Source organism: Ahaetulla prasina, chromosome 1, assembly GCF_028640845.1.
Source record: "Ahaetulla prasina isolate Xishuangbanna chromosome 1, ASM2864084v1, whole genome shotgun sequence".
NCBI classification, from domain to species: Eukaryota; Metazoa; Chordata; class Lepidosauria; order Squamata; family Colubridae; genus Ahaetulla; species Ahaetulla prasina.
Genome location: NC_080539.1, coordinates 363,222,405 through 363,294,206, shown reverse-complemented (window position 1 = coordinate 363,294,206; position 71,802 = coordinate 363,222,405). Strand labels below are relative to the sequence as shown.

Genomic DNA, 71,802 nt, shown 5'->3' with positions numbered 1-71,802 from the left:
ATATCATCTCTCAAATGTCAGAAATAACATAATTTTTGACATTTGCACAGTGGCCTCTTCCAGATGCCTATCATTTAGTCTCCTCATATGGAAATAAAAAGACTATGAACAGAGATGGAAACAAAAACACTATGAACATTTTCATAGGAAAAATGATAAAGAGGAAACGAGCATTGAAGAGAAACTAGGATTTTATTAGAATGAGTAAACAGTATGAATCATCACAAGATGCTGAGATGGACAAAAACAAGCGTCTTTTTTAGGGATGGGTGCATCTGTCGGTTTTAGTTTTTCCTCAGTTTCTCATTTTTGAGACTATGTCAAATTCAGTTTATCCAAGTTGAGAGGCTTTTGTGAAACCTTCGCTATATTTTGTGTGCATTTTAATGCACGTTTCTTCAAATACAGATATTTGTTTTCCTTTCAAATGCAGAGGATTTTTTTTTTGCAAATAAATTTCATGAAACTATAAATTATTTTTCAAGAAAGTGTGCATTGTAGGAAAGTTATTTCTGAGGTGTATATTTTTTTACTGCTGGCAAACTGTGTTGCATATTTTTCCCCCATCTCTTAGAAACGGAAGTAAAAAGGACAAGAATTTCAAAATTGTGCTTTTACACACGGAATACTTCAGTTTATCCCTTGTGTTTTAGTTACCAGCTGCCCACTCCCCCATTCAATCCCATGAAAAATCCACTAAGTGAAACAATTCATGAAAAAAAATTAAGCTCTTTTGAGACTTACAGGCCTTTTAAAGACAAAATATGTTACAACTGCTGAAAAACCATTTGAATGGGTTTCGTTCAACTACTACAGTTGAATGAATTATGGTTGGGTGGTGTTGTTTTTTTTAAATCACATCTTTAAGCTGAATAAAAAGCATCTGGCTGTCAGATGAGTAGAAAATGGATCATGGATGAAGAAAGAATTGGAAGGTGGAGTAGAAATGTTGACACAGGATGTTGTAGTGACTTTGATATAATAATTGCAGAGTGGGGCCTAGATTGCACTATGCAAGCATAGCCTTGATTTTTCACCTACGAAATATCGGTGAAGATTGTTTAATAGCCTTGAATGTACCAGAAAAAGAAATAATCTGATAGATTAATCTGCTGCTGCTGCTCCTGCTTCAATGGGGACCCCCCCTTTCCCCCCCCACATTCCTATCAACAAATATGTGCCTCGACCTGATGCTCCACTTTGATTTATCTCGGCACCAATCACATCCTTTTCCCGTTTGCTGAAGATCAGACGCTTGCGCCCACCCCAACTCCCATGGCGTTTTATTTATTCATTTATTTGCATACCATCTTATAAAATCAAACTATACCCAAAGCAGCTTATAGAGGATTCTGAATTATTAAAAAGACACGGCGATAGGAACAGAACAAGCTCTTCCCTGATGCAATGTTTTAACAGGCTTGAAACTGCAGAGCCGGGAGGGCGGGTGGCAAGGAGCTTAGACGTCCTCAGAAGATTACGGGCCCCCGTGCTTTATTCCACCACCCACCCCCTCCCGGAATATTGCAAGCGGCTCAGGAGCACCAGCCCGGATCCCCACCCTCATGCTGAGCCTGCAGTGCGGGAACCGGGAATGGTGGCGGGGACGGTGAAGGAAGCTCCTGTCAAAATTCATTAGGGCCTCCACGCCTGGCACAAAAGCATGGTGCCCCTGCTGCTTTGCTGAGCTGGTTGGAGGGAGGCGGAGGAGCACCCTTCCCCAGCCAGGACCAGTCAAAAGCAATCAGTTGATGGGAGGGAAAATCCAAAACCAAGCAAGGGCTGCCACCCACAGATCAGGGCGGAGAGCCATGTCTGAGTGGGCTTTTTACACTTGGTCCTGGGGGGGGGGAAGCAGGTTTGGGGGTTGAACCCCAAGGGGGGAAAGAAAAGCGAGAAACTGGATTGCCAACAAACCCCCATTTTTGGCAAAGCAAAAGGGAAATTTAGAGCAGAGAAATAAATATCTGCGGGCAAAGGGGCGGTTGCACGGCCATCCTTTTGCCAGGCCCCCATGTCCCTTGGTAGGTTTTCCAGCAGCCATTTTCCATAAAAATCAGCAAAGGGAAGAAAGAAAAAAAAAAGGCCAGCTGAAAAATGGGGGATCTGTCTGAAGGGATTTGTCTCCTGTGAACAGTCAGGCATGAACAGCAGAGACGATGCGGAAGTTCGGGTTAGGCCAGGATCTTTCATCTAAAACATGGACAGCAGAGGAAATTTCTAGAGGTTCACTAGTCATTATCGCAGTTTCCCACCCCCCTGTCATTTAAGGTTTACTGCTCCTAAAGGTGGAGGTTCCATCCTACTGTCGCATCTAAGGATCTTTCCTTAGGAAGACCCAATTATCCATGGAGCGTATTTGGACTTTTAGCCTTAAAGATGTCACCGGCAGGACACAAAGGGGACACAAGGCCCAGTTCGTTCCTGATGTGTGCGCTTTCAACGAGGTAGACTGCCACTGAAGAGGGAGCTTCCCACATGGGAAAAAAACAAAAAAAACCCAAACCACAGGCATGTGTTGATTTATTCATTTGGCCTGACACACTTTCTACATGAAAGACATAAAACTTGCTCTACAAATTAAAAAAAAAAAAAAAGCCCATTTACAGCATCCTTGGACCAATAAATGAGGCTGTTTTTGTTCTGCACCCCAACACTGGTGCGACATTAAGCAACTGTTTTTCTTCTTCTCTGCAACCCAGAGAAGAACTCTGCGACGGGGCCCTCATTCAGACCTCTATTATTTGGTTGCAAACTGCTTAATTTCCTGGACAACAACGAAATTATATTTTTGTTGCTGTTTCTGTTGTTGCTGATGGCCTCCCCACCCACCCATTTTTCTGGTGTGGTACAATGGGGGGGGGCGTGTGATTCTATTCATCCATTGCCACGGCAACCAGACTCCATCAATGGCCATCAGTGACTGTAGACAATTAGAGAGTTGCTGTGGAAAAAGGAAGTGGGAGGTGGGAGATGAGCGGGCCCCCTCACGCCGTCCCATCTTCGACAAATGACTTCAATTATCCGCATTATTTCTTCGCTCCCCCCCTCCTCCGATTGCATTCACTGGCACCCCAGCTGCTTTGCTACTCAATTTTGTTACATAAATGCCCAGCGGGAAGAAACGCTGGTAGGCCAAGCCTTAACCGGACAACTGGGAGTGACCTCCAGCTGTAGGTGGCTTCACAACCTTTCCTGCACCAGCTCAGTTCCTCCAAAGCAGGTTACTGGAGCACCAGCAGGAATAGTCATGAAGAGAGGGAACTAGAGATACTACCAAACTGCCATAGAGACCCAAATTTTCTCCCTTCCCATAACCCTGTTTCCTCTTTTCCTGAACAGAAACTAAAAAATGCCTTTGGCTTGATCATTACTTTTACTGGAATTCTCTGAACAACAGAATGGCATTGATTTATTAGACTGCTTTCCCACCTTTATTTGATACAACTCCATGCCACCTGTATACAGATAGCTCTCAAGTGACAACTACAATTGAGCACAAAAATCCCATCGCTAAGCGAGACGGTTGTTCAGTAAATTTTGCCCCATTTTACAACTTTTCTTGCCACGGTTGTTAAGTGAATCACTGCTGTTGTTAAGTTAGTAACGAGGTTGTTAAGTGAATCTGTCTTCCTCATTGACTTTGCTTGTCAGAAGCTCACAAAAGGTGATCACACCACCTGGGACACAGCAACTGTCATGAATACAAGCGGCCAAAGTCCGCCTACAAAGAAAACTTGTACAAAATGTTTTACAGGTGGCACCTCCCACCCACAAGATTGGCAAAAATTAGTAAAAAATATTCTCCAATTTGTTGGAGATGTGAAACTGAGTTAGGCTCATATTATCACATGTGGTGGAAATGCCAAAAAGCAAAAAAATTCTGGCAGCAAATAAGAAGCTGGTTAGAAGAGATGTTAATGGTCAAAATAGAGATCAAATCGGAATTTTTCTTATTGGGCGTGATGGATGGCAAATACGATAAAAATGTTACCTACTTAACATTGCATATATTAACCGCGGCAAGATTAACATTTGCTCAAAAATGGAAGTGTAAAGAAACATCCTCAGAAGAAGAAGTAATAAACAAAATCTACAACTGTGCAGAGATGGACAGGCTTACTCTAGAATTCAAAGATAAAAGCGAATCAAGATACTATGAGGTCTGGAGTAAATTCTATGACTGTCTTGAGAGGAGGAAAAATGCCAAAAACAAGAGATAATGAGTGTCTGGAAATGTACATATCAATGTATATTGTACTTGTGAGGGGATAATAGATTTATTAAATATGTATATAGTTGTTGTTGTAGTAGTAGTAGTAGTCGTAATATAGTATATACTTGATATATAAGGAATTAGGAGATATGTAAATTTGTATATAGACTGAGGAATATATGATATAGTAACTTGAACAACGTAAATGTTAGAAACCAGAGATGTGAAGCAATGTCCATTGTTTTTGTTTGTTTTTAAATTTAATACATTTTTTCCAAAAAAAATATAAATATATAAGCGGTCAAAGTGTGATCATGTAATTACAGAGAAGCTGCGATGATCCCATGTGTGAAAAATGGTCATACATCACTTTTTTTCAGTTGTAACTTTGGATGCTTAATAAATGAATTGTTATAAGTCGAGGATTACCTGTAATACTCTCTCCTGTTTTTCCTGCAACAACAATCTTGCGAGGTGTATTTTCTCTGCAACAGCTACCTTTCAAGATGGGCTGAGCTGAGAGGGAGTGACCAGCTCAAAATCACTCAGCATTGTTCCTAATCCAGCACTTTAAACATTATATCCCACCGATTTGCTATAGCCATCTTCTGTATTTTTTTTTTAATTAAAATAAAATTTCCTTGAATTAAAGGAAATTTCTCAAGGATTTAATGTCAGCCTTGACACTTCCTTATGGTCTCTCATCTGATTATTATGCATCAGTTTTAAGATCATCATTAGTCACCCATATGCTATCATCTTGTGTCAGGATAGTTCTCTCTCTCAAAGCTACCTCCTCCAAACTGGCAGCAAAAACAAATCCAGACTCTTCAAGCAAGCAATATTTTATGCCATAAGAAAAGAATAGAGAAATATGTTCTGTACATCATCTATCACTACAGCAAACTCTGATATATAATTGAGCATATTTCGTGAATGGGGTTTGTTTCAGTAGTGGGTTTCAAATTTTTTTACTACCGGTTCTGTGGGTGTGACTTGGTGGGCGTGGCAAGGGAAGGTTACTGCAAAATCCCCATTTTCTCCCAATCAGCTGGGACTTGGGAGTCAGAATTTTTACTACCAGTTCTCCGAACTACTCAAAATTTCCGCTACCGGTTCTCCAGAACTGGTCAGAACCAGTGGTGGGATTCAAAAAATTTTACTACCAGTTCTGTGGGTGTGGTTTGGTGGGTGTGGCATGGCTTGGTGGGCCTGGCTTGGTGGGCGTGACAGTGGAAGGATACTGTAAAATCTCTATTCCCACCCCACTCTAGGGGAAGGATACTGTAAAATCAGTATTTCAGCTGGGACTCAGGAGGCAGAGAATAGATGGGGCGGGGCAAGCCAGAATTTTTATTACCGGTTCTCCGAACTACTCAAAATTTCCGCTACCGGTTCTCCAGAACTGGTCAGAACCTGCTGAAACCCACCTCTGCTTGGCATCCAGCCCACATTTATAGCTCTTGTAAGTTCTTGTAAGCACAAAGTGTCCTAATCTTTCATATCTTCAATTGGCCAAAATCCATGCTTAATATGGAGTTTAGATTTTCCTTCTCTTGTCAGACAGCTTTATGAAAAGTTGATCAAAGTCCCGTTTGTTGTTGATTATCGCCACCTGCTGGCCAAAAATAAATCAAGCTTTATCCTTATTTCCTAGGTCCTAGGATTAAGAATGCATACTGCAATCTCAACCTTTTTTTGATTCCCCAATTCTCTATCCATATTATTTTCCTTGTGGCAATCTTTAGATTGCAATTTGCTTGTGTCAATGAATTTATGATCCATAGAAAACTTACTGCCCCAAGCATATGTAAATAGCATGAAAGAATTTCTTGGTCCTCCAGTAATCATAGTTAGTGTGAATACATACTATGAAAGATACATGCTCGGCATCACAGGATAGAAAGACTACAGAACAAATGAAAGTATATGATATCATCAAGAGAGTAAAAGACTGGAAATGGAAATGGGCTGGTCACATAGCAAGAAGAACTGATGGCAGGTGGACCAAGGAAGTCGTAGAAACCCAAGCATCCAAAAGCATCCAAGAAAGAGACAGAGAATAAGATGGATCGACAAAATCAGCAAGTATTGCAGGCTGAATTGGCAAAAGAAAACTCAGGACACTGTTTGGAAATACGGGGAAGAGGCCTTCAACCTGTGGTGGATAGACAATGGCTAAAATGCTGCTGAGTATATCTTTTTTATTCCTGAATTAGTATTTCAAACAGTTGATGCACTTAAAGCTAGCAGAATTTCTTTAGCTTCCAATTGATTCTCCAATCTAGTCCTTTTGTTGTTTTTGACTTTCATTCTCCAGCATCTTCTAAAATTCCATCTGTATTAAGGGGGGTTGGGTGTTCTCTGACTACACAAAGTTGTAGTTTGCTTTTGTTACAATTTAGGGGGGAAAAAATAGAAAATAAACTTTTCAATTGTTTGTGTGATTTTAAAAAGTGCGCTAAATTGCTTTATTAGCAGTGAAACTTCATTTGATTTAATTTGAGCTTAAAGTAGCAGACATTTTATTTTTAATTAAATGGACTCTTAGAATAGAATAGAATAGAATAGAATTGTGTTTTTTTTATTGGCCAAGTGTGATTGGACACACAAGGAATTTGTCTTGGTGCATATGCTCTCAGTGTACATAAAAGAAAAGATACGTTCATCAAGGTACAACATTTACAACACAATTGATGGTCAATATATCAATATAAATCATAAGGATTGCCAGCAACAAAGTTACAGTCATACAGTCATAAGTGGAAAGAGATTGGTGATGGGAACGATGAGAAGATTAATAGACACTGTTTAATAAAGCTTATTAAATCTCGCTGAAGACGTACATAATTTGGTAGTTGGAAAATGCCTCCCATCATTGGGGCTTGAACTACAGGTGGTCCTTGACTTACAACCATGCCAGGTGCCTAGCATCTGAATTTTAATCACATGACCATGAGGATGTTGCAATGGTCATAAGTGGGAAAAATGGCCATTGTAACTTTGAATAGTCACTAAACAAATGGTTGTAAGTCTAGGAATAACTATACTGCAATTTAAAGTTCATTGAATACAGGTAGTCCTCAACTTATGACCATTGGCTTAGTAACTATTTGACGTTAAGGCGGACATCCTCTAAATGGGTGGTGGTGTCCATCTTAACTTCAAATAGTATCCTCTACAAGTACTTTATAAATTGATTTTGAAGTTCCAAGGCTCCCATGATTGCATTTTAGGGGCATGGCATCGGTGGTGGGTTTCAAACTTTTTTACTACTGGTTCTGTGGGTGTGGCTTGGTAGGTGTGGCATGACTTGGTGGACGCGGCTTGGTAGGCGGGGCAGGGGAAGGATACTGTAAAATGTCCATTTCTTCCCCAATCCAGGGGAAGGTTACTACAAAATCCCCATTTCCTCCCGAACAGCTGGGACTCGGGAGGCAGAGAATAGATGGGGGCAGGGCCAGTCAGAATTTTTACTACCGGTTCTCCGAACTACTCAAAATTTCCGCTACCAGTTCTCCAGAACTGGTTAGAACCTGCTGAAACCCACCTCTGCTTGGCATCCAGCCCACATTTATAGCTGTTTGCAGCATCCTATGGTCACATGACCACAATTTATGATGTTTTTGCTAAAAACCAGCACTTACTAGAGAACCATGTGTTCGCTTAACGACTGCAGCAAAAAAAAGGATATAAAATTGGGTTGGTCACAGGGTGACTCGCTTATGCCCATCATGCCTTATGACTGTAATGGGCAGGTTAATGTACACAAATTTGAAACAAACACCCACTTTATTTAAGATATACACACCCACCATTTTATGTACAATACATCTCAGCTATTGCGCAAGACCATTTTTTGGTTTGTTTGCCTTTGAGTCACTTTTATAATAATAATAATAACAGAGTTGGAAGGGACCTTGGAGGTCTTCTAGTCCAACCCCCTGCCCAGGCAGGAAACCCTACACCACTTCAGACAAATGGTTATCCAACATTTTCTTAAAAATTTCCAGTGTTGGAGCATTCACAACTTCCGCAGGCAAGTCGTTCCACTTATTAGTTGTTCTGTCAGGAAATTTCTCCTTAGTTCTAAGTTGCTTTTCTCTTGATTAGTTTCCACCCATTGCTTCTTGTTCTACCCTCAGGTGCTTTGGAGAATAGTTTGACTCCCTCTTCTTTATGGCAGCCCCTGAGATATTGGAACACTGCTATCATGTCTCCTTCTTTTCATTAAACTAGGCATACCGAGTTCCTGCCACCGTTCTTCATATGTTTTAGCCTCCAGTCCCCTAATCATCTTTGCTGCTCTTCTCTGCACTCTTTCTAGAGTCTCAACATCTTTTTTACATCGTGGCAACCAAAACTGAATGCAATATTCCAAGTGTGGCCTTACTAAGGCATGATAAAGTGGTATTAACACTTCACGTGATCTTGATTCTATCACTCTGTTTATGCAGCCCAGAACTGTGTTGGCTTTATTGGCAGCTGCTGCACATTGCTGGCTCATATCTAAATGATTGTCCACTAGGACTCCAAGATTGCTACTATTGAGCAAGGTACCACATATCCGGTTTCTGTGCATTTCGGTTTTTTTGGCCTAAATGTAGAACCTTACTTTTTTCACTGTTGAATTTCATTTTGTTAGATAGTGCTCAATGTTCAAGTCTGTCAAGATCTTTCTGTATCTTGAGCCTATCTTCTGGAGTGTTGGCTATTCCTGCCAGCTTGGTGTCATCTGCAAATTTGATGAGTTCCCCATCTATCCCCTCGTCCAAGTCATTGATGAAGATGTTGAAGAATACTGGGCCTAAAACAGAGCCTTGGGGTACTCCACTGCATACTTCCCTCCATGTGGATGTAGTTCCATTGAGGACTACACATTGAGTGCGGTTGGTCAGCCAGTTACGAATTCATCTGGTGGTGGTGCTGTCTAACCCACATTTTTCTACTTTATCTAGTAGTAGGTTATTTTATTTATTTATTTATTTTATTTTTCATATTTGTATACCGCCCTATCTCCCTAGGGACTCAGGGCGGTTCACTGGCAATTAAAAATACATATAAATACAAATTAAAATAACAGTTAAAAAACTTATTCTATAGCCCATTATTAAAAATAATATAAAAAATAAAAACCCGTTTAAAATCAATAAATTTAAAATCTAATCCAGTCCCGCGCAGATGAATAAATATGTTTTGAGCTCGCGACGAAAGGTTCGGAGGTCCGGAAGTTGACGCAGTCCTGGAGGGAGTTCGTTCCAGAGGGTGGGAGCCCCCACAGAGAAGGCCCTTCCCCTGGGCGTCGCCAGACGACACTGCCTAGCTGACGGCACCCTGAGGAGTCCCTCTCTGTGAGAGCGCACGGGCCGGTGAGAGGTATTCGGTAGCAGTAGGCGGTCCCGTAAATATTTATTTATTTATTTATTATTTAAATTTATATACCGCCCTATCTCCCAAAGGACTCAGGGCGGTTCACAGGCATATAAAACATCGATACACAAAATTAAAATAATCTTTAAAAAACTTATTCCAATGCCCTATCATTAAAAATAGAAATATAAATATTAAAATCAATTAAAACCCCTATAGAATTTAAAATCTAAGCCAGTCCTGCACAGATGAATAAATGTGTCTTGAGCTCGCGACGGAAGGTACGAAGGTCCGGAAGTTGACGGAGTCCTGGGGGGAGCTCGTTCCAGAGGGCGGGAGCCCCCACAGAGAAGGCCCTTCCCCTGGGCGTCGCCAGACGACACTGCCTAGCTGACGGCACCCTGAGGAGTCCCTCCCTGTGAGAGCGCACGGGTCGGTGAGAGGTATCTGGTCGCAGTAGGCGGTCCCGTAGATAACCCGGCCCTATGCCATGGAGCGCTTTAAAGGTGGTCACCAAAACCTTGAAGCGCACCCGGAAGGCCACAGGTAGCCAGTGCAGCCTGTGCAGGATGGGTGTTATCACGGGAGCCACGAGGGCTCCATCTATCACCAGCGCAGCCGCATTCTGGACTAACTGTAGCCTCCGGATGCCCTTCAAGGGGAGCCCCATGTAGAGGCGTTGCAGTAATCCAGGCGAGACGTCACGAGGCGTGAGTGACCGTGCATAGGGCCTCCCGGTCCAGAAAGGCGCAACTGGCGCACCAGGCGAACCTGGTAGAACGCTCTCCTGGAGACGGCCGTCAAATGATCTTCTAGAGACAGCCGCTCATCCAGGAGGACGCCTGTTGCGCACCCTCTCCATCGGGGCCAGTGACTCGCCACCGATGGTCAGCCGCGGATTTAGCTGACTGTACCGGGATGCCGGCATCCACAGCCACTCCGTCTTGGAGGATTGAGCTTGAGCCTGTTTCTCCCCATCCAGACCCGTCGGCCTCCAGACACCGGGACAGCACTTGATAACCGTTGGGGTGGTCCGGTGTAGAAAAGTACAGCTGGGTGTCATCCGCATACAGCTGGTACTTCACACGAAACCACTGATGATCTCACCCAGCGGCTTCATGTAGATGTTAAACAGAAGGCGAGAGAATCGACCCTGCGGCACCCACAAGTGAGGCGCCTCGGGGCCGACCTCTGCCCCTGTCAACACCGACTGCGACCGGTCGGAGAGATAGGAGGAGAACCACCGATAAACGGTGCCTCCCACTCCCAATCCCTCCAATCGCGCAGCAGGATACCATGGTCGATGGTATCGAAAGCCGCTGAGAGGTCTAATAGGAGCAGGGCAGAGGAACAACCACTATCCCTGGCCCTCCAGAGATCATCCACCAACGCGACCAAAGCCGTCTCCGTGCTGTAACCGGGTCGGAAACCGGACTGGAACGGGTCTAGATAGACAGTTTCATCCAGGTGCAAGGGAAACTGATATGCCACCATACTCTCTACAACCTTCGCGCGGCGGGTTGGAGACCGACGATAATTACCTAAAACAGCCGGGTCCAGGAAGGCTTCTTGAGGAGGGCCTCACCACCGCCTCTTTCAAGGCGGCGGAAAGACTCCCTCCACCAAAGAAGCGCTCGTAATCGCCTGGAGCCAGCCTCGTGTCACCTCCTGCGTGGCCAGCACCAACCAGGAGGGGCACGGGTCCAGTAAACATGTGGTGGCATTTAGCCTCCCCAACAACCTGTCCATGTCCTCGGGAGCGACAGGGTCAAACTCATCCCATACAATGTCACCAAGACCGCCCTCAGCCGTCTCACCCGTATCACCGCAATCTTGGTCCAAACCATCCCGGTTGAACGATTTTATCGTATAGATAACCGTTAAACTCTCAGCACGTCCTGCACGGGTCATCCCGCTCCCCTGAGGTGGGAGGGGGCGGGTCACCCGAAACAGGGCGGCTGGGCGGTTATCTGCCGATGCAATGAGGGAGGAGGCGTAGGTACGCCTCGCTTCCCTCATTGCCACTAGGTAAGCCCTAGTATAGGACTTCACTAGTGTCCGATCAGCTTCTGAACGGCTAGACCTCCAGGAACTCTCTAGGCGTCTTCTCCGGCGCTTCATCCCTCTCAGCTCCTCGGAGAACCAAGGGGCTGGTTGGGACCTGCGCTGGGTCAGAGGCCGCAAAGGCACGACCCGGTCTAAGGCCCCCGCCGCGGCCCGTTCCCAGGCCGCAACAAGTTCCTCAGCCGAGCCGTGTGCCAGACCCTCAGGAAATGGCCCAAGCTCCGTCCGGAACCCCTCCGGGTCCACCAGGCGCCTGGGACGGAACCAACGTGTCGGCTCCGTCTCCCTGCGGTGGTGAATGGCGGTCAGAAAGTCCAGACGAAGAAGAGAGTGATCTGACCATGACAAAGGTTCAATGACTATTTCCTTTAAGTCCAGATCTCTCAACCACTGACCAGAGACAAAATCAAGTCCAGAGTGCCACCCCAACGTGAGTAGGGCCATCAACTACTTGGGTCAGGTCCAAGGCCGTCATGGAAGCCATGAACTCCCGAGCTACCGTCGATGACGAGCCGGAGGATGGCAAGTTAAAGTCCCCCACGACTAAAAGTCTGGGGGTCTCAACTGCCACCCCAGCAAGCACCTCCAGGAGCTCGGGCAGGGCAGCTGACACGTAGCAAGGAGCCAGGTACGCCACCAGCAAGCCCATCTGACATCTATGACCCCATCTCACAAAGAGGGATTCGCACCCGCAATCTGAGGTACAGTGGTCTCCTCGGCTCTAGACTCTCTCTAATCACAACCGCCACCCCACCACCCCTACCCTGGCCCCTCGGCTGATGAAATGCTCGGAAACCCGGTGGGCACATCTGAACAAGGGGCACGCCCCCTTCTGGGCCCAACCAGGTCTCCGTAACGCCCATAAGGTCCGCGGCACCCCCCTGAATAAGATCGTGAATTAGGGGGGCCTTATTGGCCACGGACCGTGCATTGCATAACATCAGCCAAGGCCAGGGCCCTGAGGATCCTGACCATCCGGGAACGGGAGAAGTTTGAGGCTCGGGGCGCGCGATCGCCTGTAAGCATCGAGCGCGCACCCCCCAAACACGATATGAGCCCCCACTTCCGCCATATCTGCCCCTCCCCCTTACCGTGGAAATAGCACCACCCTCCACCAATGGAACACCGACTCCCCCCATGACCTCGGACCCACCAACCCCCGCCACGAGCATGTGCAGGAACTGGACTCCCCGACGGGTTACCCCAACACCCACCCTTCCTCCCACCCCCAACCCAAGCCCGTCGGTTTCCTTCCCCTTAAAATCCCTTTAAAACTCCCTTAAAAATCTATTAAAACAGCCAATTAAAACCCTAAGCCTCCTATTTTTCGCATGCCACCTCTCGGGACTCCAAAGCCCGTCCTCAAGGTGGGCCTCGATAATCTGGAGGCCAGACCCGAGAGAGGGCATCTCGCAGGGCAAGAAGGTCAGCCGCAGTAAATGTTCGCATCACTGAGACGGTCCGGGCAAGGCCCATCCTGGGCTGGTCAAGTTGGCAGCAAAAGTCATAACAGATGATAAAATGACCATGACCAGTCTGTCCTGATGGGAAATAGTTCGAGATAATCCATGTGCGGTAGATGACAAAACCGCTGACTCAGTCAGTTCACCACCCCATACAAACGACCTGGGGTGGGCTAAGGAAGAAAGGGGAGAGGCACGGTGGTAGGGATGTTATAAAGATGGTAAATAGTGGAGGGGTGTCCGCTGGACCCGCGGGTCTTCCTCCGGCGCTGTCACATATCCGCGCCACTAGGGCAAGGTCACAGCCACCCTGGGCCTATCGGGCCATCCGCCACTTCAGCACCGGGCAGGCCGCCCCCGCCCCCCGCCTCCGCCAGGCCATCGCCACTGGAAACGCCCCCATCGCCACCGCGAGCAGGCCACTGGAGCTCCCCTAGATGAGAGGGGGACACCCGTCGCCAAATCCGCCAGCAGACCCAGGGCTCACCAGTGACAACGCCCGACGGGGAGGGAAGGGCCAGGCCGCCGCCCGCCACCGCAGGTTCAAGGGCCGATGGAGCCCGGGCGGCCCCCCAGATCTTCATTGGGGCGCAGCCCCTCCGGGGCTCCTCCCATCGCCACCGGAGACGCCCAGACTCCAAACCTCAACTTCCACTGGCCAAGTCTTCCAGGCAGGGGTCCAGGGGGCACTGCAAACGCCCCCCTACCCCCGCCGCCGCCGCCGCCGCCAAACCGCCGAAAAAGGCTGGCGGCGACTCGGCAGGCCGCTAGGCCGCCAGGATTCCCTCTGAGGCGCCGTGACTCCGCCGTGACTCCGGGGCTTCTCCCAACGCCCCGCGGAGTCGCACAGCGCCCAGCCACCCTATTTACGGGTGGCTGGATCTTCCTCCATCAGGGCGGGGGCCTATGATGGTATTAAGGCCCCCCCCCAGACCCAAAAAGAGCCTGGAAAGGCCCGTCGCCGCGTCCCCGATCAGCAGGGCGGCGCCATCTTGGACATGCGCAGAAGCCCGGCCCTATGCCATGGAGCGCTTTAAAGATTATCACCAACACCTTGAAGCGCACCCGGAAGGCCACAGGTAGCCAGTGCAGTCTGCGCAGGATAGGTGTCACGTGGGAGCCACGAGGGGCTCCCTCTATCACCCGCGCAGCCGCATTCTGGACTAACTGGAGCCTCCGGGTGTCTACTTCATCAAATGCTTTACTGAAGTCCAAGTAAATTATATCGACAGCATTCCTCTGGTCCACTAATTTTGTCACTTTGTCAAAGAATGCAATAAGATTAGTCTGGCATGATCTGTTTTTGGCAAACCCATGTTGGCTTTTGGTTATTACTTTGTTTGCTTCTAGGTGTTCGGTGATTCGTTGCTTGATTATCTTTTCCAGACTCTTCCCCGGTATTGAGGTTAGGCTGATAGGTCTGCAGTTTCCTGGATCTGTTTTTTTTCTCCTTTTTTTTGAAGATGGGAGCTACATCAGCTCTTTTCCAATCCTCTGGCAGTTCCCCTGTGCTCCAGGATCTTTGAAAGATATAGTTCAGTGGTTCTGAGATTTCGTCTGCCAGTTCCTTCAGAACCTTGGGGTGTAATCCATCCGGTCCTGGTGATTTGAACTCGTCTAGGGTAGACAGGTGTTCACTTACTATTTTCTTCCCTATTTTAACGTGTTCCTAATCTGTTTTTTGTGGTGCTGTTTTTGATAGGTTGGATTATTTTTTCCTTTTGTGTAAAGACAGATGCAAAAAATGAGTTAAGTAGATCTGCTTTCTCCCTGTTGCTTGTCACCTTCTTGCCACTTTCTCCCAGCAATGGGCCAATTGTTTCCTTGACTTTTTTCTTGTTTTTAACATGTTGGAAGAAGCTTTTTTTGTTATTTTTTACTTTTGTCACTAGCCTTTGTTCATTGTGAGCCTTAGCTTTCCTCACTTCATCTTTACAGGCTCGGGCTATTTGCTGATATTCTGCCTTAGTTATTTGCCCCTCTTTCCACTTTTTATATGTGTCCTTTTTGTCTTTCAATTTGTCAGATAGTTCTTTATGCATCCATGCTGGTTTCTTTCAAGATCTATTATTTTTCTTCCTCATTGATATTGTGCTAGACTGGGCTTTTATAATCTCACTTTTCAAAATTTCCCAAGCTTCTTGAGTTGTTTTCCCCTTGGGGATTCTCATCCATGAAATCCTTCTCAAGCTCTGAGCTTATTGAAATTAGCTTTCTTGAAGTCCAAGACTCTAGTGTGACTTTGTTCTACTACTTGTGTTTGCATAATGTTGAATTCCAATATTGCTTGATCACTTGCCCCCAAGATTCCTATAGCTTCAACACCTTCTATCATTTCATCTCTGTTTGTGAGAATTAAGTCCAATATGGCTGATCCCCTTGTTCTCTTCTCTATTTTTTGGGAAACAAAGTTGTCTGCTAGGTTTGTTAGGAACCTGTTGGATTTTCCACTTGGTGCAGAGTTTGTCTCCCAGTTGATGTCAGGGTAGTTAAAATCCCCCATTACTATTGTGATGTGCTTCCTACATACCTTAGTTAGCTGACTAGCAAAAAATTCATCTACTTCCTCTGTTTGGTTGGGTGGCCTATAGTATAGACCTATGGCAATATCATTTTCCCTCCCTTTAATAATGACCCACTTTTGATTCCTGTTACGGCCTGCAGTTTTTTTGGCAAGGAGTTTTGGAAGTGGTTTGGAATTAACATCTTCCTAGAGTGGAGATTGACTGGCCCAAAGTCACTTAGCTGGTTTCGTACCCAAGAGAGGACTGGAATTCACGATCTCCAGTTACTAGCCTCATAACTTAACCAAACTGACTCCAATGCTATATCATGGCTTCCTTTTATAGCCACACTGCATTTTAATTTGGTTTTATTCTGAGTTAGCTTTATTATCTCCCCACTGTGTCCTCTAAGCTTGTTTGTATTTTAGTTTGAAAGAAGACAAGCGAAAGGACCTTCAAAAAAGCAAAAGCACTAAAATTAATCAATATTTTTATTTTTAGCTCGGTCAAGTGGGAGTGACATCGTAGGTTTCCTGAGTGAAAGTGGATTGGACTAAGTCTCACTGAAGATTTCTTCCTGCTGTATGGTTCAAAAGCTCTCTATTTCTACCACATCCTAACATACAAGTAATTGAATCCTAGTCTACTGAACTAACCCATTTTAAAATATAACACACAAATTTTAAATCACCCACCCCAGTTAGAGGTACACAGTATAGGACCATGGTTGCTTCAACTAACCCCAGTTTATTCCAGCATATTGTATGAACCTTCTTTAAGAGAGCCAACTAACTTGTGCACACAGCACACAAATTAATACAGGTAGACTTTGACTTACAACCGTTCATTTAGTGACCATTCAAAGTTACCACAACATTGTAAAAAATGACTTATTATGACCATTTTTCACACGACCATTGCAGCATCCCCATGGTCACGTGATCAAAATTCAGACAATTGGCAACTGGCATGTATTTATGATGGTTGCAATGTCTCAGGGTCACGGGATCAACTTTTGCGACCTTCTGACAAGCAAAGTCAATGGAAAAGTCAGATTCACTTAACAATCATGTTACTAACTTAACAACTGCAGTGAGTCACTTAACAGCCGTGGCAAGAAAGGTCATAAAACGGGGCAAAACTCACTTAACAACTGTCTCACTTAGCAATGATGCCGTAAGTCAAGGACTACCTGTAATTGAATTAACCCAGTTTTAGTTTTACATTATATAGATAGACAGAGAGCATTTCTGGTTCAAAGACATGGGCTTGGGCAGTTCATCTGTGGACAGAGAGATGACTGGGCTGTCTCAGTCTGGAAGCACAGAGTCTCTAGCACAGGGGTCCCCAACCTTGGCAACTTTAAGCCTTTGCTGGCTGGGGAATTCTGGCAGTTGAAGTCCTCCAGGCTTAAAGTTGCCAAGGTTGGAGACCCCTGCTCTAACACAATGGGACCACTGGAAATCCATTGTGGTAATAATTGCTGCCGTTATTCTGTGACGCCACTCACGTTTCTCTCAGGTTTTGTCTTCAGACCCTGTAGAAGCTTTGTAGCATAGATCTCTTGGCTGGATATCAGAATGGTGTAGGATTTCCTTCACCATGGAAATGGTGGAATGTGGATGACCATAGGGGTCTCTTCCCTAGTCTCTGGTATACCATAGGGCAGAGGTGGGACATGATGGCCCCTTTATGACTGTGGACTTGGCTGGCTCAGGAATTCTGGGAGTTGAAGTCCACAAGTCATAAAAGGGCCATAGTTCCCCACCGCTGCCATAGAGCAACTGGCAAGTCATCCATTCTGAGGACAAGTCCCACCCACCGCATGATCAGGGACTCAATGCTGGTGGATTTCATGCAATCCAGGACCTCCAGATTGTGGGCATAGTCTTGCCAAAATATGCCGAGGATGGCGCTCCATCACATAATGACATAATATACCAACCCTAATAATAAAATCACATAATAAATAAAAAACCCATAACACATCACCTGTTGGTCACTTAACACCTAATTTGGAGAAAACAATGTTAATTGCAGACGTCTGAACTCGCTTTCATATTTTGGAGGGTGGGTAGTAGGAAGAATTATCCAGTGTTTCTCCAGACTAATGGATGAAAAATGGTGGGTTTACCTTAGCAACCCTGCAGCTTTCAAATGGTCATCAAGAATAAATTCCTAATAGAAGGAACAAACCACAGGTGTCCTGCTCTTGGCAGGTAACAGCTACCAACAGCTGCCTGACAATAGAGCAGCCTAACACAACAGATGGTAGACTTTGCAAAGATGTGAGGACGGACTGGATGGCCATCTGTCAGAGATGCTGCCATAGGGACAGGGAGTTAGGACAAACAATAACCAAGATCCCTTCCAAGCCTTCTGTCCAAAGTTCTCTGCATATAATAAGCAATGCTGGAGTTTAGCTATGTGCTGTATGAACTCAACCACAGTAGCAATAGCACTTAGACTTATCTTTTATTTTATTTATTTTATTTATTTATTTTGTCAAACACAACAATATATATAAGTATAAGCATGAAATAACCATACAAATTGAATACAACCAAAGGGAACATTAGGACAGGAACGGTAGGCACGCTGGTGCTCTTATGCATGCCCCTTACAGACCTCTTAGGAATGGGGTGAGGTCAACAGTAGATAGTCTTTGGTTAAAGCTTTGGGGATTTTGGGAAGAGACAACAGAGTCTGGTAGTGCATTCCAGGCATTAACAACTCTGTTTCTGAAGTCGTATTTTCTACAATCAAGATTGGAGCGGTTCACTTTAAGTTTAAATCTATTGTGTGCTCGTGTATTGTTGTGGTTGAAGTTGAAATAGTGTTCGACAGGAAGGACATTGTAGCAGATGATTCTATGAGTTATACTCAGGTCATGCCGAAGGCGGCATAGTTCTAAATTTTCTAAACCCAGGATTTCAAGTCTGGTGGCATAAGGTATTTTGTTGTGATCAGAGGAGTGGAGAACTCTTCTTGCTTTCCAGTACTTTCCAGCCCTCTCTAAGCCAGTGGTGGGATTCACTGGTTCGCGTGCCCTCCAGAGGCCGGAAATGGGCCCGTTTCTGGACTTCTGGTACTTCTGGGAGGCCTGGTTTTTGCCCTCCCCAGGCTCCAGAGGCTTTCCTGGAGCCTCCAGGAGGGTGAAAACGGCCTCCCCCAGGCACCGGAGGCCAGAAACAGGCCTGTTTCCAGACTTGGGTAGGCCCGTTTTTCGCCCTCCCAGAGCCTCCATGCGTGCCCTGCACTTACCTGGCATCCAAAACGGGCTGCGTGGAAACTCCTGGGATGCCGGGGTCAGCCAGTCCTTAGAATAACCAGTTCACCGAACCAGATTAAAATTAACACCCAGTTCTCCCGAACTGGTCTGAACCGGCTGAATCCCACCCCTGCGTCTAAGCCCTTGCTAAGGTTTTACAGAGCCAGTCTATTGCCCCCAACAATCTGGCTCCTCATTTTACCCACCTCAGAAGGATGGAAGGCTGAGTCAACCTTGAGCCTGGTGAGATTTGAACTGCCAAATTGCAGGCAGCCGGCAGGCAGCAGAAGTAGCCTGCAGTACTGTTACTGTTAATTTATCTACAGTAGGTTATGTTCAGTGGTGGGATTCAGCCAGTTCGCACCACTTCGGGAGAACCGGTTGTTAACTTTCTGAGCGGTTTGGCAAACTGGTTGTTGGAATAAATCGTTAGGGCAGAGAACCAGTTGTTAAATTACTTGAATCCCACCACTGGTTATGTTTATGTTTTAGCTAGCATATAAGCACACAGAAACACATTTATACATAGAAATTGTCCTTGACTTACAATCATTTGTTTAACAAAAGAGTTACATTAGCCCCGGAAAAAAGTGACTAATGACCAGTTCTCACACTTACAAGAGTTCCCATAGTCAAGTAATCAAAATTTGAGTACTTGGTGACCAGCATGGATTTATGACAGTTGCAGCCTCTTCTGCTCATCTGTTGACCATATGCGACCTTCTCAGCTGGCTTTTGACAAGCAAAGTCAATAGGGAGGCTAAATGTGCTTAATGACCATGTGATTCACTTAACAACGATGGGAAAAAGATAATAAAATTGTGTGTGACTCACTTAACAACTGCCTTGCTTAACAACAGAAACTCTGGTCCCAATTTTGGTTTAAATCAAGGATTACCTTGTGTACATATGCATTAACCATCCTAGTAGACAACCATTTAAATATGAGCCAGCAGTGTGCAGCAGCTGCCAAAAAAGCCAACACAGTTCTAGGCTGCATAAACAGAGGGATAGAATCAAGATCATGTAGTGTATTAATATCACTTTATAATCCCTTGGTAAGGCCACACTTGGAACGCTGTGTCCAGTTTTGGTCACCACAATGTAAAAAAGATGTTGAGACTCTAGAAAGAGTGCAGAGAAGAGCAACAAAGATGATTAGGGGATTGGAGGCAAAAATATATGAAAAACAGTTGCAGGAACTGGGTATGTCTAGTTTAATGAAAAGAAGGACTAGGGGAGATATGATAGTAGTGTTCCAATATCTCAAAGGCTGCCACAAAGAAGAGGGAGTCAAGCTATTCTCCAAAGCACCTGAGGGCAGGACAAGAAGCAATGGATGGAAACTAATCAAGGAGAGAAGCAACCTATAACTAAGGAGAAATTTCCTGATAGAACAATTAATCAGTGGAACAACTTACCTCCAGAAGTTGTGAATGCTCCAACACTGGAAGTTTTTAAGATGATGTTGGATAACCATTTGTCTGAAGTGGTGTAGGATTTCCTGCCTAAGCAGTGGGTTGGACTAGAAGACCTCCAAGATCCCTTCCAACTCTATTCTATTCTATTCTATTCTATTCTATTCTATTCTATTCTATTCTATTCTATTCTATATACCTTATTGGCTTGCCAGTTATGGTTTATTTGAGCAAACCATGGCTTATGACATGATATACATAACCAGATCAGAAGTAAACTTAATGACTGAATTTGCATGGTATACTAAGTTTAATGTAGCTGTGCCCTGCTTGTTAGTTAGGGTATTCTTTGCACATTGTATAAATGAATGGGTTATATTTTTATATTTTGTTTATATTTTATATTTGTACAGCACTAGTTGTGGAAATGCAGAGACTGCAGAACACATTAATACCCAATTCTTTGAATTTTTGCTTTTAGTGCAAAACACAGCAGCCCAGTTTGGTTACCTGCCAAGAACATATAATGCCTGTGCTTTAGTCTCTACGTGGTTACCAGTCAGTTTCCAGGAATAATTCAGAACTCTAGTTATTATTTATAAAACACTGATGATCTGGCACTTTGCTAACTGCAGGTCCACCTTACTTAAACTGGCTCACCCAGTATATATGGAACCACTCATTCCCCAATTGTGGAGATTAATTTTTCCTGAAACAATTTCTCATTTGTATCTTGTAAAATATTTTCCCATGAAAAATAAGATTTGCTGCATTCTAATGTTCAGGAAGCTATTTGCAATGGGACTTTTCCAACCATTGTTGCTTGAATTGATTGCGACATCTCTCCGTGATTTATTTCACTTTGTGTATCTTATTATAAATTTAATTGGTATTATTCAGTTTGGCTTTTTAAGATTGTTTCATTACCCTTTTATTGTTATAACCTTGATTCATTTTTGATTATGTCTACCTTGGTTAATAGTTCCCCCCCCCCCAGTGCTTTGTAAACAGTTCTTTGCTTGGGTCTGGTAGTATCCAAACTGAATGAACAAACTGATTGCCTGGTTCTCCATCAAGCAGAGACGAATTGGAGCCAAAATTGGATAGGAACATTCGTCTGATGTTGATACTCACCTTTTGTTCTCTCTGGCATATTTTTGTTTCTCAAGGAGGAAGCCGCAGAAGGCCACTGAATCAGCTCCCTCGCAAGAGAGCTGTATTACTTTAGGCCAAAGAACTACATGTGGTCCTTGACATATCACCCATCTCTAGCTTATAGAAAATTTGTAGCGAATAGCAAGACAGCTTGCAAAAACACTACAGAAAGCACAAAGTTAGGGTTGCAGGGCTACAGATGGCTGTAGGTCACTGCTGACAGCACCCAAAAAACAGTAGTGGGATCCCAAATTCAAGTTTCTGGTCCCTAATGTGTGTTCAAGATGTGCTTGAAAAAAATGTTCAGTTGCAACTGGGTTAAGATGTTCTTTGGGCTTCAGAAATGTGTTTAGTTCTTTGCTCCGTTTTCCATGAATAAGAGGAAAGGTGATGGATCTCATCAGGGATCATATACAATTATGAGGGAAATTTTTCTCCCTCCCTTCTAAATGGCAGAGAAACCCTAATTAGAGGATGAGCAAAAAGCTTTAGAAGATGGACAGGAAGGGGCCACAAAATGTTCAAGCTCTCTACCCAGGCCAACGTTCCCATCATCCCCTGCTGAAGCTAAAAGAAATTGAAGAACCTGCTTCTTGAAGCTATGGATGCTCCATCAATGAGATTTTTCAGATAAAGGTTGGGCAGCTGTTTGTCTGAGATGGTGTAAGATTTTTTTCACTGAGCAGGGAGGTTGGACTAGAAGACTTCCATGATCCCTAACAATCTTAAGATTCTGGTATTTATGCAAAGGAAAGAAGCCACAATTTGCCAGTCAGGTACAGTAAAAGCCAGTAGGTGCAGGCAGAGAGGCTGTTTTAGAGATATAACAATAGCACTTAAGACTTGCAGTATATCCCGCTTCACAGTGCTTTACAGCAGGGGTCTCCAAACTTGAGAACTTTAAGACTTGTGGACTTCAATTCTGGGAGTTGAAGTCCACAAGTCTTAAAGTTGCCAAGGTTGGAGACCCTTGCTTTACAATCCTCTCTAAGCGGTTTTACAGAGTCAGCATATTGCCCCCAACAATCTGGGTCCTCATTTTACCGACCTCAAAAGGATGGAAGGCTGAGTCAACCTTGAGCTGGTCAGGATCGAACCCCTGGCAGTCAGCAAAATTAGCCTGCACTATTGCATTCTAACCACTGTGCCACTATGGTTCTTTTAATATGGGGACGGATGGACCATCTTTTTAAAAATATTGCAGGGATTAAAAAAACCATTTTCCTACCATTTCTCAAGGAAATACAAGTTGTCCTCCATTTATGACCACAATTGAGCCTGGCAATTATGATAATAGATTATTATGGTCCTAAAGTGGATCATCCAGACGACTGACCTGATTTTGACTTTTTGCCGTGGGTGTTAAGTAAACGTAACGGTCAATAAGCAAATGTGGCATTGTTTAAGCAAATCCCTTGTTTGCTATGGGCTGGTTTTTGCTGAAATCTGAAAGTAAACCCTGGTTTCTGGCAAAAATGCCATAAACTACAATCACCAGAACATGGGATGCTGCAAACAGCTGGTTGCCAAGTGTCCAAAATGCAGTCATGTGATGGGGGGGGGCAGGAGAATAGCCGTTGGAACTGTGGGAAAACCAGGTGGTCAGTTTTGGTGGTCCCGTCTTAAATTTGAATGGTTGCTGAGCAACTGGCCATAAGTTGAGTACTATCTATAATGTGCTTACAGGTAGAATTCTATAAAACAACAGAATACAATTGAAACTGCCAGAAAAGCAGTGTGATATAACTGTTTTCAGTGCTCCACTGAATCAGTTTCCTCCTCAGCCACAGGGACTCTCTGGAGCAGGCGTCTCTAACCTTGGCAACTTTCAGACTTGTGGACTTCAACTCCCAGAGTTCCTCAGCCAGCAAAGCAAAGCAAAGCAAAGCTGGCTGAGGAACTCTGGGAGTTGAAGTCCATAAGTCTGAAAGTTGCCAAGGTTGGAGACCCCCTGCTCTGGAGGACATGGGGCCAAACCTTTCCTCTCAGCCTAACAGCCAGGATACATTCAGTGATTAAGGTAACAGGTAACAGTAACAGAGTTGGAAGGGACCTTGGAGGTCACCTAGTCCAACCCCTTGCTCATGGAAGAGACCTGTACCAGGGATTCGAACCGCCGAACTGCCAACCTTTCTGATCGACAAGCTCAGTGTCTTAGCCAGATAAAGGTGATGGACTAAGAGCAGGGACAGCCAGTCCCGCCTTCTCAGCCCATGAGCCAATAAGGTGTGGTGAGGAAGGAACTGGACTAGGAGTGGGGAAACCAGGTTTAAGTCCCTTTTCAGCCTCAGAAGCTCATTGGCTGACTATGGGCCAGCCCCTCCCTCTTGACGCAACCTGAATTCTAAACAAGCTATAAAGACAAATAAACCGTGTGAACTGTTAATTCCCATGAGTGACATTACTAGATTATCAGGACATATTTGTCAGATAGTAAAAAGTCTTTTATTATTATTATCATCATCATCATCAGCATTATCATTATTATTATTATTAAGAAGGCTTTGAAGTTTAAAAAAAAAATAAAACTCTGGATACAATTTTCATAACTGTCAAGTCAGATCAACAAATATATATATATATATGTATATATATATTTATATGTATATATTTCAGAACTTTAGCCGTTGGATGGTTAAAGGTCTGGTCCTTGCCCCCACCCAATGCCAAGCCCCTTTTCTTAAAAAATAAAATATATTTTAGTTCTTAAAATTTATTCAATAAAGTAACTATTTTCCTAGAAATTCCCTACATATACACAGAGGTAAAAAATAAACTTTAAAAAGTCCAACATAAAAAAGAGACTTTTTTTTGCGTGTGCGTATTATGCTGATATTTATTTTTCCTTCTTTGCTCTCCCTAAGGGAGCCTGCCCGACTTCTCCCCTCCAGCTTATTGGTCCCCCTTGAAAGCTAGTATCAATTTATATAAATGGGGGGACCAGCCAAATGCAGATAACACTTGTCTTGCCAACAACGAAAAATTATGTTCACGCTTTCTTTCTCTTCAGAACTGCATACAAAAAAAGGAAAGGAATAATAAGAGAGAGGAAGAAAGGAAGGAAGGAAGGGAGGGAGGGAGGAAGGAAGGAAGGAAGGAAGGAAGGAGTGTTGGTGGGAAGAAAGGAAAGGAAAGAAAGGAAAGAAAGAAAGAAAAGGAAATCTTAAAAGTGCACAATATGGACTTTTGCTTGATTTATCTTTGCAAAAAGAAATACTGTTTGGGGCAAAAGGGCATGAGGAACAGCAAACATTTAACCCAACCCAGCCTGTGCTTACGGGGTTGAGAGTTAAAGCTATTCTGTAAACAATATTTGAACAGATTTCCCCCCCCCCCAGCTCTGAAAGCTGGCTCTTGCCAAGCACAAAATACAATTCAGCCCTCAGGTGTGTGGTATTCAAGTCCCAGAATTCCCAGCAATGCGCATGACAGGGAATTCTGGGAGTTGACATCGACACCTCTGAAAGCTGCCCTAAATGGTGAAGACTCTCACCGTCTTCCCCTCCCACCACCAATATTATTTTCCCTCTCTCTACCTCGACGTATCTCCTTTCACCAGGCAAGATCCTCCCAAAAAGACATATTCCAATTCCCTTCCCACCCCTCCAGGTTCTTTCGCATGTTCTGATTTCCAAAAAAAGAGAGGTTGATATAAACAATTAGACGCTTGAAAAAAGCCATGTTCTTTGTTGTTCTTGTGGGTTCGTTTTTGAGGGAAAGGAAGTGTGCGTGTGTGTGTGGGGGGCAGTAAATGCATGATGAGTCCCACCCACTCAGTGGCTATGAGAAAATATGGATGGCTTGCGTGGCTGGTGCGTGGCAGGCAGGGCACTGGGGCTCAACCCGGCCACAGATGCGCATGGCACACTCCATGCAGAAGAGGTTATGGCCACAGGGCACGAGGGCAGCAATCACTTCGCTCTCAAAGCACACCATGCACTCGCGGGAATTCTTGCGAGCCCGTTCCGAACTGTTAGAATCAGTAGGCGAGCCAGAAGTGGCGGAGATGCTGCTCGGTAACGGGGAAGAGGATGAGTAGCCGGTGCTGTTGGAGAAGGATGACATGGAGCCCTGGGCCGGCAGCCAGGACAGGGCACTGACTGGATCGCTCTGGATGCGCCGGGCCAAAGGATGCTCCAGAGCCACGGCAGGGTCTGGAAGGGTGGGTGAATGCCGAGGTGTGACGGTGGTGCTGAGCGTGCTGTTGCGTCTCTGAGCGTTGCCGTTCACTGAGGAGGTGGAAGAACTGCTGAAAACCTGGAGGGGGTTGCTGGGAGCCTCAAAAGGGGACCAGATGGTGGTTGGCGTAGTGAGGTCCAAGGCCAAGAAGTCAAACCCAAAATCACCGTCGTCAGAGCTCAGTCCGGGAGCTGGGGGTTCACTGAATGAGTAACTGCTGTTGTTGGAAACAAAGGAGCCCGTGGGGGGGCTTTCAGCCACATGGCCCCCGAAGTAAGGCTCAGTGGCCGAGGTAGCACTACCCGAGGAACCAAGGCTATCGTTGCGTAAACTGAGCACAGTCCGCCGGGTAGGGTGAGGCGCTTTTGACCACAGGCTGGACGGATTGCCACCCATCAAGTCGAGGCAAACGTCAGTGCCATTGGAATGAAAGTCGTTGTTGATGTTGATGTCGATGAAGGAGCCAGTCCTCATGGTGATGTGAGCCTCAATCTCCTCACGCGCCCGGTCCACATTCTCCGGCATGCCCGTCACTTCAAACACCGGTTCCTTGTCCCGACTCGGGGTCACGATGTAGGTGTGTGTCTGTTGCTGGATGCGCTTGATGGTGGCTCCCTTTGGCCCCACCACTAGCCCGACCACACGATAAGGAACCCGTACTTGGATGGTGGTCTGCCCAGGGAGGTTTGGAGGAGCCAGTACTGAGCCAGCCATGCCGTTGACTTTGTTGCGAGTGGCCCGGATCACGGAGAAGTGCTCGGCAGCCGAAAGGATTTCTCGCTTAGCCATCTCCACGTCTTCTTTCCGTCCCGTCACAATAAAAATGGGTTCCTCTCCCCTCACTGGTGTTTTGATATAAGTATTAGTTTTCGCTCTCAGGGCTTTGATCTTGCATCCTGAAAGACAGAAATATCGAAGACGAGAAGAACAAAAGGGACATGTCAGCTAATGGAGAACTCTATTTATAAATCTTAGTCTTGGTTAGAAATGTATCGCTGCATAAGAAATTGCGCTTTCAAAAAAACAGCTTTCCATAACAACAAGTAGAATTTCTATGACTATCCCAACTTGGGCCTTTCAGATGTAATGCACCCCAACTCCCAGAATCGCCTCCAAATCCTGGAGGTCACATTTTCCCCTGGCCCAAAGCACTCCATCTGTAGCTACAGGTAGCCCTCAACTTACAACCATTTTTTCACACTTAACGATTGTTGCAGCATCCCCATGGCCACATGATCAAAATTCGGATGCTTGGTAACTGGCATATATTTATGATGATTGCCGTGTCCTGGGGTCATGTAATCACCTTTTGCGACCTTCTGACAAGCAAAATCAATGGGGAAGCTTAACAACTGCAGCGATTCACTTTAACAACTGTGGCAAGAAGGGTTATGAAATGGGTCAAAACTCACTTAACCGTCTCACCAAATAACATAAATTTTGGGCTTAATTGTGGTCATAAATCAAGGACTATCTGTACCGTAACTCTCTGGAATAGGTGGAACAACCTCTTCCTCCTCTTGCTATTTTAAACAACTGGAGACGTTAAGGATGAAATACCGATTTTTAAGGCACTTAAGAACCCCAAATTCCATCCCCTCTTTTCTCCTGCATCCCAGAGGTGGCTTTTAGCAGGTTCTGACCAGTTCCAGAGAACCGGTAGCGGAAATTTTGAGTCGTTTGGAGAACCCGTAAATACTATCTCTGTCTGGCCCCACCCCCATCTATTCCCTGCCTCCCAAGTCCCAGCTGATCGGGAGGAAATGCGGATTTTGCAGTAACCTTCTCCTGCCATGCCCACAGAACTGGTAGTAAAAAAATTTGAATCCCACCACTGCTGCATCCCTTTCCACAGAGAGGGGAGAATCAAGAGGCAAAATGCTCCATTTCCGGCCACTTAAGGTCGGGTTTCCAACCTTGGCAAATTTGAGATTTGTGGATCGCAACTCCCAGAATTCTCCAGCCAGCATGTTATTCAGTGCTGTTGTAACTTCAAATGATCACTAAATGAATGGCTGTAAGTTGTGGACTACCTTTACTGATTAAGGACTAGAAACATTTTGTTCTATTTTAACAGAAGGGGAGATTCTTAGGCAAGGGAAGCAAGGCTTACACAAACAACGATGGTTCAGCAGCATGTAGAGATATACATCTTTCCCCTCCCCCAGTAAAAAAATAGATTTTCATTTGCTTTAAAATTCATTTTTAAAAGATTCTTGGATGGTTCAAGAAAGCAACTCCCTCTCTTCCTAGAATAGAGACTGTAGATGTCCACGGACTATTTTTATAGAATCTATCTTTTTTTTTTTTTGGTCCCCCTCCCTCGTATCTTTTTGGAGTGATTTATTTTTAAATTCTTTTTGAGCATTTGGCATCAGAAAGGAACGGAGCTGGATTTTAGAGCTGTACCATCCAGGAAAGTTGGAGGAGCTATTTCGAGAAAATCCCAGATCTAGTTCCCAGAGATCAGACCAAGTAGTTAGATAGCTCAAGGAAATTTGGAAGAAAAATAGACAATAATAGGATAGAATAAATAATAAAATAGAAAATAAACCCTTCCCGTTTTGCTGCTGGTCTTCGGATTCTAGTATACAATTATTCATTTAGTGACCGGTTGAAGATGCCACAGCACTGAAAAAAGTGACTTACGACCAGCCCTTGTACTTCTTAACCATTGCAGCAACCACACAGTCATAACGAGGAAAATTTGGGTGCTTGGCAACTGACCGCCATTTACAACAGTTGCAGAGCCCTGAGTTCAAGTGATCATCCTTTGTGATCTTCCAAGCTAGCTTCTGTCAAGCAGAGTCAGTGGGGGATCCTGGATTCGCTTAGCCACCGTTTGATTCACTTAACGGTGGCAAAAGTCCGTAAAGTTGAGTGTGACTCACCTATGGCTTAGCAACAGAATTTCCGCTCTCAAATGTGGCCGCAGTTTGAGGACTACCTGTATTGCTCCTGTACACAGAAGCTCCACGTAACTGTCGATAAGATGAGTATTTATTGCTCATAAATAACACAAAGGCCTCCACATAAAATGCTGAGCCTCCCAATGTTAATTTATCCTAAAAAGCATTGCTGACACAAAAGCGTTATGAAGATGCACAGAGGGCACTTTTCGGCCATTCAGATTGGAAAAAAAAAACACTTTTGCAATCACTGATGTGACCAAAAGCCTCTTTATCCTCATGCTCTGCCTTCACAAAGCAAACTGGAACATTTTCCCATCCTGCGGAGTTAAGACTCTTCTGTGGAAAACAAAGATAATCAGACAGAACAAGGACTAGAATTTAGAATAATAGAGTTGGAAGGGACCTTGGAGGTCTTCTAGTCCAATCCCCTGCTTAGGCAGGAAACCCTACACCCCTTCAGACAAATGGTTATCCAACATCTTCTAAAAAATTTCCAGTGTTGGAGCATTCACAACTTCTGGAGGTAAGTTGTTCCACTTATTGTTCTGTCAGGAAATTTCTCCTTAGTTCTAAGGTGCTTCTCTCCTTGATTAGTTTCCACCCATTGCTTCTTGTCCTGCCTTCAGGGGCTTTGGAGAATAGCTTGACTCCCTCTTCTTTGTGGCAGCCCCTGAGATATTGGAACACTGCTATCATGTCTCCCCTAGTCCTTCTTTTCATTAAACTAGACATACCCAGTTCCTGCAACTGTTCTTCATATGTTTTTGCCTCCAGTCCCCTAATCATCTTTGTTGCTCTTCTCTGCACTCTTTCTAGAGCCTCCACATCTTTTTTACATTGTGGCGACCAAAACTGGACACAGCGTTCCAAGTGTGGCCTTACCAAGGCATTATAAAGTGGTATTAACATTTCACGTGATCTTGATTCTATCCCTCTGTTTATGCAGCCTAGGACTGTGTTGGCTTTTTTGGCAGCTGCTGGCTCATATTTAAATGGTTGTCCACTAGGACTCCAAGATCCCTCTCACAGTTACTACTATTGAGCGAGGTACCATATATACGGTACCTGTGCATTTTGTTTTTCTTGCCTGAATGTAGAATCTTACTTTTTTCACCACTGAATTTAATTTTGTTAGATGGCGCCCAATGTTCAAGTCTGTCAAGAACTAGCCACAATTACTCAGAGAATTTGTCTGGCCTTCTCTTAATACTATCCAGGTTGGCAACCGCTGTGCCATGTTGAGTCAAAGGAGTACCAAACTTTATAATACAAAATTTATACACATAGTCCTCGACATTTTAGGCACAATGGAGCCTAAAATGTCCATCGCTAAGCAACTGTTAAGTGTATTTTATGGTCATTTTATGACCTTTTTTGCCTCAGTTAAATGAATCCCTGCAGTTTTTAGGTGAAACATATGGTTGTTAAGTGAACCTTGCTTTCCCCCATTGACTTGGCTTATTGGAAACCAGCTGGGAAGGTTATAAATGGTGATCATGTGACCCAGGACAGTGCAACTGTCATAAATACTTGTCAGGTGCCTGAAAGCGTGTGGCCATGGGGATGCTGTAATGGTAATAAATGTGAAAAACAATCGCAAGCCTTTTTTTTTTTAGTACCGATGTAACTTCAAACGGTCACTAAATGAATGGTTGTAAATCGAGGACTACTTATATGCTGCCAAATTCACTCTCAGTGACTCCAGGTAGCCTACAAGGATCTACTCACACTCTGCAAACTCCTCCATTTTATCTGCCATTGATCTATTATTCTATTATTCTAATGTGCTTATTTGATATATTTACTAATCACATACCTAGTTTCTATTTGATATATTTTGTTTTCTTCTGAATCTATGGCCTAATATTTTATAGAGGTGAATCCATTATGATCTTTGCTGTCCACATCCCAAAAAGCTACACACACAAAAAAGATATGCCAAGAAAAAATAATGTGTGCAACACTAAATTTTTTCGGAGACTGAAGAGAAAATCAGACAGAGGAAAATTATGATTGAATCCATACAACACTGATCAGGCCAGGAAATTGCTGCTCTCCCTATCTCTATTTAATAGATGATCCTGAGGACAATCTTATGAGAAAGGAAATTTGCTCTTAGCCATGTTGCAGGAGGGAACAGAAGAAAAGCTATATATATATATATATATAAAAAAAGAACTCAATTTATGGAAAGCATAGCTGCAAAACCTTTTCGCACATGGCGCCTTGAGTTGCCATGTAAAATGGGCGGCAATATAAATTTCCAAATAAATAAATGAATAAAACCTAATTGTCCAATTTCCTTTCCCCCCCCCCCCCGTCTGAAGAGCTCAAGCTCACGTTCTGAGGAGGATTTTACAGGTACTTCTTATACCTAGACTACCCTGTTTCCCCGAAAATAAGACCCAACCAGAAAAATAAGTCCTACCATGATTTTTCAGGATGCTCGTAATATAAGCCCTACCAACAAAATAAGCCCCAGTTCAGATTGTCAGCCAGATGGGTGCATTTAGCACCGTATTTTCCCCAAAATAAAACCTAACTAGAAAATAAGCCCTAATGTGTCTTTTGGAGCAAAAATTAATATAAGACCTAGTCTTATTTTCGGGGAAACATTGTAGTGTGGAAGTATTCTCTGTGCAGTGCCTTGATAGGCATGGAGGTGGTCCTCAACATACATACAGTGGGCATTCAAAGTTACAACAGCGCTGAAAAAAAGTGACTTGTTAGTCTCTGCACCTATGACTGTCACAACATGACAATACCATTACATGATCAAAATTCAGGGGTTTGGCAATCTGCACACGTTTACGGTATCCGCAGCATCATGGGGATGGTGGTGTCACCTGATCGCCATTTGCGACTTTCCGGACTAGCTTCTGACAAGCCAAAACAATGGGAAAAACCAGATTTACTTAACCATTGTGTGATACATTTAACAACTTCAGTATTTCACTTAACCGTTGCAAAAGAGGCCATCAAAGTGGGTGTGATTCACTAACAACTGCCTTGTTTAGCCACTGGTCCCAATTGTGGTCGTAAGTCAAGGACTACTTGTATGCTTCTAAAGCAGCTTACACATGTGTAATTAAGAGCAAAGCATGCTTGGCTTCTGTTCACAAACCACAGGATTAAACTCTGAAGCAGATTGGTTAAATTCTGACTGGGTGGACTATTTCTGACCCTAGAATTACAATTCCTAGAATTACAATTCCTAGAAATGTGACTTGATTGGGTGGGTGTAACCAACATTGGGTGAGCGAGACTAGTGAAGGTCTGGGTTCTATTTTTGGAATCTTTCAACAGGATCCCAAAGTGCCAAGATATACCATCCTGTCTTGTGAAAGCACTTGGCCATTCTACCTTGCAAAGATCCAGGAAGACCAAAAACTGCAGGAAGAGCTTGGAATCTTTTGATCTTTTAGAGCAGAAGTAGGGAACTATGACTCTTTTTATGACTTGTGAACTTCGGTTCCCAATTCAGTTCCTGGCTCAGGAATTCTGGGAGTTGAAGACCACAAGTCATTAAAAGATCATTGTTGCCCACCCTGGTTTTAGAGGGAATGTAGCCCTTTATAGGATAAATCTTTTATTGACCCATTTACCATTTTGGTGTAATGGTGAAGGTGCTGGCTTAGAAATCAGCAGACTATGAGTTCTAGTTCTGCCTTAGGCATGAAAGCCGACTGTCTGACTTTGGGCCAATCACCAGGGATTGGGAGTTCTACTCCCGCCTTAGGCATGGAAATTAATGGGGTGACATGGACCAGTCTCTCTCTCTCTCTCTCTCGGCCAGGGTTGTTATTGTGGGGAAAATAGGAGAAGGAAAGAGTAGTAGATATGTTTTCTGCTTTGAATTATTTATAAAACTAATAAAGGCAGGATAAAAATCTAATAAATACTCATCCATTTCAATTCAGTCAGTGGCTTTATGTATCCTTATGCAGTCCAGTAATGAATCTAAGCAGCGGTGGTATTCAGCCGATTCTATCCGGTTCGGGCGAACCAATAGTGACAGTGGCGGGAGGCTCCGCCCACCCACCCACCTGGATGTAATCACATCCCGTTTTTGATGCTCTGTGCGCACGGTAGCAAAGGTAAGTGAATACCACCCCTGAATCTAAGCAAGGCTACTAACAGCTCAACTGAACATAAGTGGCAAAGAGTTACAATGCTGAGGGATACAATCTGTTGGCTGCACCTGGGCTGAAAGGTACGCTTAGATCTTTGATAGTGGGTTATAGGCACTCTCACAGAATGGCTTCCATATAGAGGGAGGGCATGGTTGATCCCAAACCCCCACTTGAAATGGAGACACTACTATTCATCAGCCTTTCTGGCTTCTGGTAGAAGATACTTTCTACCATTTCCATCTTATTTTTGATCAGATGAACAAAGAGTCCAATAAAGATGAAGCTGCAGCCATCCATACCAGGGGTCTCCAACCTTGGCAACTTTAAGACTTGTGGACTTCAACTCCCAGAATACCTCAGCCAGCAAAGCTGGCTGAGGAATTCTGGGAGCTGAAGTCCACAAGTCTTAAAGTTGTCAAGGTTGGAGACCCCTGATCCATACCATTTTATTTTCTAAGAATGCTTCTGTTCTTCATGGGTCCCAGTGATGGTGAAGATCATGTCTGGTGTTTTGCTTTGCAGCCTGCTAGTCTTCCATTGTTAAGATCTGAGGGGAAGGGAAACGTTAGGTCTCTAAGGAAGTGTGCCCATAACTGTGCCCATAACATAGCACTGCTTACTGGTGCTATGGTACCTAGGTGCAGCACACAGTAACAGCCATGGTATTGTCTAGTATTCCTCAGGTATTACTAGAAGTAGTCTTCCATTTATAGTCATTCATTTAGTGACTGTTCAAAATTACCACAGCGCTGAAAAAAATTGACTTATGACTGTTTTCCCACTTATGACCGTTGCAGCATCCCCATGGTCGTGTGGTCACAATTGGAACACTTGGCAACTGGCATGTATTTATGATGCCCTGAGTCTCCTAGTGTCCTGTGATCACTTTCTGTGACCCGGACAATTAAAGACAATGGGGAAGCCAGGATTCACTTAACAACTGTGTTACTAACTTAATATCGGCAGTGATTCACTTAATCACTGTGGGACCAAAGGTTGTAAAATGGGGTGAAACTCACTTGACAACTGTCTCACTTAGCAGCAGAAATTTTGGGCTCAATTGGGATCGTATGTCAAAGACTACCAGTATTTAGCCCTCAAAGGGGTTAAAGAAAGAACTTTGCAAGGTAACATTCATTCTCCAAGTCTCAGTTCCATCAGTCAGTCTAGAACAGACATGGGCAGCTATGGCCCCTTAAGAACCTGTGGACTTCAACTCCCAGAATTCCTGAGCCAGTATGACTGAATGGCTGGCTGAGGAATTCTGGGAGTTGAAGTCCACAGCCCGTAAAGGGGCCACTGTTGCCCACCCCTGGTCTAGAAGGACCTCACAATCCACTGAACTCAAAATCATCAAGGGATCCGAACGAAAAACAGGAATGGATCCATTTCTCCATGATACTCTTGGAGGAGATAATCCTTCAAAGTGAGAAAGAGCACATGTACTCCTATTATTTGCCTGATTCCAGATTCAATCTGAAGGTGTTTTCAACAACTTTGGCTGAAAGTAATTAAAAAAAAGACCATTATATAGAAGATGCTTCATTCTTTCCAACAGTGGTCTTTTCTGGACTGACATGAGACTGACATGAAAGGAAAAAAAACCCGCAAGATGCCATCTTTAAAAATAAAAAGCAAACAGAGAAAAATGACCCTAAAGAATTTTTGGCTCAATATCTATCTTGTAGGTGAAACTTTAGGAGGCACCAGCCTTTTTCCCTTCCTACTTGCCTCCTCTTTAACAACAAAGCATGATGGGTGAACAAACTTGGAGAATCTGGGTTCATAACTGAAGTGAAATTTGAATTTCAGGTCACAAAGGAAGACAAATGGAAACTCTGTTCCATGATGAGAGCTAAAAACTTGAAGCTGAATAGGGGCTCTACGTGCATTTTCAAGACAGAAGATTGTGCTATTCTACACAAAACTCAGCTACCTGAGAAATCTTTTACCTAAAAAAATATACAAGGAAATGCAAAAACTGTACTATTTGTTTAAACTGCATATTTTGCATTGCACAATTAAACTTTATCGGATAAATTTCTTCTTCTATAAAATTTGTTGTTGGATGTATGCTAGCAATAACCTTTTAAAAAAGAGTTGGAAAACATATTTTGCATAAATATGCATAAAAACCTCTACAGCTTTTTAAAAAAATCTTTTAAGGCAATACTGCTTTAATCAAAATCTATTTGGTCAACATCACTATTTACAAGCAGCGTGAGACAGGGCCAGCTTTTCTTTAAAAAAAAAAAGTATTATCTCTGAGCAAACACTGTTTTTATCCATCACTAACCAATCACACTCTATGTGTTAGAGATAGTGAGAAAATTTACCTGATTGGACAGTAAAAACTTCAGGTTGCCTTCTTGAGGAATTATTAAACCCTGACTTCTGCTAAGACAGGAGAAGCAGAAAAAAAGTTGGAAGGAGAGCTGCATGGCCTAATATAAATTGGGCGTGGTCAAATAGGGGCGGGAGGGGAAGGGGGGGGTACTTCCAGAATTATCCAATAGGATACAAGGAGTGTGATGTCACCGCACTCAACACAGCATGGTCTCAGCTAACAAAGCGAACAATAGGGCAGATATGTGCCCCATTGACAAGGGGAAAAAAGGCTGATACAGACCCCCAAATTACGAACTTTAAAAATACAAAAATGTTATGCAACAATTAGGCTGGCTATATAAACAAAGAGGCGGAGTAATTCTTATTTAGATGCTTGGACATGTCTTAAAATGTCCCACTTTTGGAAAAAAAGGAAAGTACATTTTCCTACAATATATTTTGGCATTTATTATGGTAGCTTTCAAATGTAAAACCAGCAAAGGAAGACAGGAGAGTACAGTTCGGCCCACCAGACGCTCATCTTTGCCCACTGAAACTTGCTCATCCTCTTTATACCTTGGCTGCTAAGAAAAAAAATGGGTTTTATAAATCAAAATGTTAAAATGTAAAGAAAGAAGGGATGAATGTGAATAATCGGAATTATGCTGAGTGAGCAATTCCCAAAGGGAACGATATGGGTCCCAAAAGAAGCGGGACCTGAAAAACGGGGCACAGATGACACCCGTTTTCCCATGGACTCCAGAAGGTGGGTCAAGTTTGCCAACTTCTTATAGCCTTTTCATCCAGAAAGAATAACAAGCAAACAAACCTGTGCTCAAATGAATCTCCTCAAATCTGTGTAGCACCTTGTCTTTGAAAAACAAGGATTACCTTATTTTAAATACAATTCATAAAGATGCTTACTCGGTTCTCTCAGAACAAGGGAAAGTAGGTGGAAATGGAATATTGTTATTTCTGGAATAATTTTTCCAACTGTAAATGTTGAAAGTTTTTTAGTTTCCTTCCTTCCTTCCTTCCTCTCCACATTTCTATCACACGAAAGAACAAAGAAGCTTTTAAAAGTCTCCCCAAAGCCAAATGGAACAGGCCCAGAAATTAGGCGTTCCTTGGCTTTCTGGATTTTGGTAAAGTTTGAATTAAGGAAAAGAAATGCAAAGCCAAATATGGCTGGATTCAGCCACAGAAAAGCTGGAAAAGTTGGTATCGGGGCATAGAGATATGAAGCCTGCCAGTTTTTCACATTTAGAAAGCTTTTAAAATGCAGCGTTTCTTAAATGCTTACATAAAACAACTTCAGATTGGGGTGTGCACATCCATGGGTTGCCTCAAGCAGGCTCATCTACCCTTCCAAAGTTTGGTGTTTTTTTTAAAAAAGAAAACAACACGACCAGCGGTTTGTTTTATTTCCTCCAAACGGGATGGGTATTAAGGATGCTGCTTTCAAAATAATAATAATAATGATGATGATGATGATGATGATGATGATGATGAAAGAAAGCTCATTTCATCCCCAAATAAATTAAAGAGAGAGGGACAAACCCAGGTAAAATGCAACCCTCCCAAGACTTTTAAAAATCTGTGCAGGTAGGAGATTGCTGAGTAATTGGGGAGGGGGCGGAGAGGATATAAGGGGCAGGTGGGGGGGGGCAGAGACTAAGGATGGCGGACCCGCCCTTTTTCCTACCAACGGGCCAACTTTATGATGGGCACCACCAACCAACTCTTCTTCCATTCTTTGGACGGGCTTTCTTTTTTCTTTTTTTACCTTGACGGCCCACGATTTCTGCCACATGTTCCGAGCTGGGCACCGAGACGCATTCCGTCATGTTGACACTTTTCTTGCGGCTGCCGATGATGCCCAGCTGCCCGGCCAGCAGGGGGTGCTGTGGCGGAGGCGGGTGTCCCAGGTGAGGCGGGAAGGCCCCGAGGATCTCCACGGGGGAGACGGAGTTGGAGGCCGGGGGGCTGCCCTCGGCCTCCAGCAGGACCAGGCCCCCACCTGAGGGCGGCGGCGCTGCTGCCAGAGGGGGCAGCCCATGGTAGCTGAAAGGGTCCAGCCCTCCTGGATCACCTGCCTCCATCAGGTCGTCCTCGGGTCGTGGTCCTCCTCCTCCTCCTCCTCCATCCTCCTCCGCCGCCTCCGCTTCTTCTCTCCCGCCTTCTCCTCCTTCCTCCTCCTCTTCTTCTTCCTCCTCCTCCTCCTCCTCTGCCGCCGCCAGCCCTAAGATGGAAAGCTGCTCCAAGGCCAAGGAAAGCTCCGCCGCGGGGTCTCGGGGCGCCAAGGCTTCCTGCAGGAGAGGCGGGGAAGGCGGATCCAGGCTGGGCTGCTGGAGGCCGGCAGGCAGGGCGAAGCCGCTGCCGGAACAAGCCGGTTGCTGCGCGATCTGGGGGGTCAGCAGCCCGCCCAAGCCAGGCGGGGGGCAGCAGCGGGAGGCTTCTCCATCCAGCTGGTAGATGGCGCTGGGCATGGCTGCCTGCAGCTCCCCCTCCGCCTCTTCCTCCTCCTCCTCCTCCTCCTGCTGCCCCCCCAGCCTGGGACGGGCTCCCTGCCTCCGGCTTCGGGGCGCTCTCTCGGGCAGCTGCCGCCGCGCCGCCCCCAGATCGGCTCCGCTCGCCTAGGATCCCGCCCCCCTGCCTCCTCCTCCGCCTTTGTTTGCTGGCCCTGCCGCCGCCTTCATCCAGCAGCCCGGCCCGGCGAGTGGGGTGGGGGGGAAAGGAGGGAGGGAGGTTGGACGGGGCGGGGAGCCCGAGCGGAGGCTGCCGGCAGCGGGGGCCCCCCTCCCACCCGATGGCGCCTCGCCGCGCCTCTGTCCCACCCAGAAAGAGGACGTCAGCTCCAGCCCAACAATGAAAGGAGGAAAAGGGGGGTAAAAAGCGCATGCGCGGGGAAAGCCTCCCCCCCCCTTCGCCCTCCAGGGGTAGCCCCGCCCCCTCCCACGCGCTGTAAAGGCTCGGGGTTAAAACCGCAGCCACGCCTTCCAACTTCTGGCTTGGGAGAGAAAAAAATGGGGCTGATTTGAGCCGGGAGGGATGCTTCCCCCCCCCCCGCCCCGACAATCCGATTTCCTGAGCTGTCTTTGTAATAAAAATATATGTATAGTGGCTGAAGTCGCGTGATGCAAGCGGGGGAGGGGAGGAATGTACTTTTTTTTTTTTAAAGGTGCGCTAAAAAAAAAAAAAAAGAAACCCCTTTCCAGGCAAGTTTTTTTGGGAGTATTTTGAGTGCAAAAGAGGTTTCCTTGGCCGCTTTTGGGGAGTGATTTTCGTCTAGTTTGCAGCCTTGAGAGTTTCCTCGTAGTCTACCATCCCAGCGTTTCAGCCCAGTCCCCCTCAGCTGTCAGCCGCTGTAAGACCTGGCATGTTTATTTAGGACGGTAAAGAACCTAATTGGTGACTTGCAGAAAACTGCCATACTTTGGCTAATGTTACTTTTCCCTGCCCCCACCACACCCTTTTGGTTTAATTATTGTCGATATCAAAAAGTGAGTTGATAAAGGAACTGTATTGTGTGAGTGCAGTTACTAAATATTATAACCTAGTGCTGCTTTGGGAGCCGGTGAGAGTGGTTGCGTTTGGATTTAGTGTCTTGAGCAGAACTGTGGACTTGGGATAATAACAGGTCATGGTTATCCCAGAGGTGCTTGTTCAAGAGGCAACTGGACTTTCTGGTTTTTCTTTGAAGACGTTTCACTTCTCATCCAAGGAGCTTCTTCAGCTCTACCATCAGAGCGGAAAAAGGTTCTTGGATGAGAAGTGAAATATCTTCAAATGAAAAACCAGAAACTCCAGTTGCCTCCTGAAAAAGCAGTTTTGGGACTAACCTCATTCAACATAGCTCCAAGTCCTGATCATCTTCTACCTTCTCTGCAGAAAGAATCTTCTCTCAGTTCAGAGATAAACCTGCAGATGTCTTTGAATTTCATGCTACTCTGTCCCACTATTCCCACACTTTCCATAGCCAGGAATGCAGAATTGTCAGTCTTTGCTCTGGTTCTGATTGATTCACGGCCATCAAATTGTCGTTAACTCTTGGTGACCTGTCTCTTGCTCCTTCAATGATGCACCCATCCCAGCTGTAATCAAGTCCACTTTTATTTCTGCTGGCTGTCTTTTTCTCCTTCCACTTTCTCCAGCTTTATGGACTTCTCAAGGAGCTGGATCTTTGCATTCAAATTGAGCTTGGTCATTTGTGCACCAAGTGGGAACTCTGGATTGATTTAATGATTTATTTTATATGTTTTTGGTTGTTCTCTGGAGTCTTCTTCGTCAAAGCGCAAAAGCATCTATACTCTTCTTTTTCCAAGTCCAATTTTTATTTCCATAGAAAATCACTGTATGGATAATTCTGATCTTTTGATGCAAAATAGTTAAATGAATGAAGAGCCACGTGCTTCTTCCTCAGTTGGGACCATTCATATCTCCAATGTACATAACCCCAAAGATTTTATTGCTTTTCATTCCCCAATTTACGTTTAAATCATTTGGACATCACTTGATTGGTTAATTTTTTTTAAAAATAACTCTGACCAATTGAAAATACAAATGCAGACATGAAGACTTCAGAGAAAAACAAAAACAATATACTGAACAAATTGAAGTGCATTGTTCTGGCGTTTCATTTATGAAAACTATAGTTACTACAATAAAAATAATAAGCCTTTAGTAATATAATGAAAGATGCACAAATGTAAAGAATGGAGGATGACTATCTGTCCTTATTTCCTTACATCCCTTCTCCCTGTACATAGTAAAATGATTATTGTACTGCTTTGGGTCTTATTCTTACTAGTTAAAACTAACGCACCAATACTTACATTCTGTCTACAAAGCTACTGATTTCTTTTTTAGATGGGGTGTTTTCTTCTTGTGATTATTAGTGTCTCTCACTAATAATTGAAGGAAGATGCAATAATTGACTTTTTAGTGGAGAATACCTCTCTTTTGAAGTGTTGAATTGTAAATATTGTATTGCTGTAGTTTATGAAATTTATACATGCTATCCAATTCAACAACTCTGACTTATGGCAAGCATAATGAAATGAGGACTCTCCCTCTCCCTCTCCCTCAACATAGTCCTGGGTGAAGAACGGCTCTTCTAAACAACAGCAGAGTGGGAGCCATCCAGATCTTGGGCAAAGCCTCATTTCAGAGGGCAGGTACTGTCACAAATGTGTGCTTCTGAGGTCCCAATAAGATGCCAAACCCTTTGAGATTGAACTGGGTGGGCAGATACTATGGGAAATAGATGATGCCTCAAGTAGCCAGGCCCAACACTATGTAGGATTTTATAAGTACTGAGACATGCCCATCGTTGCTCACACCACTGCATTCTGGACCAGTTGAACCTTCTGGGTTGTCTTCAAGGGTAACCCCATATAGGTTTGCAGTAGCCAAGCCAAGCCATGAGATACGCTTGTATGCCCTGTAGGTATATGTCATATTTATACCAGAGGAAAGATTTAACAATATTCAAGAACATTTGGAACAACATTTCAGCAATCAAAAGGTAAGCCCATGACATTTTTTTTTGTCCCATAAGAATTAGTAAAGTGCTTAATTTTGGCTAGATCACGTGCATCTAGTGAATATTGATTCCTTCTACCTTCAGTTGTAAAAATACACAAAGAATTTTCTGAATTTGCCCTAAAATATGTGATTGTGCAGAGAATTATTAAGTCTGTAAATGTTTCAGGACCAGGCAAGAATATATTTAATATATGTTGAAATTGTGCAAGGGAGAATTTTAATTCTAAACCCACTATAGCACAGAAATGACTTTTTATGGATTTAAATATATTCCTATTTTTTTCCAGCGTTTTCCCTCTTCTTTTTCATTTGTTAAGTTTACTTTTACTATAGATAGTGCTCAACTTACAACCATTCGTTTAGCAACTGTTTGAAGTTACAACAGGCTGAAATAAGTGACTTACGGCTGGCCCTTGCACTTATGATCCCCATGGTCACATGATCAAAATTTGGGTACTTGGCAATCAGTATGTACAGTATTTACAATGGTTGCAACGTTCTGGGGACCCCTGATACCTTCTGTGACTTTCCAATAGGCAAAGTCAATGGGGGAGCCAGATTTCTTTGATGACCTCAAGCACGATTTGCTCATCAACTGCAGTGATTTGCTTTACAGCCATGGCAAAAAGAGTCCTAAAATTGGAGGTAACTTAACTTAACAAGCACCTTGCTTAGCAACAGAAATTCTGGTGCCACTTCTGTTCATAATTCAAGGACTACGTGTATATTAGTTTACACAATGGGTATAGTTTGTTCAATATTTTTGTCACCTTGATGCTTTGGAACAAGGGTCTTCAACCTTGGCAACTTTAAGACTTGTGGACTTCAACTCCCAGAATTCCTCAGCCAGCTTTGCTGGCTGAGGTATTCTGGGAGTTGAAGTCCACAAGTCTTAAAGTTGCCAAGGTTGGAGACCCCTGCTTTGGAAAATGATTACAAGATGAGCGATGTTCCTATGTATTCTTTCAGTCCTGAAAGCCAGATAGTAACTTGATACAAGTTTATTTACCTGTGGCAAATTGCATCTTTTCACGATATTGACTGTAAATCCCACCCCCAGTTCCTCTCCACCCACATTATAGAACAAAACGTTTACAGGCTAAGTATGAACATCCCCTTATCACATCAGCCTGCTTTAAGTCCAATTTATAAGGAAGGCAGCCTCCTTGTTGCTCTTGTTCAATCACTAAGTCATGTCCGACTCTTTCTGACCTCATGGACCATAGCATGAGGCCCCCCCGTCCTCCATTGTCTCCCATTTTGTCCAAATTCATGTTCATTGTGTTGATGACACTATCTAACCATGCCATCCTCTGCAGTTCTTTTCTCCTTTTGCCTTCCATCTTGTCCAACACCAGGGTCTTTCCTAAGAAGTCTTTTCTTCTCGTTAGGTGGACAAAGTATTTGAGCTTCAGCTTCAGTATCTGTCCTTCCAAAGAACAGTCAGGGTTGGTTTCCTTTAGGGTTATTTGATCTCCCTGCAGTTCAAGGGACTCTTAGGAGTCTTCTTAGGCACCACAATTTGAAAGCATCAATTCTTTGATGCTCTGCCTTCCTTATGGTCCAATTCTCACAACCAGGCATCACTATAGTTTTGCCTATAGACTTTTGACAGCAAGGTGATGCCTTTGCTTTTTAATATGTTGTCTAGGTTTACCATAGCTTTCTTCCCAAGGAGCAAATATTTTATTTTCTTGACTGCGGTCATCTTGGAGCCCAAGAAAATAAAATCTGTTATCGCTTCCATTTCTTACAGCCTTCCTACTGCCCTCCTTTGTTGAAAGACAATAGCTGAAAGGCGGAATCATGGTCTCCAGATAAAATGAGGGTCAGTATCTTCTCTGCCTAAGATGTTGGAATAAATTTTTGTCAATGTCAGCTGATGGGTGTGTTTGTGCTTGTATCTTTAAAAGGGTGAAGGCATTTGCCAGCCTTCAGACGTTCATTTCGCAAGGGGCATCTTCTCTGAAGAGGATTGTCAGGCCCGGAAGCCATCTTTTTGGGACTCTGAGTCACAGTCATAACCAATCATTAATGGTTTATCCATCAAGAGCTTATACCGGCCCAGTCAGATTTTGTTCAACATAGACCACCCTATCCTTGAATAGCTGGGTGGACTGGACATTAACATTTGAACTACTATAAGTCCATGTATTTGCCATATGCTAAATAAATAACTTAATGGTTTAGTACAAGTGAACCAAATATTGTCAGTACTTGACAAATTTTGATTTAATACAAGGTGTGGATTCTAACATAAAGTAGAATTCTCCAACCTGGTGCTTCCTATAGGCTGATCCTGATATTCTCCAGTCAACACAGGTCAGTGTTTCTCATCTTTGGCAGCTTTAAGATATGTGGACTGCAACTCCCATGTATGCTGGCTAGGGAATTCTGACAGTGAGAAGTCCACATATCTCAAAACTGCCAAGGTTGAGAAACACTGACATTTGGCGATTGATATGAAGGATATCTCCAGCACCAAGGAAGAAAGGAAGCTAAATCAATTAGTTTCATTGTTCAAAATCCTTTTGGACATGTACACATCTGCTTTGAGTTATACTGTGGGTGAATTTATACATCCCTAAAATATGAACACTTTTGTGCAGAGTAAGCCACTGGCTGGCTAATATGACTGCTACTTTCTTACTACATGTTTTACTACTGGCAGCTTTTAAAAGATTAAATGTATCATCCAGAATCAGAGCAATTGCCATTTCCACCTGAGTAAATGAAAAGTATTGGCTGCTCAGGATTCAGGTGCTTATCTGAGATTATGTCTAGGAACTATATAGGAAAGGAGGGAGGGTCTGGCACATGCATTTAGGTTAAGCAAACAGGAAGGTTTAATGTGTCTGACACTTGTGTGTGTAATTCAGTGGTATACGAACCTAACCAATGCAATTTTTCAACAGGATTATGATCCAGCCGGTTGCAACTTAATAAATGAGGTACTAATGCCATGCATGAACTAAGCCTCTTGTAGAGTTTGGGATGAGATGTAACTCTTGCTTGCTGCCACATTCAACTGAGCACGTCCTTGATCAGTGGGGTTAGCTGATCTAACTCTTGTCCACTGCTGCTTGACCAAGCCTGGAGTTGTGTACACTGATTATTTATGGAGATCTTAGATGGGCTACAGGGCTATGAGCTTGTCATTATGACTGATCTACCTTCCCTAAACATTTCAGATACTGAAAAAAAATCAGATTTTCCATTTTGTGATAATAGCTCTATAAAAGTGGGTGCACAGGTGGCACTGCTCCAGTTATCAGGAAACATTGATATAGATCCAAGCCTGAATGCTACCAAAACAACTCTTTTAGGTCCTGTTAACAGGCAGAATGTACCAGCAATGAAGATTAGTCTCCTCCTCCTATGTAAGTGAAGGAAGTACTTTGAACCTGAGAATGCTTGTTACGAATAAGCATCTAGTCCTTTTTATTAATATTTTCATGTGATTTCATATGGAGATAATTCATGATCAGCATTCAAGCAGGAAAACCCATGTCATGTATTCCTTAATTTGCAGGATAGGAAAGCATCCCTTTGAGAAGTTATATTTTTTATCCCTGCTCTCCAACTTTTTCACTGGGCAACTTCAACCCTGAGGCTTACAGCAGTTCTCATAAATAGTTGTTTTTCTTGCACCTTAGCAATGCTGATCACTAGCAACCTATTAATTCCTAGTTACTTGATTATGAGAAACCCTTAAACAAATTATGGTAAAATGGCTTCACCCAATTCAGGCTTCCCTGCAAATAATATTAGTAAGTTTGTTGAGCCTGGAAATATATTTCTGTCACAACTGGTCATCCTGTCTAAACAGAAGCCATTGGCAACCATTCATTTTATACATTAGCTATGCTTTTTTTGAGTGCCGATTCCTGGTGACTGGACAGGTCCCTGCAATTTTCTTTGCAAGTTTTTGAAAGCAGTTTGCCAAGTTTTTAAAAGTCTTTTTCTAAAGGCTGAGAAAGGGACTGGCTCAGGGTCATCCAACTGGCTTTGTGACCATGGCAGGACTAGAACTCATGCTTTCCTGGTTTCTAGCCTGGTGCCTTAACCACCGAACAAAACTGTCTCTCTATTCTTTTTTTAATTTACATTTTTAAAAAAAAGCTAACTACAATTGTAATGTTGCCCTGTAGGGAAGAATCTGACCCTTTGGGGTTCTAAAATACTCCCAAGTAGGGAATGAAAACCAAAACTTTCATTCTCTTGTTGCTTCCATGCAACTATTTAGTGGACTTCCTTTACTCATAAAGACATAAATACTAGATCTCAATCGGTCATCTAATGACCATCCTTACCTAACCCAGCAATTCTTAAACCCCTACAGCACTCTCCTGCCTGCTTTGAATCTCTTCCATTATGACTGCTACATACATTTTTTTAACTTCACCTTTTTTCCAGGTCTATGATTGGGAGTAACATTATACATTAGTTATGCTATTCATATTTCACTATATTTTCTTAAAAACATTAAATGCATGAAAAATTAAATGTATGAAAAACATTTTATTACAAAACTAATATTCCCCAACAAGACTGTACATTAAGATACTGTTACAATTAAGGTACATATCAGTGGTAAGGTGGCGACAGTGGTGATGAGTGTGTATTTGAAAGACAAAGGATTGAAGAATTTTCTAAATTCTTGTTAATGGAACACCACACTATCAAATCATTGGTTAAAAAGGAAATAAATGCATCAATCTGGCTTGAGGATACTGTGAAGACAGCCAGACTGCATTTCCTTTTTAACAGGGCTTTTATACAATTGCGCACTAGTTGCAGCTTCATCCTAGCACGACTTAAGCACGCAACATGATATTGCAGCATAAAAAGCTTAAAGCAATAATTTATGACATTTCCTAGGAATTATATGCCGAGAGGTTTGCTCCAAATAAGCAAAGAAAAGAAACCAAGCAGAGACTAACTCTTATGTGCATGCAAGAGCAGAAGAGAAATATACATGATGGATTTCAACCAATATGAAAACAGTTAAATAGAGACTACTGGACCAAAATCCTGAATTTCTTTTGTAATTTCCAAAATGAAGAGAGCTCTATTAGGCCCAAGATCACATTTCTAACTTTGGGAATTAAAAAAGGAAGATACACCCCACATTTCCAAAATACATAAAATCTAACCAGGATTCATGAAGAGGGTTTCCATCAGCCCTGGCTTTTCTTTTTTTTTTTAAAAAAAAGAGATGTACTGTCATCTAATCCTGAAATTTAAAATCCAGCACTGAAAATTTAGTATCCTGTTGATGACAGTTTATTTAGAGAATGTATGCATTAGGAAGCGAGCAAGAGCAAAGATCCTATTTATGTTTCTAGTAACCCAATCCCAGCTGAGGTGGAATTAATTAAGGCAAATTCTGTGTCATTCACAACTGGCCTGTTTTATTTGCTTCCCCTCAACTATGTTAGCAATCTAATATTACTACTTCTGAAAAGCATTTAATTATATGAGACAAAGGCATCCCCCACCCCAAAGCAACCAATTCAATCATAAAACAAGAGGAGATCAATAGCACTAAGTAATCCTTTCTTTCAAATAGTTGCAAAAAGTTCACACAGCACCGTTTGGTTACACTTTCTCTGATCGGGTAATTATTGTCCTCATCTAATATTCTTTCCACAATGGTTTGTGCTCATAAAGCCCTGCATGAATTATAGTTCTATGTCATATTATATTCATGCAGAAGAAGGGGATTTTTGATCAAAACGTGGATCTGTATACCTTTGGGCGATCAGTTTCCCAGTCCACATGGAAAGGCACGTTCTGTTGATGGGAGGTGTTTTTTTTAAAGCAAATAAATTAAACAATCAGAGAAGAAAATGATCCCACAGCAAGATTTTACAAGTGGAATAGTTTACCTATGCCACGAAAATTATTTTGTTATTTGGGACTTCAAATATGTAGAGAAAACTTAAAAAGAGTTTCTTCCTGGCATCTCTGGGCTAAGCCAATTCGTTTAGGGCATGTACAGACACTATTAGAAAAGAGACTTGGGAAACCTGTTTCAACTGTTAGACTGGAAATGAGACAAAGGGATTATGCTCACAGTTCGTGAATAACTTTGATTCCTCTATTGCCCTGTGATACTTTTTAAGAGAAAAATGAGGGGGCAGAGAAAAGAAAAAACTGAGCTCAGCAAATTCTTCTTCAAACTACTCAGTCTGACTGGTCCCTTCAGCTTCTTGTGAACTGAAGCCAAACACGTTCACACACGCAGATACAGTTAGTGCACAGCATTCTGAAGATGCACTTGCCTCTGTGTTGACCAAGTGCAGGCTAGGTCTTGAAAAAAAAACACCCTGAAGGAAAAGAGACACTTGATCAGCTACAAAGCATGGAAGATATGGCTCCAAAAGGTACCCAGGGATGGGGCGGGAGAGCGAATAATTAGATTCCTAACTTGGATAGGGGGTTGGGCTAGAAGACCTCAAAGCCCCTTCCAACCGTGGGTGGCTCAGGCTGTAAGGGCCGTGGTGGCTCAGGCTGTAAGAAGCCTGTTATTAAAACACAGCAGCCTGCAATTACTGCAGGTTCAAGCCCCACCAGGCCCAAGGTTGACTTAGCCTTCCATCCTTTATAAGGTAGGTAAAATGAGGACCCAGATTGTTGGGGGGGCAATAAGTTGACTTTGTAAATATACAAATAGAATGAGACTATTGCCTTACACACTGTAAGCCGCCCTGAGTCTTCGGAGAAGACATATAAATGTAAATAAAAAATAATTAAAAAAACACCCTATGATTCTATGATCATAATGGTGAAGAAGGCCTTGCCAGGCAAGCAGATAGCAAGATCAAGACCGCTGCCTGTGACAATGGGGATTGGATGGGTTGCCAAATAATTGCTTTGTTCAAGAAATGTTTTCCTATTCTGAAGGTCCATGTGCACTTGCTATTCAACATTCGGAAGAGGTCAAGACTACAGCCACTCCATTCAAAAAACAGGCCCAGGCAACTTGGCTTTAGGACCAAGAACCTACCGAGAATACCATCTAATCCCCACTTCAAATCCCTTCTAGTTAAAATAGAAATGGAAGAAGTGTTTTGGAAAAGTATTTTCTTAAAATTTTGAAAAATGCTATCCTTCATTGCAAATATTGAGCTTGGTAATAAATATAAAGAAATGGAGGATAAAGACACTTGGAAAGGCTGAACCTCTTCAAGGGTTGGGAAAAACATCAACACGGCACTACAAACCTATGGGGGTGATGGGGAAAAGGTATTAATGTGGAACTGTGCTACCTGGACTATACATTCTCCATCTCCTGTACACGATCACCATCTTCCTCCTCCTCTTCCTCTTCTTCATTACCCTTTACTGCAGGTGTCTCCCCATCCCTGGCTATCTCTTCCACATGAGCAAGCATGTCGGCCATCAAGGCTTCCTCTAGTCTCTTCCTCACTTGCTGAACCAGCTCTTCTTGCTTCCTGGAGAGAGAAAAAAATAGGTAAATAAATACCCCCAGCACACGTTGTATCTATTCCTTTGTAGCATGCAGCAGATATAAGGGGAGAAACCCTGCTATTAAGGAAGAGGTAAATTGTCAAAGAATAACCGGATCACTTTTATATCCCACGTTTCATTTCAGTAATTCAAGGTTGACTAGGAAGTGCTTCCTTTCTTAATTTCTCCCCAACCACTATCTTATGAGATTGGAATGAGGCAAAAAAGCACAAAGTGAATCTACTGAATCTGTGTAGGTAATCATATAACCCTGGAGACTTGTGAGATTCATGAAAAGTGGGCAGCTGATCTAAAGAACTTCTGTAAGTTGTCAATAGTACAGACTTCCTTCTCACCACTGATGTGGGCTCTCTTTTGTATAAGGATGATACCCGGGTGTTGTGTTTGGGGGTTCTCTTCCCTACCAATCAAAATCTCAGATCGGTCCATTCTGTTTCCTATCTGACTGGTGGGGGTGAAATCAGCAAGTCATCCAGCTATTGCATATGAATTCTGGAGAACAACAATATAGGTTACAATATAGGCTATTACACTGTGGTTACAAGCAGCTTCGTGGCTGACATAGCACTTATCAGATCTCTTTCTGAGTCATGCAGTACGTGGTCAGAGCATAACTGTTGCATTGCTAGATGCTGGCATGTTTACTTGCCCTTAGCACTTAGAGAGTTCCTTCACTGTTTTCCAAATGCTGTTAGTGAGCTTGCTGGTCGTGAATCCCCTACCAAAATTATGGGGACCCCCCCCCACTTAAATTTGACAGCTTCAAAACTCATCAAATTTAGTATTCAATGTATTTTGACACAAAAATGTTGTCCCAGTGCTCGTTTGTTTGGTACTCGGTGTGCTGCAATAGCAAAAGGGGGACAAGATGTCAGCCCTGCTGGGAAGGCTGCTGCAAAAGAGAGGGGGACGGCCAGGGAGGGCAGACAGGAAGTTGGCCATGCTGGGAAGGTCACTGAAGTAGGAAAAGGGACAGACAGAAATCCTTTCTGGCCGAAACCAAAAGTCATGTGGTAAATCACATCCTTTGTTTGGCACTCATCACTTTTTTAGTATTTGTCGTGGCTTCTGGAACCAATTAACGATGAGGTACCACTGTAGAAGAAAAGAGATCTCAATTGACCGAATTGTGGTCAGGCTGAAGTTGTGGTAGTCTTGTGTGCTTTCTAAAACAGGGGGAGGACAGGAACTGGGCACAGAGATTATCTGCTCTTGCTGGAAACAACATCAAATATTTGTAGTCCTGCTTGTGAATTAGACTGAGAGAGAATGCTTTATATTACATTACATATATTACAACAAATTAATTTTTTTTGAGGAGGACAGAAACATAGATGTTTTTAAGCATCTAACAAATTCTGGTACTATGTAAAACACCAGGGGGAGAAATTCACCTCCTGCCCTGGGAGTCAGGTTTTACTACCTGATGTCTTCATCAGTCACCATGAAGGCTTTGCAGAGAGGCTGAGAAGTGTTCAGCCAGACCCCGGGGTTTTTCTCAACAGCAGCAGAAAGCTGTCCAGTGATGGGCATTGTGCTGGTATGCAAGGCACTGGCAATGGCTGAAAGGAGTGTCTCATCAGTACATCCAGGTCCCACACCTAAAGAGGTACAGCACAAAAACAATTAATAAATGATTGTCTTTTTTTGCTAATACTATTACAAAATTCCTACTGATCAGCACAATTATGTTTAAGGCACAAATATATTCCATGGTAGCAGTTATCAGACACTAGCTAGAGTGATGAGCTGAAATTCAAATTTAAATCCCTACTCCACAGCTAAATCTTCTTTAAGACTTTTTGGTTTTTTGTAAACAATTCTTCTTCCTTTACTTCTTTTTAACCTCTTGGCCTAGAAATGCAACTAAGGGGGAAAGCCTTTCCTCCTTTACAGAAGGCAGAGCTAACAATAAGAGGGCAGGATTAGCCTCCAAAGAGTTTAAGCCCTGTGCCTTCTAGGAAAAGAGAGAGAATTAAGCTCTTTCCTGTGGTCTCCCTTTTCAGCAGACTGAAAATCAGCAAGCTTCCCTTCCCTTGTTCCGTTTTGTTTTCCCGAGAATGAGGGGGGCGCAAAATGAGTATTTCGTTATATACACATCCCTCCTGAATAGTGAGATTTTTAAAAATGTACTTGTATTTTTAACAAATAGTTTAAGCAGCTGGTTATGATGAGACATCTAAGTGCGGAAAGAAAGGAAACTGGAATCTGAAAGGATTGGATCACTTCTGAAATGGAGGTTAGGAAGCAGCAATTTATACAAAAGGTGGGGCAAAAGAGATTCTCGGCAGAAACTCTTCATGAGGCGTTCCTGGTGCTCTCTTGAGCTTGGCCGTTTGCTTGCAGACATTTGGGTAATGAAACGGCCTAAAGAAAACAACTAAACTCACAGAGCATCAAGGACCCTCATTTAAATCCTGAGTTACAAATATTCTCCCTTCTTAGAAACTCTTCAACACAATTCAAGGATTGTAAACGAGGGAGATTTAAAGCTTTCATTTCTGAAATGAATATATGGACAGACATAAACATTAACCTTCTGTGTGACAGAACAATAGCTTAGGAAAAGATTTACTCTTGCAACTAGCAAGTAAAGACATATTTATGGCATTGTGTTAAAAATGCTCTATTCATCTGACCTCTCTGAGCATTTGTTTTTATGACTGGATCATTTATTTGAAAAATCATTACTTTTAACATAACATGAAAATTTTTTGATAGTGGAGAAGTGGAATGTAAAATATTCCCAATGAAATAATCAACTTCATGTTCTGAAGAACCTGGTCACTCTCTACCAACCGTTGTTGAAAGTACCTTGCAAACCCTTTGGAAGGTCCATTGTTTTCACCAGCTCCTCTGCAATGTCAAAGGCATTTAAGCCACTTAGTTTCTTTTCCCAGAAGAGCTAAAGAGAGAAAAACAATGATTTTTTGTTAAAAAGAAAAGAGGATGGGTGGGTGGGGAACAGTGGGAAGAAGGGGGAAGAAAAGTTATGAGTCCCCTGTTACACATCTTTAAGAAACCTGCAATATGTAATTTTTCCATCGAATTCCAGTCTTTCCCAGTATGCATTCCTCCTAATGTTATTCAGCGTAAAAGCACTTTAACTCACTGACTTTGAAGAACCTGAAAGATGTACACATGATGCCCAGTCCCCAGGTATATCATTTAAAACAGAAGTGGAGAACTATGGCCTTTTATGACTTGTGGACTTCAGCTCCCACAATTCCTGAGCCAGCCATGCTGGCTCAAGAATTCTGGAAATTGAAGTCCACAGGTCATAAAAGGCCATAGTTCTCCACCCCAATCTAAAAAGACATGTTACAAAGGGATGAAGGAAGAAAAGTTGGGGCAGGAAGCTAACTCAGGAACAAGTAGTTACAGGGACCAACTGTAATGCAGGAAAGGAAACAACTCAGAGAGGGGAAACAAACAACTTTCAGCTTGAGCAAATGGAAAGGCCCAGATTCAATTTTTTATATTTCTGTAACTGAATGGAACAGCTGCTAGTCAAGAACTGAGGAAGGTAGAGTCTGGAGGATTTTTGTTTTGGATTTCATCTCCCATCAGCACAAGCCCACCTGAATAATTATAGAAAATAATATAATCCAAGTTATCTGGAGGGTACCATGTTGTGAAACATTGGGTTTTACCCTGACTTTCCAGAAGATAGACAAATCTTCCCATCCAAGATATTTTTAAACCTGTAGAATAGGTGTATGCAAAGATTGTCAGTTTGTGAATTCAGCATTCCAGACATTCAAGAATGTTGTTTCCCTCCAGACCATAACACTTCTGGGGGTGGGATGGGAGATTTCAGCAGTTTACAGAAGTAGCTTTGGATTTCTGGCTGAACCCCTATTTTTTCCAGAGCACCTTGAATCACTCACAATTTGGAAACAAATGGAATTTTTCTGAGTTTACCAGAATGGCCCATCCCAGATTGATGAATTTTGCAGCTCTCTATTGGACAAGATATGTCAGGTATTTAACCTTCTGCATGCAACATATTTCCCCAAATATTTTAAACAAGAACGTATAATTTTTATTGAAGGTTTTACTTGAAGACTGGATGAAGCTAGAATCATATATATAACTTCACCCAGTCATTCATTCATACACACATACATATATAGCTTTATTATTTTTACGAAGATCTCAAGGCAGTGACCATACTTAACACACCTTCCTCCTCCTATTTTTCTAACTGCAACAACCCTGTGACGTGAGTTGGGCTGTGACTGGCCCAAGGTCACGCAACTGACCTTCATGGTTAGGGTGGGACTTGAACTCACCCTCTCTTGCTTTCTAGTCTGGTGCCTTAACCACTAGACCAAACTTGATAAAGGGTATCAAGGATTTCCCCCTTTTAAACTCTAGTCAAAATACTAAACTGTGCAAAATGGGCCAACAGTGGCCCCATCCACGTGGGAGAAGGTGCTGTGTAAGTATAAAAGGAAAGCTAGCAACTTACATGCAGCTTCAAGGTTTAAAGTTTCAGATTTTACTTCAGATTAATCTGAAAAGGGAGAAAGAATCAGTGCTGTGTAAGTATAAAAGGAAAGCTAGCAACTTACATGCAGCTTCAAGGTTTAAAGTTTCAGATTTTACTTCAGATTAATCTGAAAAGGGAGAAAGAATCAGTCGGAGCAATCTTTTCCTGCCTCAACTAGGTTCTTTCAATGCAACTCATGATTATGGGATATACTTGAAAATAATCTAAATCTCATGACGTGCTAGCAAAATGAAACTTCTCAGTATTCAGAAATGTTAATTTCAAGTTCAGAGCTAATTTAAAGTTGCTAGAGATTGGAGGAGTAGGCTGGCAATTTATATTCCTTGCAAACATTCTTGCAACATCTGGCTAACCACTCCTGAAATAAGATGCTGGATTAGGTGGATTTAACAGGAGTCTTTTTACAATATTACAGTAACTTAGTGTGGTATAATGGAGAAAGCAGACTGACTTCAAAGCAGAGATCAAGGTTCATATTGCTGCTCAGCCTTGATTGGGCCTCTACTTCTCAGTCTAGAGTTCTATGAGTTCATTTAGAAAATAATTCAAAGCAAACCTCCCACCTCTCAATCACACCCCTTACCTGTCGGGGTTGGTCAACTGCTTTTTGGGGGTCAGTCTTCACTTTATTGCTGGGATGATTTGTGATCTTAGTGACTGGTTGCTTAAAAATTGAAGCTGTCTGCCTCACAGGAAGTGTGGTGTTTAGATCAGGTTTACCCTAAAGATTTGAGAGGATAGGAAGTGAGCAATAAAAAAATCATTCCAAAATTAAACTAAGATCCCAGTCTACAACATTATGGAGTTCGTGGTGATGCAAAAATGTTTTGAATCAAATTGTTTCTAATCTGAAATACTCTGTTTCAAATGAGAATCAGCTGGGAATAGGTTGTGTTTTTAGCCAGAAACAGCTATGTTCTAACAGTAAAGATTTGATTTTGAGTTGAAACAGTTTCAAAATGGTTCAAACTGACAATTTTGCAATTGAAGTGGTTTGATTTTCAAGACTCCTATAACATTTTAAAGACTCCTATAACTTAAAAGTCTACTGGCAGTTAAATATGTCTTTATAAATTTCAGATTTTTAAAGATACATGACAAGGAAAATAACCCTTTCCTTATGTTGTGATTCTGGAGAAATCATTCAACAAAAGAAACTTTTTTTGTGTGTAGCTACAATGAATTTTCTCCATTGGCAGCAATACAGAATTTTCTTATCAGGAATGTAACAGAAGGAAAAAGTTGCTTTCCCTTTATATTTATCTTGATCATGAACTATCAGTTTTTCCTCCCAACACCATATAGCTTTTTAAAGAGTATACAGAATGTACTTTAGCCCCATCTTAGTTCAAGCCTTAGATCAACAGCTTGTCTTCATATAAGGCAACTTTAGAAGTCCAAGTATGTATGCATCGTAAGCCATATCAACATTCTGATGTACTTTAGAGTGATAAATAGCTACAAATTAGTACAGGTAGTCCTCAACTGAAAACCTTTTGTTTGGTGACCATTCAAAGTTATAACAGCACTGAAAAAAGTGACTTATGTCCATTTTTCACACTTTACAGCTATTGCAGCATCCCCATGGTCACATGATAAAAATTCAGATGCCTGGCAACTAAGATGTATTATGACAGTTACAGTGTCCTGGGGTCATTTGATCACTTTTTGCAATCTTCTGATGAGCAAAGTCAATGGGAGAGTCAGTCATCAAACAACCGTGTTACTGTGGTGATTCACTTAACCACTATGGCAAGAAATGAGGCAAAACTCACTTAACTACCTTGCTTAGCAATAGAATTTTTGCTCTTAATTGTGGTCGTAAGTTAAGGAGTACCTATATAGATCTGTGAGCATAAGGCTGGTGCGCTAATGGATCCTACACTGAGTAGAAGGTTGGAGCAGATGACTTCTAACATTCAATTCTAATTTTATAATTGGAGATCCAATTAGCTGTGATCAGGAAGGCCTTAAAATAATTTTATTTCAGCAAACTTTTGAACTCTAGGGTGATTATAAGCAGTTATCTGTTTTGGTTACTGCCATTATGAGGATGATTTTTGGTGCAGGTTTTTAAATGAATTTTAATTGATCAGATATTCTATATCACAGTTTGTATGCACCACACACAGGTGGGAGAGCTATAGAAAGTGCTAAATAAACTTTAAAAAATAAATAATAGGAGCCTTAATTCACGATATCTGAAGTCAACAAAATTTCGTGCCGTTAAATAAGTCTACAAGTAGCACATTCATGTCTATGAAAAACAACACAGTGTACAGACAATGCAGTTTGATTGATGGTTGAGGGCAAAGTCTGCCTGCCACCTTAGACGAGGGAAAAGCCCTACCTTAGATGTGGCATTTATTTACATGTACAGAGGATTCTAGGTTCAATTTCCAATTTAACAGCTAATGTTCATGTCGTGTCCCACTCCTCCGCTGACGGCCGGGTCAGGGAAATCCGAATCAGGCTTGCCTCTGCAGCTCTGCCCAAAGTCCTAGCAAAGTCCTCAGAGCAGGCAGGAGACCAGTAAGTGACTTCAGCAAGATAAGTTCGACTTTTGCCTGACTCAGAGACTGCCAGAAAGCAGATCCTTTATATAGGCCATGGGGTGTGGCTCCATGACTCAGCACTCATTAAGGCCTGCCCCTCCCTTCCTTCTGTTGCCTCCGCCTATCCAGCCTATCCAGCCTTCTGATGCGAGGGTCACACCAATCAGCAGCTGTTGGGAATAAACCCTCCTCAGGCTCACATGCTGTGGAGGAGGGGGAGGGGTCTAGCTGCTCCGTTTGCCTGGGCATGGAGTCAGGGCTGGGGCAGGGAGATTCTCCTTCTTCTGCAGTTTGTGTGGGCATGGAGCCAGGACTTGGGCCGGGAGGCATACATTCCTCAGTGTTCGGGAGCAGGTAAGAAGGCCCCGGCTGCTCTGAGGGCGGGCAAGACACAACAGTTCATTTCTATTCTGGGAATATACGTTTCCCCTTCATGCTGTCATAAAATAGTAACTTGGCCAGGAATAGTAAACTACACAAAAGTTCTAAAAATGGAGTTCCCCAACCCATCCCTTTTTGTTCATAGCTTGCTATGTTTTTAAGATCATTTATTTAACTTCCAATGAGGATTCATGTCAAACTAGACATCTCTGAAAGAGCAGATAGTGAGATCAACAGCCAGACATTTCTGACCAGCCAAGTCTCTCTGGATAAAGGAGTGTGTGAGATATTCCCATGTGCGTTCTGGACAGCCACTCCTCATAAGTAAACTAATGGCTTGAGAGTTGAACAGCTGAGAATCTAGGGATTCCACCAAGCTCAGAGCCAGAATGTAGTCTTAGGTTCACAAAGTTCTGCCGAATCTCATTTCTTAATCATTTTTGGAAATGCCATTATAGATAATCTTTCAAAGATGTTTTGGAAGAGGAACAAGTTTTACTAAACTGAGATGGGTCTAAGATTTAAAAATGGCAGGGTATAAGAATATGGAAAAAGATGTTGCACTAGGTATACAAATGAAACTGACTGCTATCTTAACAATTAAAAGGGATATAGAAATGGCAAACCAAAAGAACGACTTTCTTATGTTGCGTTTACAAAAGAGACTTGTTAAAGTTCTTAAGGATTCAGTGAGAAGAGACAAAGAAAAATGAAAAGTAAACGAACTCTAGGACATTATTTGAAGGGATTAAAGATTATTAAAAGTAAAAAGAGTATACGGTAGGTTTATTTGAGCAAGGTTAAAATAGATATGTTGTCTTATCTATTTTCTGGTAACCCTTAATGGACTTTTGATGACTAGGACCGAATGATGAAGTTTTAAGGATTTGTTTATAGATAAAAAAGATGAAGAGATTGTTGCATTTTAAGAGAAAATGGTTGTTAAAATTCTTTATAATTGTTGTGACAAAGAGCAAAGCATTTCTTTATAATTCTTTTCTTTTTCTTCGTTTTATTCTCTCTGTCTACCTTCTTAACTGTCCATCTCCCTCAAAGAGGGGCTCTGGATGATATACAATTTAATCAGTATAATAAAACATCAAAAACCAAATAATTAAAAATTATTAAAAAGAGTTCCAAGATGGGGAAAGGAGTTGTTGGGGGGGGGGCCCGCAGGGGTGAAATCTAAAAATTTCCCCTATGGTTCTGTGGGAGTGGCTTAATTGGTGGGCATGGCTTGGTGGTCAGATGACTGGGTGGGCGTGGCCAATAACAATAAATAATAAAAATAATAAACAAAGTATAAAAAACAATAAGAGGTACCAAAAACCAACTTTCACACTTTACACACACACAATACAACACAACACAACTGACTTACACACAATGTAAAAGCAGCTGCACTTCACACTTCACAGCCACAAAAAGCTCAAAAACAACTTTCACACTTTACACACAAACACAACTGACTCACACACAATGTAAAAGCTGCTGCACTTCACACTTCACACAGCCACAAAAAGCTCAAAAACCAACTTTCACACTTTACACACAAACACAACTGACACACACACACAAAATGCCACATACAGCTTTGTGAGATTTTGTGTATTTGTGTAGTTAGAGTGAAACACTACAGAAACACACCAAATCTCAGAAAGCTGCACAAATATTTTATTTTATTTTATTTTATTTATATTTTTTAGATCAGGGGTCTCCAATCTTAGTAACTTTTAAGGTTTGTGGACTTCAATTCCCAGAGTTCCTCAGCCAGCAAAGCAGTCAGTCAGTTGCTAGCAGATAGATTTTACATAGACATAATCAGTTGCTAGCTAATGCTTTGCCAGCCCGAAAGGAGCAGGAATAAGGTAAGTGGGGAAGGGGCGGTTGGGTGGGCATGGGCTGTTGTAAGTGGTTGTTACAAATGATTTTAAAAGCCTGTGATGATGAGGCAACTCCTCTGGGATCGCCAGAGGAAAAGAAGTTTTTAAAAGGCTCCTCTGAAGATCCCAAAGGCTTGCCTCGTGGCAGCCCAGAACCTCTTAAGAGGTTTTCTACAAGTTCTTCGGCTGAACAGCTTGTAGAAAACATGTTTTTTAAAGTTCTGCTGATGAGGAACTCAGGTGAGATCACCAGAGGAGCCTTTTAAACTTTTTTTTTAAGAGTTTAAAGGCTCTGCCAATCTCAGCTGAGCAGTGGGATCCTCAAAGGCTTTTTTTTTTTACTTTTAAAGGCATGTTTTAAAAGAAAAATTGCTTTTAAAAGTTAAAAAAAAAACCCTCTGCTGATGGTGCGGCTCAGCAGAGGTGGGGGGTGGGGCGGGGCCAGAGATTTTTGCCACTGGTTCTCTGAACCAACAGCCACCATCGCTACCGGATTGGGCGAGCCCATCTGAACTGGGAGCATTTCACCCCGGGGGGGGGGGTTCTCAAGGGGCCAACCAGCCCCATGGCTATGTGGCCTCCTGTCTCCCCCCACGCAAGCCTACACAGCCAGGTTTTGACCTCTTTGCAGAAGGCAAGAGATTGGGGGCTTTCCTCACCTCTGAGGGCAGAGCAGAAAATACCCTCTTCCTTGACCTCACCATTTTTCTTTCAGAGTGCTTTTCTGCAACTTTAATTTTTTCTCATTTGTATTAATTTTTATGTTTAATGTAATGCTTAATAAAATGCACACATATAAAATAAGATCATTTGGTTCAACCAGATATTTTTTTTAGAATCAAGAATCTTGGATATGTTTTTGTCTCCCATTTGCTGAGATGTTACTTTAGAATTTTTAATGTGAATTCTATTTTAAACGCTATCTGCTTCAAGTACAAGTTATTAAAGAAAGAGCATTGACAAAAGTAAATAGACTTAATAAGCCATATCACCGTGTGCATTCAGAGTTCAATTGTAATTCTCTCCCTATAGTCAATAGGGTATTCAATTTTTTTAAAAAAGAGAGGAAAAAAAGACCAGCCTCACCTTGGTTTGGCTTGAACAGTCATAGCGCATCCTTTGCCGGTTTTTGTTCACCTTGCTCATTAGCATCTTCCCTGTTCGGAAATCGAACGTGCTCAGATCCATGGAGTTACCCAAGTAACGGGCCAGCTGAGGTTTGCTGCGGAATTTCTTCCCACTTGGACTGAGAAATGGACAGAATTTGGATGGGGAGGGGTGGAAAGAAGAACCAATTTAGCTTTTGAACTCTGGGCAGCATGTGTTAGAATTATAGCCCAAATATAGCAATTAGTTTGGGGCTGTTTGCACTTATCCCTGCAAAATCATAAAGGCTTTGTTCTGGCAGTTAACAGACCTCCCTCCCCTTCAATTCAGTAACTACAGACACAACAAAGCTAGTTAGCAGCAAGTCACTTTCATCATTGCTGAGGACACTGTGGACAGTATAATGCACATAGAAAGAAGATCAATGGTGAATTTAAGCTTTGTAAAGGGGAAAGATTAAGAGCTATATGTTAAAATTAAGAAAATAGTTTACATGCTTTTCTACATATGAGACCTGTGCAACTGCTCAATACAAACAGAAATAATTCCAAAACTACCATTTTATCAGTATGATACAAACGTGCAAAGAAAAGGCTTTTAGACTATGGATATGAAGTCCTCCTGATTTAAGGCCTGGAAGTCATTTGTGAGAAAAGTGTCCCATGTGGATTATTATGCTTTTTTACTAAAAAAGTGAATGCAGAAAGCATTTCTGATCCTCCATTGTTCAACCAAAGATAAAAAAGCAGCTGCAAAGCAATGGAACCAATTCTCCACGCTTGCCTGTCTTAAAGGTATGCTGGCATTGTAAAGTTTTCCATGGTATCCTTCAGATTCTGTTTACAAAAAAAAAAAGCTGTCTGCTTTTCTTTCACTCCTTTATTTAGAGCGTTACTTGAAATTCACAGACTTTTGAGAACATACAGGGGGAAAAGGGGAGAACTTAAAATGAATACATTGCAACCTATTCAAACTGGGCTGAACAGCCTCCAGATGTCTACTCTGCACAACCTGGACTCTTTGTTCTTTTATATTCTGATTTGCAAGGGAAAATGTATCTTTGTCCCAGTTACATGCAAATTCATTTCTTTCACCAATTATTTAGCTTCAGGAAAGCACACACAGACATTTCATACAACAGAGGGAAAAAACCAAGGGGTTTAATTAAAACAAAAGCAAAAGTGTAACATCAAGCTGTAGTTTTTGAGCAAGTGGGTAAAATACAGCAGTAGTTTTCAAACTGTCTCCTTTCAGGGATCACCCATTCTCAGAGTCTAGGTATCCAGAATACTTTTATAAGGTAATTTATGTCTATCAAGCCTTATTATTTGCATTCGCATTCAGTTCTCATGGTCACTAAAATCTTTGTATAGCTGATTCCTTTATCAGACAACAGTGAAAATATTTTTTTTCAGAAATAAAGCCCATCATTCCTTATTTTTTCACTGACAAATGTTAAATATTAGAGAAACATCAGAGAATACAAGCTGAAAGTCACAAGTATCAACAGTACATCAATTTAATTATGATCACTTGTACAGCACACTAAATGAATATGTGAGATTACCTAGAGGCAGACCACTGATTTATTGGTTTAGTATTGTCTACTTCACCTGACCACGAATGCCCAGATCTTAGGCAGGCAGAAACACGTCTTCATCATTGATACAATTACAATCCCAGCATGTAAAGCTGAATCACCATTTGTCCTGATGATAAGCATCTTGCCTGGGTCATATTATTATTTGCTCCAATTTTCTATATTTCCAGAGGTCTCAAATGCAGATTTTGCTTATCTCTTTATCAGGTACTTAAAGAACTCAAGCAGTGTGATGCAGAAAACCATTGTAATAACTGTTATTTAAGCATAATTAAAATGAGAGCTTCACTAAACCAATCCAACTTCTATTCAAAACAGCTTGAATTAAACATCTTTAGGATCTGTTAGGAAGGTAGAATATTTATTTAGACAGGACCCTCACAAAAAGCTTTGTTTTTTAATCAACTAGTTGATCCATACATATCTGTAGGTGATACGTCTGCAGTTGGGGGTGGGGGGGGGAGTACTATACCTTAGCTCAGATTTAGAGCTCAAGAGCTTAATAGCAACACTTCAAATAGGGGTAGGAAGTGAATAGGCTTTAAGATTGGATGAATGCACCCTATTATTTAGTACCAGCAAGCATATAAGCAACTATCCTATATGCTATTTGAAGCATCCATACTATCCTCAAAGGCAAGCATCTATATTTTGTTTGGGGATCTTTAATGTTGAAAAGCAGGTGTTTTATAAAGAAATGAAGTATGATATAAACAAATACAAGTTTTATAAACCAAGAGCTTAGTTATAAGTAGCATATACAAAGGCAATGAAAGACACTTTTAAGCTCTAGTGCAGGGGTGTCAAATACAATTTCATTGAAGGCCGCATCAGGGTTGTGTTTGACCTGGGGAGGGGAGGGGTGTGTGGCTGGGGGCATGGCCAGTGTGAGCGTGGCCAGCTTGACGTCACTCATCAAGACTCCCATTTTTGGCTGTGATGGCTCCTGCAGCCCTCTGCCAGCAAAAACGGATCTTAGGGAGGCGTGAGGCCTGCCTGGGCTCCATATTTTTGCTGGCAGAGAGCTGCAGAGTCTGTCATGGCCAAAAACGGAGCCCAGGCAGGCCACGTGTGCCTCTTGTTTTCACTGGCAGAGGCAGTATGGGCCAGTCCTTCGCTGTTTTCAGGGCAGACTCGCGGGCCAGATCTAAGCACCCTGTGGGTCGGATCTGGCCCCCAGGCCTTGAGTTTGACACTCCTGCTCTAGTGCAGTTCAAAATCCAGAGTGTGTGAAGCTACAAACTTTGGACAATTGCACAAGTTTATCTGCCTTGTCCACTAGTATTGTGTCCTTATCCATCCACACTGAAATTCATTTTGCTTATTCTGTTTTAAAGGAACTGCATCTAGACACCAATTCAAGAACTCTTAGTCTACATGGGATGGTCAGAAATAGGTGGCAAAATTATTTGCCAAGTGTGTAACATCCTTATTATGCTTTAGCCCAATCTCTAAATTGCTCTCTTCAGAGGCTTCAGGTTGATTTTTAAAAAGCACAAGAGAGGAAATGGAATCATCTAATACTGTAGTGAAAATATTAAGTGGTGTAGAGATCTCCCATCACTACAGAATGTAGCTTACCATAAGGATTGGAGCCACTGCCTATCAGTTTCAATCCTATTTTAACTAGACCAAATTATGATAAGCAATGATACAACTGAGAATTATTGTGGTTGGACATTCCAGGTTCACATTATGTATCAGGTTAAGGTTGTTTCTCATGTTCAAGTTGAAAGTTGGAGAAAACTCAAAGGAATTGAAAACTCAAAGGAATTGAAATTTCACAATGTTTCCTTGATTAGAAAGCAGAACTTTTGTATGGGATATAGATATTTTTCCTTATTGTTCTTGTTCACATAATTCATGACTATAACATGGTTCACTTTTACTTCTTTCTTCAGTGATTCCATGCCACAGCTTTTTCCTATTCACTGTTTCCTAACTGTAAGGTACAAGCAATCTTCAACTTACGACCACAACTGAATCCCAAATTTCTGTTGCTGAGACATTTAAGCAAGTTTTTCCCTTTTTTACAATCTTTCTTGGCACAATTGTTAAGTTCATCACTGCAGTTGTTAAGTTAGTAACATGGTTGTTAAGTGAATCTGATTTCCCAATTGACTTTGCTTCTTGTAAAAGGTAGTCATATGACCATGGGATCCTGCAACTATCATAAATATGAACCAGGTGCCAACCAAGTATCTGAATTTTGACCATGTGATCATGGGGATGCAGCAATGGTTGTAAATGTGAAAAAGTCGTAAGTCACTTTTTTCAGTGCTACTGTAACTTTGAATTGTCACTAAACGAATGGCTGCAAGTCGAGGACTAGCTGTACTTTTAAAAACAAATCCTGAACATTTTCAGAAGCATCCCAGAGACATTTCTACAACTTAGTACTTATTTATTGCTTACTCAATCAGGCCAGCTAACTTCACCTTTAGTGCAGATAAGGAACAGAAAGGAATAATTCTGAATGGTTCTAGTAATGCTTATCCTTAAATCCTGCTCCTACATAGAAGTGTGCATTTTGGTTTCTATTTCTACCTCAAAATATTCTAAGCAGTCATGTCTCCATATCACTTTTTGGCGCTTACTCTGTTGTATTTTATTCCTGAAGTTGGAAAATTATAATAACCACTGGAGATTTCCAAATCTTTCATCATGTGTATAATAGACAATACTAATTGATTACATGGGCACAGCACTAAAGCTTTGTTCTACACATCAATTTTTAAAACATACATATAGTTAAGTCTAGAACAGACAATTGGCAGCTCACCAGCATTTAAAAAAAAGTTTAATTTACAAATGTCATCCGAAGATACAAGCTGCTGTGTCACCAGTGCTGCCCTTCTGTTAGCCACCAAACCTGATGATCAGCATGCCATGTATTACTTTGTGGCTCGGGATTATTCTTTTAATTTATCGATGTGGTTCTTTCCCTTTTGCATGTTGTGCAAGCCTAGATCTAGACCAATTCTCAAATCTCAAAGATACGTCTTAGCAGAACACAAATTCCAAGACACTCTACTATCATCCAAAATATGGGTGTTACAGGTATTTTTTTCTCTAAAACTTGTGTTAAAAATTATCAGACATCCACTTAATTATACCTAGGATTTACATGTTCTGCCTTTATTTTCCTCTCTTCTCAATTCATATGAATTGTTACCTGAAGGGTACAATTTATAAGCTTATAAACATGCAATAATTGTGCTGGGTTCCTCTGTACTGCGGACCTGAATCCCACCTCTACAGCTTCCTGAGTGAACAAGCACAAGATGCCATCTCACAGCCTTCTTCCATGAAGCTAGAAGGCTGAAGACCTTCCATGCATTGGCAGTCTGGCATTGGTTTGATTTATCATAACGCCACCAGCAGCACATTGACAAGATTAGCATCCACAATGCAATTTGTTTAGTTCTTGCTTAGTGTGATTTGTAAATCCAGACTTATTTAACAAATCGTATTTCACATATTAGTGAAATATGTGAACATAGTTACTAGTATCTTTATGCAACAGACTGTATCTTCTATTACTAGAAATACTGTGACTATATTTTATGAGATTAGGTGGGAAAGCTGTTTTGTATCAGACAGATTTACAGCTTCTACCAACTCATCTTCTGCAGTCTTTGTTTCCCACATAGAAGCATTGTGAAAGCATCTCACAGATGTCTATGTATCCAAGAGGAAGGAAACCAAGGTGGCAACAACAGTACTACTTCGTTATTTTTTTTGCCTACACAGATCCTTAAATGGCTCTGTTTCTACCTTGCTCCCTCTATCTTTTTTCTTGATTATCTTTCTACAATGTTTCTAGTTTAGTAGTATAGGGAAAAGAGAGCAGCTAGGTCAACTACTATTCTGCAGATTGGGACTTCCCCTCATTTGCAAAGAAACTCAGTTCTCTCATTTCCTCCCCAAAAACTCTCTTGCACTTAGGATGGCACTTCTGACAGTTTAGTTATCATCCACTATGGATTCCAATTGAATTTAGACTGTCAACTGAATTTAAATTTATTTAAATCAAATTTAGATTATCAATCTGCTTTAGGCCTGAAAGTTTGGCTGGCTGACTTTGGGATAGTCGCTCTGTCTCAGCCCAACTCACCTCACAGGATTGTTGTGTGGAAAACAGGAAGAGGAAAGAGTATTGGGTATGTTCACCACTTTGAGTTATTTACAAAAGTTGTGGGGGGGAAAATCTAAAATCAACTCATGCATTTTCCGCATGATATGTTGCCCTTCCATGTGACTCCCACAACACATTTGATTTTTCTGTATTTTAAAGCCTCATGTTCTCTCTGTGCCACCCTTTCACAAACTCTCAGCAAATCTGAACCATTTAATACTGTGTTTCCCCGAAAATAAGATCCTTATATTTTTTTGAACCCTGAAATAAGCGCTTGGCCTTATTGCCATGCGCTCAAAATCCCAATTGGGCTTATTATCAGGGGATGTCTTATTTTGGGGGAAACAGGGTAAATATTAGAAAAACACAAGCAATGTCTTCATCTCTGAAAGCACTTTTCAACAAGTTATTACTGCATTTGTGTTATATTCTGATATACATACATCTCCGTTCTAAATTTTAAAGGCCCCTTGAGTTAAATTTTGTACCAAAAAATGAAATCTGAAATTAAGAATTTATTTACCACTTGAAATGGTGGGTAGACTCCATTTGTTAATGTGGGGATGTTGTGGCAGACCAGCTAGCCTATACAGACCAGTTTGAGAACCACTGCTCTATTCAATATAAAAGTCTATTTCTCTCCAGAGAACCCCACACTGATGTATTTCAAAACCCAGATGCAAAGTCACTGGAAAGGAGTATCATAGTTTCACAGCCCCAAAGACAACAAAAAGCAGACAGCAACTTAGCTCCTCCATCTTGAAATAACAGCGTAAACTTCCACAAGAATATCTTGCAATTGCAACAGGACTGTAATTTCTTAGCATGTAGATACTGTGAGACTAACCTGCCCACAATTCACTGGGGGAAATCACTCAAATGCTTCAACTCTGGTACAACAGTAGTAATCTAAAATCAGCTCTACTTGAGGATATACACCAAGCTACTGGACTTTTAAGATGTGAAATTGTCATTTGTAGTTTACTCCACTGCTGACTGAGAGAAAACCATTGGCAACACTCCTTTCAAGCAATTCTCTGGCTAAATCCAGAACAAGGAACGTCTGTAGCTTGTATCAAACCTTTCAAAAATGCTAAAGATGCCATTTTCAGCCCCGAAATCTCTAGCACAGCACACATGCAAAGGCTGGAAGTAACCATTCATTCTTTTCCCATTTGACATGCAGAAACCAGTTTCCCCCTCTCCCCACAGAACTAGACTTTCCACAGTAGCTGCAAACAGGGGACAGGAAAGACCAGCTATATCTCCTCCATGCAGAAAATGCAGATTGAGCAAACAGACTCCCCCTCTTTGTATGCATGTTTGCAATGACAGCCTTACAGCAGCAAGCATGTAAAGATAAAGATAGGTGGCGGCGGCCACAGCAGCCCCATCACCCCCTCCATCTTCCTCCCTTCCCACCGCCAACCCTCCCTACCCAAGGCCCCTCCGCCGTGGCACATTCACCTATAATAATAGACATCACTCTTGCCAGCAGAGAGCCCCGATTTCCTGGTCACTTCTTCCCTTTTCCATCCCTGCGGGAGAGCTGAGCACTCCCACCTCTTCCGATCCATTGCTTCCACGATGCCTGGGTCTGGATCTGGATCGAGCCAGCCTCCTCCTCCTCCTCTGGCTCCTGCCTGCCGGCTTGCTCCAAGGTCCCTCCCAGCCAGGACTGCGGTGGTTTGCTTGCTGCTACTTGCTGGCTAGCTTCTGTTGCAGCTGGTGGCGACTGCAACCTCCACTCTGGCTTCCAGGGCCAAGCTCTTCCAGAGTGCCTCCCTCTGCTGGGACTGGAACGTTCAGTGGCTGTTCCTTTCAGTAGCTGTCAATCGCACCTCCCACCCTTCACTTCTCCCGCTGGATGGGGGCGCTGTTCCTTTTACCCGACCGCCGAGCTTCTTTGCTTGCATCATCAGCTCTTCTCAGGAGCTCCCTCCCCTCCCGCTGCTGTCTCCCTCATTCATTCCTTTTGCTTTTGCCTTACCACGCACGTGCGCCTCCCCTCCGCGGCTGTTCCATTCACTCATGTTCCTCCCGCCGTACGAAGGAATGAGGTAGAATGAGCGAAGGCAGCCGTTGGTGAAAAGCCAAAAGAAAAAAAAAGTCCACTTCCCATCCCGCCAAATTAAAGAAAAAGCGCCCACACGGTATCCCTCCGCTTTGGCAAAAATATAGTCCCCTCGGAGATTTCTTTTTTTTTGCCACATATACGTGAGCGGCCATTCATACAGGCACCTGCTGCCAAAAGCACTGACAGGGCTCGGGTTTTTTTTTCTTCTTACTGATAAGCAGTTCCCGGTTCTACGCTCCCAATCTCATTTCTCCTCACGATGTGCCTCACTCTCTCCCACTGAACCCCGCAGCCAAACAGCTGCGTACGTGTGAACGCTGCCTCGCACGCTCAACTCCGGCCACTTTCCCAACCGCCATCCTTTCTCTACGAAACGTCTCCTGGACGCGCCCCCCCGACGTTAGGCAAACCCCAAATCCCTGCGACCACTTCCCCCAAAAAGCAGCGCGGGCTCTGCAAGCCGCCTGGAGTTCCTGCCCGAAAAGGCGGCATCCAAACTCACACGGGAGTCCACATTCAAACGACTCCCATCTGCCCGGCTTTTGCGCACTATACCACACATGGTGGCTCCTCGCGGGAAGCTCTTCGGCCATCCCATTGCTTTCATTGCCTGCCCTGGACCCCCCTGGACTTGCTTCGACAGGCCCCACGGGTCTCCATCCCCATCGCCCCCGCAGCTTCTCCCCATTTTCTCGCTTTTCCCCCCTCACACACACACACACACACACACACACACGTGCCTTCAGCGCCTCCGCCCCCCAGCTCCCCTCACAGGCTGCCTGGCCGGCCACCCTCTCCCTCCCGCACCGTTCGTTCGTTCGTTCGTAATTATCGACGGGCGTTTAATGGCATGTAACGTTCCACCACGCGCGGGGCGAAGGAGGCCGTTCGCCAAGGCCGCCGCCTTCCCCGTCAGGGGAGCTCATCACACACACACACACCCCACATCCGGGACCCCCGCAGTCCCTCCGCCGCCAGCAAAAGGCCTTCCTCCTTCCCTCCCCGCCGGCAACCCGTCCCCTTCCTCCACCCCACGGCTCGGCCCTCCCCCGCTCTTCAAAACTCCCGCCCCACAGCGCGCGCGCGCGCGGGGCTCGCCGACCCCGCTTTCTTCGGCAACCCCACGGGCGGCGCGGGGTAAACCCGAAGCCGTCCCCCCCCCACCTCGGGCCCGTTCCCCACGCTTCCGCTCCATATTTGTCTCCCGAGGCTGTGGCGGAGCCCCCTCCTCCCCCCGGAGGGCTCGAGAGTGTCCATTTCCCGCATCGCCTCGACGCACCTAAGCACCCTCCCCCTCCCGGTGTGCCCCCCTCCTCAGCTTGCCCCGGGCCTCTCGGTGCGCCCAGACTTTCAACAGAGCCCCTGCTCCGCTCCCGCTTCTGAGCCTGCTGACCGGCTCGGCTCGTGCCCTGAACCTTGTCCGTGGTTTCAGTCGCCCCCCCCCATCCCTCCGGTCGCGGGCACACCCCTTCCCCAGGCTCCCCTTTGCCGCTCACCCCAAAGGAAGGCAGCGCGGGCTCCCTCTCGGACCCCCGGGTGCCCCCGGCGCCTTGGCCATCTTCCTCTTCCCCGGGCGGTGCAGCGGGCGCCACGTGGTCCCAAAGCCCAGGACCCCCGCTCCTTTCGACCCCACAAGCCCCGCCCCGCCCCGCCGGGCCAGCCCGCAGGGGACGGAGGGAGGGGGGCGGCGGCGGCGGCCGCCAGCCCGTGAAAGGCGCCTCGGCTTCACCCCGCGGCCTTTGGGCGCTGAATTCCGGCTTCCTCCCTTCCGCGGCGCCCGTGACCCTTGCGTGGGATCCGCCGCGCTTCTTTCCCCCCTTTTTTAATGTGCCTTTAAATCAGGAGAGGAGCTCAACAGGTGAGGCCTGCAACGCTTCCTGCGCAAACCGCTGCCCACCATCTCTCTCTCTCTCTCTCTCTCTCTCTCTGCATCATCTACGTAGGCCCGCCGGGGCTTCCTATGAATCGTCTCCTGGACCTCAAGCTATTTGGTGCTTTCCTATTTATGCATACCTTGAAATTGGGGGGGGGGGGAAATTACAAATGGATTTGTATGTGTGGCCTGAACAATTTTCAGGGGGTTTGAAAAACGACACAGTTCCCCACCAGCTGGTTAAGTGTCTTATGAACACAAAAGAGCAGAGCAAGTGCGAAAAGAACCAGTAATTTACATTTATGCTTTTGCTTTTGCTCATAGAAGCAGCCGTGCTAGCTTAAGCTTACAATAAATATAAAGTAACATCATCATCATCATCATAACAGAGTTGGAAGGAACCTTGGAGGTCTTCTAGTCCAACCCCCTGCCCATGACAGGATTAAATCAAAATCCTAGTGATAGTGATTCATCTTGCCACTTTTCTAAATTCTGGGAGAGTGGGGCCAAATGCTTCTCCCTGAGGAGAGCTTTCCATGTCTTTAGAAGGTGTACAAGAGAAGGGCCATCACCAGTAGTTGAGCTGGCTGGGAGAATTCAGAAGATCTCCTAAAGATCTCAATTAGGCAGCTTCATTGTGGACAACAATACACTGAAGCCAACCTGGAGCTGGAAGCTACAAATGCCCCAGGTGGGCCTTCATTTAAAAAAAAACAAAACACGATTTGTTACACATCCAGTGGATGGACAATGAATTGTAGCAGGGTGACAAGCAAATGTGCCAGACAATGCATACTAAATGCATACACCAGAAAATGTCATCAGAATGTCAGAAAATTCCTAACTCCTTGCTGCCATCTGCAGGTTATTCAACTGCTTGCACTCCATAGCCTGAAGTTTTTATACTGGGAAAGCCAGTATTAGAAAATCATTTGGGATATTTGTTCAGAGTATTCCGCCAGCAGCTGTTTTTTGGTAAAAGCAACCTGTCTGTACAAGCCCAGGCTCCAGAACAGATTTGTTCTCTCAAATGTAGCAGCTGCTAATATGAGAATAGGGAGCTCCAATGTGAAAGATCTGCTTGGAGGCCTAGTGAGTTCTTCAGGTAGGAGAAGCATTCCTTCAAATATTCAGGCCTCCAGTCTTTTTTTAAATTATTTTTTAAAAAAATATTAAACATTTAATTTTTTTAAATTAAATTTTATTTTTATTAAATAAACATTAAGAACAGTGTTTTAAGGCTCTAAATTATGCCTGGCAAGTGCAGATCTTTCAATGTAGACATCATGTAGTCCTTGTACTTTGCACCAGTTAGTTGTCTGGCTGCTGCCTTTTGTACCAGTTGTAGCTTCTGAATTATGTTTCAACCATGACCCTCCATTGCAGTAGTCAAGGTAATTTTAAGAAAGAAAATTCCTTAGCTCATACAGACAGGATGACATTGTACCTTCTTATAACTGGAGGCTCAGGTGAAAGGATACAAGACATTAGCCATCCGCTCTGATACAAATTTGATCACCATTGTGAATCCCAGTTTCATTTTCCTAACATTTGCATTAGCATAGTTTGCATTGCTTTATGATTATGTGCCATCCAGTTGTATCAACATGTATTCTCCCTGATTTTCCCTAACGGTGCACTCAGTGCTACCTTATATCAGCCCATCCACCTTGCTCATCTTTTTCTCTTTCTGTCCCCCTTTCTCAGCATATGGGATAATTTGAGACTGGTCAGTTGTGCCTCTAGCAAGAACTATAGGTTGATTTGTTCACTGATCCATTGGTTTGTTTTCTTGGCTGTCCACAGTATTCTGTTTGGTTCTCTAACACCAAAATTCAAAGTTGTCAATATTCTCCCATCATCTTTTGAAGTGAAATTGTTTTGTAAGAATTACAAAAATAAAATCTGATAGATTTAGTAGGTCAATGAGGGAGGGAAGCAACTTTTAAGCTTAGATGGCCAGTGAAGAATTGGATAAAACCTAAAATACCTATGCCTTTACTATCCGTTTTTACCCTTTCTACTGACTTAATGATTGAATAACTATACAAAAATAATTTTGAAGAAAATGGCATTATTCGTTTGCAGTTTTTTCATATTATTGTTGCATATTAACAAAAGCAATTGGTAAAAATAAATTACTGACAAATATTTTATTTACTGTAGCTATTGTTAGTTTTTCAGAATGCTGAGAAAGCTTTTTGAGATTTTTTAATCTCAAATGGTATATAGTTCTAACACACACATACTGCATAAAAGAAGTAAACCACAATATTTTAAATATTAAGACTACCACGAGAGTACAAATTAGTATGGGGTACTTACAAGACTATGGTTCCAGCAAATGATATCAGCAGCTAGAAAAGGCAAATTTCTTGATATTTCATACAAAATATGTTTCTGCCTTTGCTCCAAGGAAATTATGAAAGATTTTACTTTTTTTTATTGTACTGCCTTATTTTCTGCTTTAGCACATGGAAAAGTTTTGGAAGCTCTCTTGATTAGAAAATCATTTTGACCTGATTCATATAAAATTGAATACCTAATGAATTTAGACAAGGATACACTGCTTTGAAAATTAGCAAGCTCTGCTAAACATACTTTATCCAATTTTCTTAATTTTTTAAAATATTTGCTGTAATAACACTTTTAATGTTTTTGCACTTTTTTGTAAATTTCTATGTATGTTATTTTGTTTGGCCACTTTCATGCAAGTTTTATCTTGTTTTTACAAGCAGTTGTCAGAACAATAAATAATTTGATACAAATTAGCTGATGGTCATTTTTTTCAATTATTAAGAATTTAGATAAAAAAATATTTAAGCCGACGATTCCCCTCAGAAGTCTGATTTTTGCTGTCTTTTATCAGTGAATAAAAATGCATTACTAAAGACATTATTTGTTTATCCCAAATTTGCCTAGTGGTGATAAGTAGCATTTGTACTGATATTTATAATCAGTTACATATCGACTTAGAACTAAATTTCAGAATAATTTTGCCCATTTAAAATCCATGTCAAAGAACTTTTATAATTTTGGGTACTTAATGTTTTTAGAGGAAGTCAGCAAGTTGAATGGAAGCAGGCACCAGAAATTAGTTGCTTTCCAATATGGATCACTTAACCAACCATTGAGTATAATCAGCAGAATATTGCTATCGCTGTCTCTGTCTTATCTTTTTACAGAATTCTTAACAGTGAATTATTGTGCCCTTGTATATTACAAGAACAGTTTGTATTAGTAAATTATTTACTTTCTATCAAAAGTAATTGAGAGGGAGGGAGACAGAGAGAGAGAGAAACTCATTTTTTTGGTTCACTTGTGGAATTTCCCCAAACCTTTTCAAAAATATACAAGCTAAAAAACCCACATGCAGAGATGCTGCAAGGAATTGCCTATAGGGATATTAGGTGCCCTGGGAGTACACGATTATGATAGTGGTGCACTGTAACAGGATTCAACCCCCCCCCCCCCGTGGCACAGTGGTTAAGTGCAGTATTGCAGGCAAACTACCCACAACCTGGAGTTTGATCACGACGGGGCTCAAATTGACTGACCTTTCCATCCTTCTGAGATTGGTAAAATGAGGACTTAGATTGTTGGGGACAATATACA

General features: G+C 42.9%; 2 protein-coding genes across 5 annotated transcripts; both read right to left on the bottom strand.

The window, feature by feature from the left end:
* Positions 1–24,506: 24,506 nt before the first annotated feature.
* On the bottom strand, positions 24,507–37,831 carry MEX3D (mex-3 RNA binding family member D). The gene is made up of 2 exons (XM_058163375.1): positions 36,800–37,831; positions 24,507–26,536 (listed from the first exon to the last, which is right to left on the bottom strand). Exons 1-2 carry the CDS (start codon positions 37,500–37,502, stop codon positions 25,242–25,244), a joined length of 1,998 nt encoding a protein of 665 aa, XP_058019358.1. The 5' UTR covers positions 37,503–37,831; the 3' UTR covers positions 24,507–25,241.
* A 7,235-nt stretch (positions 37,832–45,066) lies between these two features.
* MBD3 (methyl-CpG binding domain protein 3) lies at positions 45,067–67,951 on the bottom strand. Of its 4 annotated transcripts, none has more exons than XM_058163372.1 (7): positions 67,811–67,951; positions 58,479–58,638; positions 53,157–53,294; positions 50,872–50,962; positions 49,481–49,658; positions 47,835–48,020; positions 45,067–46,892 (listed from the first exon to the last, which is right to left on the bottom strand). In XM_058163372.1, the coding sequence occupies exons 1-6, from the start codon at positions 67,870–67,872 to the stop codon at positions 47,840–47,842; spliced, it is 810 nt and encodes a 269-aa protein (XP_058019355.1). In that variant the 5' UTR covers positions 67,873–67,951; the 3' UTR covers positions 45,067–46,892; positions 47,835–47,839. The 4 variants fall into 4 exon arrangements, with proteins under 4 accessions (XP_058019355.1, XP_058019356.1, XP_058019354.1 ...); XM_058163373.1 differs by lacking the exon at positions 67,811–67,951 and adding an exon at positions 65,801–66,194; XM_058163371.1 differs by lacking the exon at positions 67,811–67,951 and adding an exon at positions 65,705–66,185.
* Between the last annotated feature and the right edge of the window lie 3,851 nt (positions 67,952–71,802).

Excerpts from the sequence above, each read along its gene's own strand:
- MEX3D (XM_058163375.1), bottom strand. The coding sequence starts at position 37,502 with ATGCCCAGCGCCATCTACCAGCTGGATGGAGAAGCCTCCCGCTGCTGC. Across the intron at positions 26,537-36,799 it reads AGAAATCGTGGGCCGTCAAG|GATGCAAGATCAAAGCCCTG; the intron begins GTAAAAAAAGAA and ends TCTGTCTTTCAG.
- MBD3 (XM_058163371.1), bottom strand. The coding sequence starts at position 65,814 with ATGGATCGGAAGAGGTGGGAGTGCTCAGCTCTCCCGCAGGGATGGAAA. Across the intron at positions 53,295-58,478 it reads ACTGTTCAAGCCAAACCAAG|GGTAAACCTGATCTAAACAC; the intron begins GTGAGGCTGGTC and ends TCAAATCTTTAG. Across the intron at positions 48,021-49,480 it reads GTGACTGATGAAGACATCAG|GAAGCAAGAAGAGCTGGTTC; the intron begins GTAGTAAAACCT and ends TTCTCTCTCCAG.